The sequence below is a fragment of the Thamnophis sirtalis genome, unplaced genomic scaffold, assembly GCF_051295495.1.
Source record: "Thamnophis sirtalis isolate CommonGarterSnake01/CBP01778 unplaced genomic scaffold, rThaSir2_p1.2 scaffold_1, whole genome shotgun sequence".
Taxonomy (NCBI): Eukaryota; Metazoa; Chordata; class Lepidosauria; order Squamata; family Natricidae; genus Thamnophis; species Thamnophis sirtalis.
The window spans coordinates 69512461-69570495 of NW_028261381.1; the positions used below are offsets into that span (position 1 = coordinate 69512461).

The 58035-nt window shown below is 39.6% G+C and overlaps 1 protein-coding gene across 6 annotated transcripts; it reads right to left on the minus strand.

Moving 5' to 3' along the window:
• Positions 1–17351: 17351 nt before the first annotated feature.
• RAB3IL1 (RAB3A interacting protein like 1) lies at positions 17352–53358 on the minus strand. Of its 6 annotated transcripts, XR_015696626.1 has the most exons (13): positions 53102–53358; positions 37754–37997; positions 36428–36523; positions 32257–32334; positions 29427–29645; positions 28688–28816; positions 25867–25995; positions 25658–25770; positions 24549–24572; positions 23249–23348; positions 21951–22017; positions 20480–20676; positions 17352–18955 (listed from the first exon to the last, which is right to left on the minus strand). XR_015696626.1 is itself a non-coding variant. In XM_087715315.1 (12 exons), the coding sequence occupies exons 1-12, from the start codon at positions 53110–53112 to the stop codon at positions 20594–20596; spliced, it is 1293 nt and encodes a 430-aa protein (XP_087571441.1). In that variant the 5' UTR covers positions 53113–53358; the 3' UTR covers positions 17352–20593. The 6 variants fall into 6 exon arrangements, 5 of the variants coding, with proteins under 5 accessions (XP_087571441.1, XP_087571458.1, XP_087571450.1 ...); XM_087715315.1 differs by having other exon boundaries at positions 17352–20676; XM_087715332.1 differs by having other exon boundaries at positions 17352–20676; positions 28688–28765; positions 53102–53357.
• Positions 53359–58035: the final 4677 nt, after the last annotated feature.

Sequence of the window (58035 nt, forward strand, 5' to 3'; positions counted from 1 at the left end):
TTACAGTATCTAATACATTGGGGAATAGATTTTTTTAAAGAAACCATTTACAGTGCACAGCCAATGTTTTAAAAGGACCAAAAGCAGACAAACTTTGTCAAACAGTGTGATATATAGATATTGCCTTAAATCTGAGTGCAGTCGCCTGGTCTGTTTTCCAAAATCAAAATAATACAAGCTCTCTCTAATTTTATTCCTGATGTGTATGTGTAATTCCAGAGGCCTTTTAAGAATTACTTTAATCACTTACAATTCATGACAACAGTTTGTCTTTTTATATATTGAGAGGACACTTGACTTGTGTTTTCTGTGGTTGTACAGATAATTTCCTCTGTTAGTTTTGCTAATTAAAAGTGTCCATATAAGAAATTTTAAAAAATCCCAAAACAAGACAATCTCCCCCATCACTTTATCATAGCATCAGAAGTTCAATTTCCAGGAGCAAACCAGCTGCAACTGATATGTTTGTGGCCATTTTCTCTCATTTATTTCTTATCCCTGCTGAGAATTGTGATTCTCTCAGTACAGGGAATCCCTACTTACAGAGGATTAAAAGGGTAGTCTGCATGATTACAACTAGATGACAGCAAACTAAAAAAAAAAAAAGAATCTTCAAGTTTTCCGAAAGTAAAAATTAATAATTTAATTATGTAGCTCTTGACCATATGTGAAATTGTCCCAGATCTGCTGGCATCTAGTTAGAGCCTTAGATAGTTCAGGTAATTTGATCAGCCCTGAAACTCATTGTGTGTCTGTTTTGGAAATAGTTGCCCTGGCTAACATACGATATAGGTTTCTTGTGATTAAAACATTGAACATAATTATCTACCCACATATAGCACACTGAGCTTCTGGGGAAAAGTTAGTTTCAGAAATTAATGTCCATGTGAATGTATTCCCCAGAAATGCTGGAGACATTGTGATGGGCAAGGCAATATGTTTGGTGAGTCAGTTCTTGGACATTTCAAAACACTAAGAAGTGTTATCAAATATGTATCTTAGAAGCTTTCAGAAATTTCAGTTCAAGGATTTCAATATATCAAGTGCACTAAATATACTATGTTTGCTACTAGTGAAGAAATCCAACTGAATGATGAGCAAAAAGGCATTTAATTTCTTCTTATAGTTAATGTTGGATTCTTTTTCTCAATAGTTTCATTGAAGATTATACAGATAAAACTAATGCAATTACATAGTACAGAAAGACATTTTAAACATTTAAAAAGTGCAGAAAGGGGGAAAGAAAGGGAACAAAAAAGATAAAAGAAAAAACCTCTTCCTGTATCCTCAGCAAGCATACTCAACAAGTTAGCACTAATCCAACCAAATACCTCTCTGTTCCATACCTCACCCTATATCTCCATTAGCCTGTCTCTAAAATGTCCATGTTAATCAGAAAACCCAGTAAGCATTAGCAGAAATAAGCATTACATTGGGTTTTATCTAGTGCACTCAATTTGAACCCTTTTGTATTTATATCTAGTTATATTTAAAAGATCCCTCACTTCCTCTTCTCAAATAATCAGTCTGATCCCAGTCAAAAAAAAATTAATATTACCAGAAATAACCACCATCATCCAGTCCCAATCAGAAAACTATGTAACCCCACCAGAAAGAACAATTACTTATTTTAATCTTGATCAAATAAATTGATGTGTATTCATTCTTCTTTCTCCCAACGATCTTTGAACTCATCACAGCAAGTTCTAACATCTGATTTCTCATACTCTTTTTTTTCTCTTCTCACAAAATTCTTGTCAGGCCCCTTTTGTAATTCCAGTGTGACTACTCCAGAAAATGTTTTTTTTATAAATCCAATATAAGAAAATTATCCACATCACTCCTCTGATGTATTATTTGTATAACTTTAAATATTTTAAAATCTTCATTCAATTTCAGTTTGTAAATCCATTGTTTTCATCTCTTTCTTATAAGCTACAATTTTTTAAACCATCTATACATTAATTTCAGTTTAATCAATGGGATTTGTTCAATAACACTTTCTGATTCTATTATAGTAGCAGTCTCCAACTTTTCTGGCTCCATAAAATGGCAGTATCAGTGATGAGGGGAGATGGTTTCATGTGTAACCTAACCCTGTACATGCACAAATGAAGCTTTGTGGTCTTGCCCATCACTGCACTGCAGTTTCCCACGGGGCCTGGACCAATACCAGTCCATGACCCAGGGGTTGGAGACCATTTATTTTAAGGTAGCCATTGGGCGCCATCTAGTGTTGAGCTTTTAAAGTCATCTTATTAGTTTCAAAATATAAACCAGAACATTTTCCCATGAGAGGATCTTTTCAATTTGATTCAAAGTCTTAAATCAAGTCATCTTTATCCCTTAATTTAACATTTTCTAAATCTAGCAATAATTATTATGTTGCTGTATACTAAAAAATGGTACAAATCTTTAATGGTTTTTTTTAAAGAATTGAAGGAAACTCACCCGTAATTTTAATAAAATTTGCCAGACTGAAAGTTCTCAATCATATTTTAAAAAATGGCCAAATGGGAGAAAAATTAAATACAAAGTGATTAAGAGATGAACCTCAGTCAAATATATGATCCATATAGATAATGTTAATGGCTATAAGCACAAATAAATCCCATGATTCCCAACTCATAATGGGTTGACCATAAAAAGAATGTGTTTCCTGCTCTCGGCTCACAAAAACAGATGTGTGGGGTACATGCACATAACCTTGCAATCTCTTTACTTTGAAGAGATTTTGGCAGCACAAAAGCATTTGGGTGCCATTTTTCAGCCACAATATGTTTTTCTAACATCAATTTGCCATGATGGCTCACTGGAAGCTTGAAATTTTGGGTTAACCCTCAAAGAGTACATGTCAAATTTTAGTCAAAAAAATTTCTAATGCCTATTCATTGTTTCTTGATTATTGGCAAGTAATGGAATGCCTACTTGTCACTCTGCATATAACTACCACAAATGTGATTTTAACCTTAATTAGTCAAGATACTTTTTATTATGAATCTGAGAATCTCTGGTTCCAGAATTAGCAGAAACATTCCATATTTTTAGCTTCTTTAGAACATAATATAGGGAGTGAGTAAACATTAAATTATAGATAACACAATACTTTGCCTTAATCCAGACTTTTCCTATCTGTATCCTCCAGATGTTTGGAGCCAGAGCCTTTGAGCTTTCCTAGATTGGAATATTGGAGTTTTGAAGTTCTGGAGGGTAGCAGAGAAAGGCTGTCTTAATCTCTCAGGGCATGACCCAGCCAAAGTTAAATGTGAGCAGTTTAAGCACATAATTTAGCATTGACTCATATAAGTGTTGGCATTTGGCTTAGTCATGCCTGCCTAGTTCCATGAATGTACTTCATTTTCTTTGTTGCAACAGGAATGAGCACAAAAATAAAAGTCCTGTAGCATCTCTTATGCAGTCTTCCAATTGGACAGCTCACTTAATCTGAAGGCTTCTGATTTCTTTGTTGTTCTCTCGACCTTTTGTTCAAGAACAATTCATTTATATCAGAACTTGCAGGAATTTCCTACAGTTTTGTTCCACTCCAGCCACCTTGCATTGCCTGGCTATTTTCTATTTGTTTAACTCAAGAGAAGCCCCAGAATGTTGGGATTTCAGCCTTCTCGATTCAATAGCTTTATTCTTACCAGATTATTATTATTTTTTAAGTCTGTAAAACACCCTGCAGTACCAGCAGTTTTGGGGAAAGGCAGTTGCATCTATTGGTAGCACCTCTAGGTAAGAATCATTGTTTAAAATAAACAGCAATGTTGCTGGGACAATCCACAAAAGAAGGGGCCAATACACAGTTGTACATAACGATTTTTTGCAAATATAACTGCCCCACTAGAATAAGATAGGCAGAGGAAAAGAAATGATGGGATAGTTACTTTTCCTTCCTTGACTAAAACACTCAATGGTTGCTTAAATTTTCTTGTTTGTGAAAAAACATTGAAAATAAATGGTAGAAATAAATTGAAATAAAATGGTAGCTTTTGCATTTGGAAAACAAGTCTCTTTTATTGTACATGTTCTTGGAAATTAAAATACTTGGTAATCACATGCACACATTAATTGGTACATATATATGTCAATCCATATGATTATTAGCTCTAAATATTGAGTCTTGTGTTCAGTATTTGATTTTCTAAACAATTTATTTCTCAGACTAAACTGAATCAATAAATTACAAAGGAATTTGTGCTTTCTGTGGATTAATGAAACATCATAAAATATTGCACTAAGCAAATATAGGATCCATTCCAAGTCATGCAAAATATTTGTTCCACTCTACATTGCTCTGATCAGATTCTGCTTGGAATACTTAGCTCTGTAATCCATAGTTCAGAAAAGACATTGGCCAACTTCAGAGGAGGGCTACCAAAATGGTAAGGGATCTGGAAGATAGGTTAAAGTTGCTACATTTGTTTAGCCAATGGATCCATCAACTGAGGGAAGTTGTTTGAATCTTCAAATATCTGAAGATTATCCACAGAATGAGTGGACTTATTTTTTTATTGTCCCAAAGATAGGCCCAAAATGAAGTAGGCATGATTGATTGTATAAGCTTTCAGCCAAAGAAAAGCTACCACATAACATAATGAGGTCTTCAATGGAGGTCTTCAAACTGATGCTGGATTGTCATCCTTCAGAAATACTCTACCTGGTCCTGCTTTGAACAGGGGGATTAGATAAAATCCCTTCCAATTCTCTGATTCTAAATTGATGAAGTATATTTGCTTGTTTGACCAAACGGGTGCTTGGATGATGAAATAAAGTTATGTAGAAATATATCCTCAAATTTCACATTAAATTTCTTCTCCAACTAAATTATTTTAGGAAGTTGTTTAAGTATTGGACCATTGTATAAGCAATGAAGGAAGATGAAACTGCTATCTAGCTGGGTGTGTGTGTGTGTGTGTGTGTGTAGATATATAGATATATGGATATAGATGGAGAGAGAGAGAGAGAGAGAGAGAGAGAGAGAGAGAGGGAGAGATAGATAGATAGAGAGAGAGAGAGAGAATACTTGTTCCACTGAATTGGTTGCTTAGGCAGAGTCCTGGCTAGTCAGTATACCTGAGATATAATTATATGAAGAGCTATGGCTGAAGAATTAGATTTACAGTAATAGCAATAGCAATAGCAGTAGACTTATATACCGCTTCATAGGGCTTTAAGCCCTCTCTAAACGGTTTACAGAGAGTCAGCATATTGCCCCCAACAACAATCTGGGTCCTCATTTTACCCACCTCGGAAGGATGGAAGGCTGAGTCAACCCTGAGCCGGTGAGATTTGAACCGCTGAACTGCTGATCTAGCAGTCAGCTGAAGTAGCCTGCAGTGCTGCATTTAACCACCGCGCCACCTCGGCTCAGTATTTAGCTATTTATTGTGTGTCACTCATCTTCTCTAAAGGCAACTTAAAATTACACATCAATGAACATATGTTATTTTAAGCTGCTGTTCTACAAACCTTTTCATATTTTTGATTCACCCAGAAGATCTGATATCAGAAACTGGAAAACATATTTACCTTTTTTTTAAAGGAGGGTAGAAGTAATTCTACTGTTGCTTAAGGTAGGATATACATTGTCTAAACTTGAATAATTCCCTCAAGGCAATAGAATAATGAAGCAGCATTGCAAATATTAATATATTCAAAAATTCAAATTAAAGCATGCCTGATAGCTTCTGCTTGAACACATTTACAAACAGGAACCAACCTTCTCATTAGATCATCTGTTTTAACATTAACTGCTTTTGCAGTTAGGATTCCCCCACCCATCCACGCACATATTCAATCAGAATATCTTCCTGTAACTTAAATGTCTTGTTTTTTTCACTCTAGAATAATAAAGAACAGGACATGATTTTTTGGAACTTTGTACTAGCATATCTCCTTTTAGCCTCCTCACAATGAAACCTATCTATTTCCCTCAGTCTTTCGACCCAGTGTTCATCATTGCTACCCTACCTGAACCCATTTCTATTTATCTGCATCCTTAAGGTGTAGTGCACAGAACTGCAAACAATACTTAAGATGGGGTTAACCAACGCAGGAGAGAACAATTAATTCACGTGACAAGGGGAACTTCATTATTGTTATTATTTTAGTAATTATACATATTCAAGTTTGAGAACAAGAAATCATAAGGCTGTCTGTACTTTATATACCGGAGTTCATACAGAATGGATTTGCCTATGATTAGAATTTATTTTAGATGCCATTATAGTTAAAGAATATTTGCCCCCAAGGATAGTAACTGCTATATTGGATTTTGTTTTCTGCTTTTGTTAGGATAAGAAGAGCTTCCTTAAGTTTCTTGGTTGATAAAAGAAGAAAAGGCAATTAGAAGCAAGGAGAATTTTTTTCTTTCCTGATGAAGTGAAGTAGGGTAATTCCTAATTGACATTTCGACCAAGATGAACCTTTAAGCTGATTAAATTAGATAAATAATCTCATTGTGGCAAGGAATACTAAGATAGAAAGGCTGCTGCTGAGCTATATCATTACAGTCTTTACATGGATGAAATGCACATATTGTATTAAGATTGCAAATATAATGACAGATGAAAATTCTACAGGTAATATTAACCCCTTGACTTAAGCATAGACAAGAAACCATTTAGAAATACGTAGTTTAGATGCTTTGCTATGTCATTCTTCATTGGTAAGAGCAACCTCAACTTGTAGGTGACAAAAGTCTAATGTTCAAATTGGCACAATAGTGCCCATAGAACATCTGTCTAGTAAGTGGACTAATAAACTGACTGCCTGAATAAAGGGAATTCAGTTATTTGTTTCTCAGAAAACCACTCAAGTATTTTCATTTATTCAATGGCAAACTTGTATATGACTATGACTCTATCTAAAGTCACTGAAATGTTGGACATAATCACTAGATATTGCCCATCTGTTGCAGTGATGGGTTCCGGATCCTGTTGCAACCAGTACTCTGAGCACAGGGCCGAACATCCTAGTCAGTTACTCAAACAGCGCACACATGTGCACGCCATTGCCCTGCGACATCCAGCTGCTCAGTGGTGGTCGCACAGGTGCTGCACACTGTGTGCATGTGCAATTGGCTGGTCGCATTATAAACAGCCATACAATGCAGGCAGGCGGATGGGCCAAACAAGCCACCATACCGGTACGGTGGCCGCTGCTCCGGGCTACTACCAATACCATCCAGAACCCACCACTGATCTGCTGACTATATTCTGGTATCATAACCTTTTGCTTGTTTGAATAGAGGTATTTGTTTCTCCAAAGAAACTTTTACTTATTTTTTGTGTTTTATAAAACTAAAGACAGTGATGAGGGAAAAGAGAAAAAGAAAGACTTGCCTGGCAACATTCAAGCAGAAGGTTGAAATTATCTTTTTTTCAACTATAGTCTCAGCAGTGATTCTTGAATACGTAGTGAAACTACATCTCTTTCAACCCACGGGGTTGTTATTGTTGTGGGGAAAATAGGCGGAGGAAGGTATTAGGTATGTTTGCCATCTTGAATTACTTACAAACTGATAAAGGAGGATAACATCTAATAATGAATAAACTATTATTTATTTATCTACTAGACCTTGTTCAACAAATTTGAAAGGCACCAGGTTTAGGACTTATGCAACCTATATTTTTATTATGTCTTTTTGTAACTACAGATTTGAGAATTCTAAATATGGCAGCATTTCTGAGACCAAAAGAGCCATGCTGGATCAGTAATACAGTCTTAAAATAATATATAGAAAAATAAACTTGGAACTCTTGTTATCAGAAGTTAATTTAATGATTTAATTGCATTTGAAAAGATAGTGCTAGATGTATGAAATAACTTGTTTTGGTTTGTGCAGGTATAGTGTAGCTCTCTGTAAACTTCATGTGCATGTATTCAATGAAAAATTTAAGTGGCACATTGGAACTGAATGTGGTAATTCATCTTCAACATTAATCTTAATGGTCTGTACCTCAAATCTTCGTCTCTCAATGCTGCTGAAGATATGAATAGATTCTAAAGTAGGCAAGCTATGAAAAACAGGTCAGGCTATTCTTAGAGAGAGATTTACATTAGATTATAAAAAAGCACCAGGGAAGCTAGGATGAACTTTGATATATGGTGAAAATGGACTGGATGAAAAGGAGGATTAAATAAGGGAATCATGAATAATGTTGCTAAATTTCAGTGCCTGAATCAGATACTACCCTGGAGCCTTTCAATGATGTGGTCATGGCTGTCATCTTTCTTGCCATTCACCTTGTGATCGCATTTCCTACGGTTCCTAGCCAATGGTAATCATTGCTGAGGATTGTTGAAGTTGTAGCCCATCTGTTTAAAAAAGACTGTCATCAGAGGCATCCATGGAGAATATTTAAAAGAATGGCTGATTCTTCCACAGTCAACTTGCTTCTTAGTTGCCCCGCCCCCAGCTGGAGACTCAACTGATTACTTCTTCAAAAAGCACTCGGAGGGCATCCAGCTACCGGAGGGAGCAAGCTGGTTGATTTCCAGAGCTTCCCTTTACCCAGGGAAGTTTCTTTTGACTTAGAAAACATTCTAAGCTGTTGAGAATTTGTAGTAGACCAGAAGGAAATGCTACAACCAAATCATCATGATTCTGCCGGAAGTTTTCTTTCTAAGTTCAGAAAAATTAGAAACACCTTTTTTTTTGGATGTGGGGGGGACAAATGAGCAAATCTCCCAGGATTTTCTACAAAGTAAAAAAAATGCAATCAGGTTTTGCAAGGTTCATAACCTTTCTTTTATACCGTTGAATGCCTTTTGGGTTTGAAAGCATATTAGGACTCCTGCTACAAAATGGTTGCTATGCTGGGAATGGTCAATCTCAAAGTACCCATATGCCAGGTTTCCAAGTGATGAAACCCATTCAAAAAAGGAATGTGCAAAGTCCATCTTCGTAAAAAAAAAAAATTATTTAGGTAGACATCAAATTGGCAAAGTCTGTTGTAATTCTGGATCTGACACAAACCGGAATTACACCACGTAATATTGTAAGTTAGAAACATCCCTGAAAAGTTATATTATCCAAATAACACTCAATCTGCATTGCCGGGTGTCTTCATACTTCACTTTCCGTTCTCAGCAGGTGCAGCCTCTGTTCCCACGGGAAAGAAGGACACCTAGCCAAAACAATCCTCACTATCTATTCACTCTTTCCACCCCACCTTAAGAATGTGGCAAGTCCCAAAAAAACCTTACATAGTAAAGAGAAAGAAAATGAATAAATGAGTATAATAGAGAGCTAAATAAAATGGCTACATGTATGTCAAATTTGGACTCACACCATATACCAGAAAATAAATCATTGAGACAGCTACCTTCCCACTCTTAACCTTCCAGAATGCTTTATATCAATCAAATATAGACTGGGTGTGTTGTTGTTGTTTTCATTTGGCAGGTGGCCACAATTCCAAGCAAAGCATCTAGGCTGTGTAGCATCTAAGAGATGGAAATCATAATTAATGTAACCTTGCAAGTGCTTTCCATTGCAGAAGCTTCCTTTTGTTACTTTACAGAACCTTTTAAAATGAAATGGTGAACTCTAATAGAAGTGTTCACTGTCCTTTTACACTGTAGAACTACATGTGGGACAGAGATAGATTGTTTCCTAAAGAGTCTGCTCTAAAAAGATGGCAAATGCAAGGCTGCTGTGCCTGTAGCCCTTGATTTTCCTTCCTCTAATATTTTATCATCATCCTAAACTCATTTTTCCATAATTGTATTCCTTTGATGCCTAGAGATAGAAGAGCCGGTGATTTAAAGGACTACAGCCTGGATTCCAATAGGAGAACTCTGACTGAACTCTTTGTTCAGCTGGGATGCTCACTACTACAGTGGCCTTTGCATCAGGCATTTAACCTACTCCACCTATTATTATTGTGAAGATAAAATAAGAAAAGAAAGGACACCACCTTGAGTGCTTTGAAAGAAGTGCACAATAACTGTGTGTAAGATGGTCAAATTGTAAAATCCTGTTAACTGAACCAGGTCATAGCCTGCTGGAGTTTGAAAAATGTAGTATATTCCAATAAACAACCTAGAGGAAAAAATTTGATTAAGAAGCGGTTAAAGAAATTGTATTTAACCATGCCCTTTTTAGGAGATATAGTACTAGACAGTAGGTGCATGAAAGGTAATGTACAGGTAAGTCTTTGACATGGCTATAATTGAGACCAGAATCTCCAGTGCTAAGCAAGGAAGTTGGTAAGTGAATCATGCCCAATTTATGACCTTTTTCAGCACTGTTTTTATGCAAATTACTGCAGTTGCTTTATGCAGTTGTTAAGTGAATCTGGCATCCCTCATTGACTGCTTAACAGATGCCAGCTAGGAAGGCTACAAATAGTCATCACATGACTCCATTGTCATAAATATATTCCAGTTGCCAAGTGAATTTTGATCATGTGACCATAGGGATGCTCCAACCATAATAAGTGTGAGGACCAATTGTCTTTTTTCATTACCATTGTAACTTTGAATGGTCACTAAACAAATTATTGTAAGTTGAGGATTACCTTTATAAAAAGCATTGAGATTATTAACAATCAATATTCATTATGGCAGGAAAGGTTTACTCTCAATGAGTAGTTGGTGAAATGCTGAGTGGGGAGGGGTGGAATGAAGCAATAATTTCTATCAGTATTTTCAGTCATTGAAAAAGGTTTACATTTAGGGCAAAGCTCCCCAAAGTTTCTGGCTTTGCAAATTGGCGGGGAGAGGGTGGTTCGTTCAAGTGGCCGGCAAGCACACAGCACGCAGCTCCATTTCCATGAGCTGCTTGCATGTTCACCTGTCGCTTATGCAAATGGAGCCCACTGCTCACATAACTAAGGATGCACACGTGCTCACCAGCCATTTCCACAGCCCAGTTGCAAACCCCTCACGGACAGTAGTGGGATTCAAAATTTTTTACTACAGTTTCTCTGGACGTGGCTTGGTGGGTGGGGTGTGGCTTGGCTTGGTGGATGTGGCTTGGTGGATGTGGCTTGGTGGGCATGGCAGGGGAAGGATACTGTAAAATCCCCATTCCCTCCCCATTCCAGAGGAAGGTTACTGCAAAATCCCCATTTCCTCCTGATCAGTTGGGACTCAGGAGGCAGAGAATAGATGGGGGTGGGGCCAGTCAGAGGTAGTATTCACCAGTTCTCTGAACTACTAAAAATTTCCGCTACTGGTTCTCCAGAACTGGACAGAACCTGCTGAATACCACCTCTGCTCTCAGTCCACAGATTAGGGACCACTGGTTTAGGGCCAGACTAATCCCAATGGCAGTTGTCTTAAAATCTAGATAAAATCCTGGCCAAATAGAAAGAGGATGGAATGGTATTTATTTATCAACAAGGGGCAGAATTCTTCCTGTACAAATGGTTTCCTACCTACATGATTTAATTGTCTGCCAAGGCAGACTCTCTTTTGATCCTAGAGCTCAGTTAAAGAGAAACATATGGGGAGTGGGGGCAAAAAATTAAAAAGAGATATTCTATAGGAAAGCTAACCATAGATTGGCATCAGATTCTTACATCCTCCACACAAGAGACTGTTTTATTTTAGAAGGTTTTTAAAAAAAAAAAAAAAAAAAAAGTTCATTGGTGCATCAAACTGATTCATGTGCCAGAGAAGATGTGCCTATTTCTCTCTCTCAAAGTTATGCCATATCTGCATTTGGAAAAGTGCTTCTTTGTTGGTATATCTTATTATAAAAAATACATACTTGTCCCTAAGAGTAGAATCCACATTTGATAGGCTTTGAACTCTTATTTGGTTCCAGTTCACATGTTTGGATGTTCTTTTATTAACAGATTTTGCTTCTTTCAAACTTATCTCCCTTCACACTTTTGCCTGCTCTTGTAAATAATGAACTTGCCTTTAACTAAGATTTTCCACAAAGGTGCAGAGCAGTAGGTGCTATAATCTGAGAAAGCATTGTTCTAGCATTTGAAGAGATTTATATGACACATATTCTCAATTTAGAAACTGAAAACTCTGCATCTCAGTATCTAGTTTACCCATTTCAAAAGAAAATATAATAGGATCAAATCTGGGTTGGTCACCGAGAACAGTTTTGTCTTCTGAGCTACTGTGTGACACAGAAAAGTTCCCTGACGATGGGCTCCAACATGAATCCAAAAGCTCAGAAGATTAAACTTCTGGTTCCGGTGATCAACCCAGATTGGATCCTGCAACATTATCCAGGGACACCTATATTCACCTTCATTTGTGAGTAAATGTAATGTCACGCAGAAGGACAAACTAGTGTATAATAAATAGTTTTACACCATAGAAAGTATGTGTGAGGAGAGAAATAATAACATTAGGAGTATATGTTTTGGAAGAAAGTATTGAGTCTCCTGGTTGAGTGAAAGAAAATAAAGATAAGCTTTATTTAGGTGATAGGAAAAGCTTAGTTAGTTATAGCTAAGAAACTCTTTTCCACTGTGGACAGAATGAGTCAGTTAAGTATCTGAATTGCACAGGCAAAGAGGAAGGAGACTGAGACGAAAGTAAGGAAAGTGAATAGTTTGTACTTCTATTGGCCCTAATGGTTAATTGTGTTATTGGTGCACTAGGCTAGTTCATATAAGACTGAACTCTATCAAATATGCTCCTCACTGATAAAGCATTGCTATAAGTAGTTTGTGAGATATTTTGATTCATGGTGTATTGAATTCCTTATTGAATGATTGTATCTTGAATTCTTCATCCTGAATTCTTGATCTTGAATTCTTGTATGAAGTTATTCCTGTGCATGTTTATGATTTGCTTTCTGCTGATTATTTATGTATTTTCTCAAGTTTAATTTAGCTACTGAAACTCCTCTTGTTGCCTTCTGTTCTCACATTGCCTCCCCTTCTCCCCCTTCTTTTGTCTACTTCTGATTTACTTTTGTTGTTTCCTTTCTTTTTGGCCAGAACTATTTTTGCAATGGTTTAATTGGAGTGGAATAAAGGGAATAAAACTCACTGTGGCAGGGGGTAGGAGTTAAAAATGGCACTAGGATTGAAGTCCTTTTACAGAGTTTATCAATTAAATCATCCTCTTTCCATAAGGAACCAAGGAACGAACAGATGAGGAATACTTAGAACATAAGGCAACAACCGCAAACATTGTAATAAAAGCCTTTATTTGTGCAACACCAAGGAATGGAACCTGCAAGCAGAGACTCAGGACCAATAACCTCTAGAGTTCTATTCTCTACATGAGGAATTTGGCTCCCATTCAGGGGTGGGCTTCAAAAATTTCAGCAATGGTTGCTGGGTGGGTGTGGCCGTGGTCTCCTGCACCATGGTGGGGAGATGTTTTCGCCTTCCAGCCTTCTGGAACTTCAGGGAGGTCCATATTTCTCCCTCCATGAGGATCTGCACTGGCCCTGCGCTTACCTCGTATCCAAAATGGGCTGCGTGGAGACTCCTGGGTGGGGCAGGAGGGGGCCAGCCAGGGGGTGGTATTTGGAGGTTTTCTGAACCGGCCATAATGTTAGCTACGAGTTTTCCCAAACATGGGTGAACCTGTAGCAACCCACCCTGCAGTTATTGCTATAACATCTATCCTGCAGCTGCGCTCTCTCTAAAAGACCATGACAACACAGATCTTAAAAGACAGCCCATAATTGATTCTATAGACAATGTTTACTGACAGCTCAAATTGTTGTTTCTCACTGTGGCTTTGGGGGTGGTTTCTGTGACGTTTTCAAGAATTTTTATTTTAAGATCATTTATCAGCCCTAGCTTCCTTCAAAGATTCAGGTACAATGATACTCAGGAAGACTCTACTGTTTTGAGGTGGGCGTTTTAAAATGATTTGTAAAGAATGTTAACGGTGCAAATATATGCTATAATCCTGTATATGAGTTCTCGAAGTAAATCCCATTAAATTCAGAGCAAGCAATGAAATTATACATGAACTCAACCCTTGACTTGTTTTGCTCCTACTGTAATTCAGTAATTGGGTAAAGTAGCTTATTTTTTATTCTTTTGTTAATTTTTTTCGCAATTTAATGGGTTTCTATGCCACCCAATCCCGGGGGACTCCAGACGGCTTACAAATACGAAATGAAAATAAAATGCACACAGGGGGAGAATACAAACAATATGAACAATTAAAAAAAAACGCAACATACATTCGGTTTAATTGGGGGTGGAACCTGATTCGAAAATCAGCAACCCCAGGCCTGTTGGAACAGCCAGGTTTTGGTGGCTTTTTGGAAGGCCACGAGGGTGGGAAGGGTCCGGATCTCTGCTGGTAGTTCGTTCCACAGAGCCAGAGCAGCTACAGAGAAGGCTCTCCCCCGAGTGGTCGCCAGTCGGCATTGTCCGGTCGACGCACCCGGAGGAGGCTTAGCCTGTGGGTTCTTATCGGACGTTGGGAGGTGTGTAGCAGGAGACGGTCTCTCAGATATCCAGGTCCAGTGCCATGTAGGGCTTTAAAGGTAATCACCAGCACTTTGTATCGCGTCCGGAGACTAATGGGGAGCCAGTGCAGCTCGCGGAGGATAGGTGTAACATGGGTTTCATCAATAAATAAAATGCAGATTCTTTATGATGGGCAGAGGAAAATCAACCTGTATGATATGGAAATCTGTTACATGTTAAACTCTTCTTTCCCTTCCTTCAGGATTTCTCTGGGACCAAAGCTACTGAACAACCCAAAGTGTGGTTGAGCCGTGCATTTAATACTCATATCCCCTGGCCTTGGAACTTTGCAGCCATTTTATTCAAGCATCCAGCCTATATGAACTCTTGTTGTATCAGTTATTTCCCAACTGCTCCTGAGCAAGAAAATGAAACAATCTGTTGATAATTATTGTTCTTGAAATTAGCATAACAAGAACTGGCTCATTTGAAATTTTGCTACATCCATCTCAGTTTCCAGTCAATCAGCTTATTGTTTTAATATCCTTTTTAAGTAAAAAAAAGTCCTTAATATTACTGGATAGATCTTTTTTATAGTTTATTTATTTTTCATATTTACGGTATATGATAAATGTCCATCTCTCAAAAGCTAACCACTATTGCTAACTAGATCAATATTTAGTTAGGGATTACCTTTAAGAGTGTTGCAGATGCTCCCTTTACAATTATACCAGAACCAGGAAGTCAGTGTTTGCAATTCAATTTAGGTGAAGATAGATAGATAGATAGATAGATAGATAGATAGATAGATAGATAGATAGATAGATAGATAGATAGATAGATAGATAGATAGATAGATAGATATAGATATATGAATGATTGAATGAATCTTTGTCCTTTTGATACATTAGACCAGGTGCTACAAAGCCCATCTGCTTGGGGATTATTAGAGTTGTGGGATCCTTGATGTTCTCTGATCTTGGTTGTTTTCTGTCAGATGTTTCATTACTACCATAGCTAATTAGAGTTGAAGCTCAATGCATTTAAGGGGGAACAGGAAGGGAAAGGCTGCTGTAAATAGTAAGAGAAAAAAGCAATTTCGGGGCTCTTCCAAAAATGCCAGTTGCTCATCACAGTTCACACTTTCTTTCACTATTACCCAGAGCCCACAGATTATGTACAGGGAAGTTTTTTTTAAAAAAAAACACACACACCAGGAGCTAAAACCCAATTAAAGCCAGGGAGGCAAGATTCTTTCTATAGTTTTATAGTTTCAAATGAGTTGATTTATTAGGCTGTGTGAAAGTCCATGTCTACATTAAATACACAGCACATGAGTAACTGAAGAAAACTAGGAAAACTAAATCTTCACAAGGGCAGTGTATTGAACTAAGCAGCAGAGATGAATAATAGTTTAATTTCATTACATTTGCTCATCATAAGAGACCCATATATCCCTAATCAACTGTCTATTAGTGTGTGCACTTATACCTCAAAGTTTGCAATATTCCAAGAGCATAAAATAGAGGGATGACAGACTGCTTTGTAGAGCATATCAGTCAAGAGGTAGGGGACACCTGTGTTCAAATTCATACTGAAAACCTTTAAATGGGTGTGGTTCACAGATCTCCTTTCCTTGATTTGAATTTGAATTTGAATTGATTTTATTTGTAGGCCGCCCTTTTCCCTGAGGGGACTCAGGGCGGCTCACAGAAAACCAGGGAGGGGGGAATACAACACTAAGACGACAACACATAATAAAATAATGAGCAACATGCATACAACATTCGGGCGGGGTAATGGTCCTTATCCCCAGGCCTGACGGGCGAGCCAGTTCTTCAAGGCTGTGCGGAAGGCCTGGACGGTGGAGAGGGTGCGAATCTCTACGGGGAGCTCGTTCCAAAGGGTCGGGGCCGCTGCTGAGAAGGCCCTCCTCCTTGTGGTTGCCAGCCGACACTGGCTGGCCGATGGAATACGGAGGAGGCCCAACCTATGAGATCTTATAGGTCGTAGGGAGGTAATTGGCAGAAGGCGGTCTCTCAAGTATCCAGATCCACTGCCATGTAGGGCTTTATGGGTGATCAGTAGCACCTTGAAGCGCATCCGGAGATCGACAGGTAGCCAGCGCAGCTCGCGGAGGATAGGTGTAATGCGGGTGAATCGGGGTGCACCCGCGATCACTCGCGCGGCTGCGTTCTGCACTAGCTGAAGTCGCCGGATGCACCTCAAGGGCAGCCCCATGTAGAGCACGTTGCAGTATTCCAGCCTAGAGATCACGATTTTAGGATTTGTTTTCGAGGAAGCAAAATTCTAGGACAGAACATCAATCAAGGCCCAGTTCTAAAGAAAAAAAATGTCTCTCTGTATTTTGCGGGGGTGTTTGGAATGACACATTGTCATTTTCTACCTCAAATAATTCTTATTCCCCCACAAAGAGCTCTTGTTTTACTCATCCAGATGGCCAATGCATGAAGTGTGTCAGCTAAGTAATACCACAGCAGAGTATTTGATGCAGAAATATTTTGAGCAGGCAAGCAGTTAATAGAAAAAGTAGGTAATCTGTACAGACTGTGCCTCTAACATTCCTCTGATCAAACAAGGCCATATTTTTATTCTAAAATAAAGAATATGGTCAAAATATTGCCATGACATGTTTGTAGGTACTGTTTCTACTTCGCTCCTTGGTGGTTTGTCTTACTGTGAATTAACTATGCAAGCCAAAAGGGATTGTTTTGGGCTCTGGAACTAGGTGCCATTGATGTTTCCATTTGAACAGGAAAGACATCCTTTCCATGGTTAATGTCTCATGCTTCAAACCAATGAGTCATTCTGACCCCTATGGAGGTACTGCTGACTTTCAGGCCAAGGCTCTTTTTGGGTGCAATTTTGAGTTCGTTATTTAGGTGATCTGATTCTAGTGCTGGTGATTGTATGGGAAAATGTTTGCCATAATGATGTCAACACTAAAATATACACAATCAATACTGCTTGTAATGACTTGTTTATTTTATCACTGGAATACATGCAGACTTCCAAAAGAAATCAGTCCAATGGCAATAAGAACCAGCTTCATGTCAACACTGGAGTCCATTTATTAAATAGAAATCAGCATATGTTATTAGAATAGGAACACAGAAGTAAGGAAGAGATAATAATGCAACCAGAAGAAAAATTTCAAAGCTGCTGTGATATACTCCCCCCCCCCCCATCAATTCTTGTAATTTGGGAAAACTGGCAGCTAGCAAAGCTATCCATTTCTTTCATCTCTTATAGGGCCAGAAATTGATACGTAAATAATGACAGTGTAAAACCTCCAGCCATTGTGAAATAAACTGGAGGCCTTTGCAATGAATTTGGTGTGAGAAATACTTTTTGCAGATGAAATTTCAAAGGATATCTTTCTTCGCAACAGTTCATTTTGTACTCAAAGCAATGCTAAATCTCCTTTAAATGAACAAACTGCACTTTCTCATGAGGCAGTCACCATTTCTACAAGGGCCTCTTCAGTTGTCCTTCACCATCATTAATCATTTGCTTGCCTATCACAGTGCCTTAGTGCACCCACCACCTTCTTGCTGTCTTCCAGATGAGCTGGACTAGAGTTCTCAGTTAACCCATCAGGAGGATACCAGACTGGGGAAAGATGATTGAATATCAGAATGCTCTGGGGCACATCCTTAATAGGTCAATTCCTATACCACATTGTGGGTGAAGTTGCCGAACTCAATATTCTTGAACAAATATTGCTAGAAACTATTTCACTTCTGATTTTAGCTCAATAGAAAAGCAATCAGATATATGCTCGCCACTGAATATGAATAGATGTAAGGCCTCCTTTGACAATTTCATTCTGCGGGCTTTGCAAGATGCTACATGACTAACTGCCTTCTCTGGCCCAAAAGATCATTCTTCATATACTCACATATTTCAGGTCATCATTTTAGGTGTCCGAGAGGTGACATAACAAAGGCAGTAATCTCTGTTGTAAAAGAACCAATTCTAGAACTCTGGTTTATTCGTTCATCTTGGTGCCAATGTCCTATGATGCACAGAAATCTTATAGCAGGAAAAGGGTGTGTTATTATTTGTTCTCCTGATCACGTAATTTCAACAGCACATTTCCCAAATACATCCTTCAAGAGAAGATATCCTGGCTGCTGTATCTTTAGCCCTCAAGTGGCACTATAAATGATTAGGATAGTTGCCAGGGGATAGTGAACAGCAAAGCAGTGTGGCATCTTCAGTTCCACTCCAACAACTGGGTCAAAAAAATACTGTTTATGCAACACTATCAAACACTCCCAAGTCAATAACTTTCAATAAAACCCCAAGGAGTGCTTGCTCTATTGCTCATAAACACACATTATTGAGGTCAACTTATTAATTTCAAGGCAAACTGAAGAAAACATTACTTCCCCAAGAATAGAAATGGTAGTGTCCAATTCAGAGATTACAGACAACTCTGTCAGATGTGGTTTCACATCGCACTCAGAACATAATCCCAACAATCCCACCAATGATCAGTTGATAACCTCTAGCCACTGTGTCATATTCTGGCTTCCTCCTCTTGTGATGGTAGAGTTGGAAATCTGGTAAAGTCCACACAGATCCAGGATGAGGGTGCAATCATAAGGAGACAAAAGGAAGCCACAATGTATGCAAAGTTCTGCTGCCAACCAGGTATACATGCCCAATGGAACCAATGGAACCAATGGAACAATCAGTAACACAATTGATTGGCTAAAATCATCCAAGCCGGAGACTCTGATTGTAGAGGCTTTGTGAATTCATGGATTATCAACAAAACCTGATTTTCATTGTCATTATTTATGGATGGAAGCTGAAATAGCAAGTTCCTTCCACAATGAGTAACCACCAACTAGACCCCTCGGTCTGAAAGTAGGAGGGAATGGCTACCAAGGGAAATTATGTCTTCTAGGAAGCCTACATCGGTTGTTCTCATCTCAGAAGTTTCAAAATATCATCCAAAAGGAAAAGCTGTTTCCTTCTTTAACCAGAGAAAATCAGAGGCATTTTCATTTTATTAACACCCAACAGGTCATTTAGATATTTGAATTAAAAATTCAATATCAATTTTAAGTATAACCTAGAATACAATAAAAAGAGAGAGGCCCCCATCAATACTGCAGCATCAAAACTGAAGTTTCACTACTTAAATCCAAATAGTCCCCACTTTTAAAAAATGACTTGCTAGAAAATTCAGTCTCTGAGGTCAATCTTTGGATGTGAATAAAGCTGTATGTGTGTGTGTATGTTTGTGTGTGTTTGTGTGTGTGCGTGTGTGTGTGAGTGTGTGAAGTATAGAAAATACTTAGCCAGATGCAAACCTCTAAATGAGAACCAGGATTACAGCAGAAATGTGGCCTAAGGAAGATCATAGCAATGGATCCGGGACTAGTATGTTGAATGCAACCAAGCACAGTTGAAGAAGCCTTGGGAGAAATGATTTCAGGTGGGAAGAGCTTGTTCTAGAACGTCCGTGGCATAAAAATGAAGTCCATTAGTTGTGAGTGGCTATCCGTTAGATCATTTCCCCATCCTTCCATCTTTACTAGGGTTTTGATCAGGAATGGCTTTAATACAGAGTGCAGAGTGTGGCAAAGGGTCTATGGATCCCTCAAAGGAAAACCCTGAGCTACAATCAGAAACAAAAGCAAAACTTTTCCCAGCTACCTCCTTCAAGCTCCTAAGAAATACTGGAGGGTTCTGCACCTTGCAGCTCTCAAGGAAGGCTGTTTTCAACAGGTGCATGCCTTTGGAAAGCTGGAGCAGTTGTTTATCTATCTATCCATTATGCAGCAATGACCAATAGCATTTAGAGCTCAGAGTGGCAAGCAGATAATGAGTCCAAGGTCCAGCCAAGGCTCAGGAATATGTTTTTATATATTTATATATGTGCGTATATAGAGTGGTTTTTAAGTAGAATATTATATACTGGCTGAGGAGTAATGCATAGAAAAAAAGGAAGGAGTTCCAACATGGCCTCATTCCAAAGTGCCAGAGAGTTCATATTCACTGCGTAAAAATGCCTGGAGTAGATGCTCTCAAGAAACTGAAGCTGCCACTCAACAGGAAAAGCCTGTGCTTCTTACATGTTCAATTAATATTGTGCCATCTTGAATATGAGCAGACATTCTGTCATCGATTTTTCTGGGTGTCCACAGAATAACTGAAGGTAAAAATCCTTCCCGATCATCATCTTCCATTTACATCTCGCTGGGATAGAAGCCCAGTTTAGCAATGGACATTTCCTTCCGAAGCCTCATGACTTCCCAATACATCAATTCCACTGTGGGTCAAAGGAAAAGAAAGAGATTAAGCAGAGAAGCAAATGAGAAATTGTTGTAGCAGAAGCGAATGTTTGTTTGCTCTATGCTAGCTTCCCCAATGTAGTGTTCTCCTGAGCTCAACACTCATCAGCTCAGCCACCATGGCAAGGAGACATGAGAATCATTTGAGGAACCTATCCCTCCCATTTGGAAAAGCCACTTCATATGAAGGTAGAGGAATTGATGTGTGTAGCATCAGTGTTCCACAAACACAAAAACAAGATCCTTGCCCTACAATAATGGCTATTTCTCTATGGACCAATGGTGGGTTGCTGTGGGTACTGCCCGGTACGGCTGTGCTGATAGTGGCCGGAAGCAGTTGAGAGCATACCGATACTGTGGCTCATTTGGCCCACCCACCCGGCCGCGCTCTATAGGCTGTTTTTATGCCAAAAGACACACCTAAAAGGCACAGGTGCACAGTGTGCGGTGCCTGCACGCCCCCCCCCCCCCGACAAGCAGCTGGATGTCGCAGGGGTGGTGGATTGCGCATGCACCGTGCATGTCAAGCATGTGCACAGCACACCTTAGGCTCATGCACGGACAGGCCGCAATCAGCGTACCGGTGGCGACGGTAAAGGCAGGGGGGAGGGGTTACTATTGTCCTTTGCTTAACAGTATGATATCTTCTTTTCCCACCACCATCAGCCCGCCACTTTCTCAAATTATATTTCTGCTCTGGATTCAGATTTCTTTTATCCAAGCATCTTAGTTAGGGCTCTTCCTCCTGTTCACAAGGTTATTCCTTCTACCCAGGACAACTACATATTTATCTTTTCATTGAATGGAAGGCATTTAGATGTTGAAACCCTACCCACTTTTAATTAATATGCTATCCTGAAAATGGTCCAAACTCTGCAAAGTTCAAATTCCAACTTGGATCTTAACATCACATGTACCTTCTTGAACTTATTTCTGGAGTTTGGGGTTTGATTTTATGCACATGAACTTTTCAATCCATTACACATTAGATTATCTAGATTAGTTCAGGTAATGTAGCTGAACACATTAGTTCAGCTAGTTTACTGTTCTTTTCTATCTGCTTTGGGTAACATTTACAAAATGGGTTGGAATAATTCTCTCTTGAATGTTGCTTTATGAAATGTCCAAAATGCTTGGAATGATTTGGTAGTCCCATTAATAATCACGTAGGTTGGTTGTGCATCTTGTGAATTAGCTACAAAGAAAGAGCCCAACTTCCACATCTCAAAGAGAGAAAAAGGGGGATTCTTACCATCTTGTCTCACCAGTCCCTGCTGGATGTACCGAATGTAAGTGAAGAAGTTGCATACGGCTGTAATCTGAAAGAGAGACCAAACATTAAAGGTGAAGGTTCCCCCGCAAATGGTGCTAGTCATTTCCTGCTCTAGGGGGCGGTGCTCATCTCCATTTCTAAGCCGAAGAGCCAGCGCTGTCTGAAGACGTCTCTATGGTCATGTGGCTGGTATGACTAAATGCTGAAGGTGCACAGAACACTGCTACCTTCTTACTAAAGGTGGTCCCTATTTTTCTACTTGCATTTTTACATGCTTTTGAACTGTTAGGTTGGCAGAAGCTGGGACAAGTAACGGGAGCTCACTCTGTTACGTGGTGCTAGAGATTCGAACCGCTGTACTGCCAACTTTCTGATCGACAACATCATCGCCTTAGCCACTGAGCCACCGTGTCCCTATAACAAGCATTACACAAACATTGTACCTTTTATAAGCACATTTGGAAATATTTCCAGGAAATATATACTGTATTTTTTGCACTATAAGATGCTCTGGACCATAAGATGCACCTAGCTTTTGGGGAGGAAAACAAGAAAAAAATCTGCCTCTGCCTCCCAGCGTCATTGGTATTCGTCTGACTAGCATCCTTGCAGCAAACAGCAAACAGCCTGGTCAGCTTCTCGCAGCCTGATTTAGCATGAGCAACTGATTGGCAGTTGGATTAGCCTCTTAGAATACCACTGATCAGCTATTCCAGGCTGTGGGGATCACTGCCGCCCATCTTTGTTTCTTGTCAAGCAGAGGTGACAGCCTTGAAGACGCTACTTTGCAGCGGTGATTGGTGGCAGCATTAGTGATTGGCGGTGGCAATTGGCGATGATAGGCAGCGGCAATCCCCACCACCTGGAACAAGGCAACAACGTTCCCCACCACCTGGAACGAGGCAAATGTGCAGAGGCCAAAAATGGGGCACACGGAGGCTGAAAACAGCCAAAGGGGAGGGCAGCAGGTGGCGAGGCTTCAACAACATTCGCTCTATAAGACACACAGATATTTCCACCCACTTTTTTGGGGGGGAAGGTGCATCTTATAGTGCAAAAAATACTATATGAATAGCACAGACAATTGTAATCTCTTCTGCCTTTAAGATGATAATTACTCTATTGGCGTCAGATGCAAGATACCTAAAAAAAGGCATGGAGCAAGGCAAAACAAATGCAAGCAAATTGAACACAATTTTTCTATATGTATTTACACTATACTGTCCAGATAAAGATTTTATTATTTTCTGCTAGGCACGCTACTAATAAGGACTTACCCTGGCCCTGCAGGAAGGGGAAATGTAGTAATAATTCCCAGAATCTCCCAGTTTGATGCGATGCTTGCAGGCTCGAGACAGGCCACTCAAAGCGCATTTCCTATAAAAAGGGAGGTGGGAGTAGAAAGAATCAAGCAGGATGTCATCTAGAGACCTTGACTAAAGGGAACAAAACATTATGCTGGACACCACCATTCAAACCCAAGAAAAGACCTTCATTTTTGCATCTTACTGGTATTAAAGGGTTTCACAATATGTTTATTTTTAGTTATTCTCTATGCTAAGAATTTATCCTAAAAGATATTAAGGCTATAAAGCTAAGCATAATTATTAGCATAGAAGTTCAATTCAACTCAATTCAGTACCATTTGCACTTCTTAGAATGGATGGTAAATTTGTCGACGTCACATTCGGGATTGTTATATCCTGGCAGGAGAGCCTCCTATTCCGTCAGCTAAAACTGTGAACGATCTAAACCAGTGTTTTTAATTCCCAGAATTCCCCAGCCTGCTTGTCTTCATAGCAGCCATCCTGCTTCTTGTTTTTCAGTGGGGGTGAGGGGGGGAGCTAATCAGTGCTTTGGTTGAATCAATTTTTCTGGATTCAAACGTTGCTATTTGTAGCCTGTTTGAAAAGTGCATTTGGGGCATTCAGTCTCAAAACATATTGCCGCTACAGAGGTTGCAGAAAGTTTGGAATTTTGCCTTACTAGAAATAAAAATATTAAGAAATGGAAAAATCATAAAGATGCATTTACAAATATTCTGCCTCCATTCGATCACCTCTTCCTATTCCACAGTAAAAGGAATCAATTGTCAATATCAAGATTAGCATTGTATAATATTTGAATTTGTTACATTTTGTCTTTCTTCCTTCTGTAGATTTATAAGTAATTTAATTTAAAAAGAGAAAAGAAAAGAAACTATTACTATTAAGCCACCTGTAAGCTATTCAAAATTTCTTGCATTAAAATTTGACATTTGAAAAAGTCTAGCTATAGGATTTGGGAGGTAACCACCAACACAGAAAACCAAGTAAAGTTAATATTACAGGAGAAAGTTGACAGTTAGTAGACAAAAATATTCATCTGAGGTTATATACCCAGCAGTGCAGGAATAAAGATGAACCATTCCAAAGACAGTTGTAATTGAAGATTACCTATATTGTACGCAGTCAGCATCCTGAGTGCTTAAAATGTATTGGACAGCACCAATTACAAAGCTGTTAGTAACAACTTGAGTTAGTAGCTTATTAATAATGGAGTAAATACCTTTTCACTGGCTTAAAAAAAATAACTTACGTTATAATTTGGGACCGGAACCCACTGTGAGAAGAAATAAGAAGTTGAAACTAGTATTAGGCTAGAAATGGCAACATTCATTCTTCTTGGACTAATGGCAGTGTGCCTGTAGAAAGCACAGCTCAAACTGAGAGAAGATTAACATCTAAATTATTTAGGCTACAATCCTATATGGGGGGTCTTTAGAGTTCTCTGAGCTTGCTTGTTTTCTTGCAGACATCTCATTACCTTAACTAGGTGACATCATCAGTGCACATCCTATACTTACCAACAAGAACAAACTCAGAGTAGCAGAATTCTGGACTGTACTATACCTAAAGTTTAAATGGGGCAGAGAGAATATCTGTCTCAAAGACAAGTTATTCCGAGCCCAGCAGACTGATCCATACCACTTGGGTCTAAAAAGTAACCAAGTGCCCCTTCTTGTGGGCCACCTTGCATTGATGTCAATGGGTGGGTGGGTTTGTAGAGATGAACCACCTTAGCAGCCATCTTAGCAGCCATGCAGTCTAATGGGAGAAAGCAATTGGGCAACTTCAGGCAGTTTAAATCCTTTGCCCAGAGTTGAGTACAAATAGTAGACATAGAGATCAAATCATTATCATTCTCTCCCTCCCTCTCCCTTTCCCACCCCTCTCTCTCAAAAAAATGGTGCCTGAGAATAACTATCGGCAAGAATTAATCATATCTCTCAGGCTCCCTTAATGTCCAATTTCCATGCCTGGAAAATAAGCATCCCTTCAGTCAAGTTCTTACTTTGCACCAGCATGAAACGATTCTCACCAGTTTGTAGTGCCTTTCTAGCTACATTAAAGTCCATTAGAACTGCTAATTGTTGCTCATAGTATTTATACTTTTGTACATTCAGGTAATCCGATTCTCCCTTTCCTCCTTTCCTTTCTCTTCTGGTTCTTGTGGGCCAAGCAGTAAAAATTGAAAGGAAGGATACACAACAGTGCAATAAAACAAATTCCATGAACAACCAAATAGAAGACCATGTTTCAGAAAGGCAATTGGCAATGTAGCATGTTAGAAACTAATGGTACATCTGTGGAAGAAGAGGGGGAGTTAAAAAAAAAAAGGCAGCTGGACACCTGTTATGATCTTACTTTGGTCCGCCGCATTCAATGGCTGCCACCTTCACTACTGGCAATGCCTGGGTAGCCACCGGTTCAATGGTAAGGGTGTTCTGCTCCACAGCTGCCTGAACCAGCTCTGAAAGCTGCAACAAAGAAAACAAACACAAGGCTTTCATGTCAACAAGGAAGGAGCACCTTCACCTCTCAGAAAACTCTGAACAACTCATCTTTAAACTGACTTCATGCTTGGTGAAGTCCAGGCAAGGGCCTACATCTTCATGGTAAATCCTCTTGAGAAAAGGACATGATTTATCCAATGTTGGAGACTCCTTCCAAGCCTGAAATTCTGCAAACAAGATGGAATCCACCTGCAGTGACAGAAAACCATGAAACAGAAGTCTATTGAAGAAAACTAGGAAGTGGAAAACATATACACACAGATAACAGGCACGAAGAAGGAAGTAGATATCCCCTTACAAAAACCAGAACATTCTTCTAGTGTAAGTCCTATTCATTAGGCAGATGATGAGGGAAGGAAGCAGAATGTGACTTATGCTCCAGCAATAGGCAGCTCTGCCTCCTGTTCCATGCAGAAAGGGTATGACAGAGAGAGCATCATCAGGAGACAATGTATCCTCCCTCAGTAGATTACAGTAATAGAATCCCAATAAGGTAATCAAAGGGAACATCACTTATTAGTCTATAAATATTTGAACATACAGGGGCTCACATGCCCTATTGGAGGTGAAGTTCAGTTCCCTCTTCTTCTTGGGGAAGCAGCCTCGCATGGTCTGTGCTCTGCATTCATACTCAAGCAGTATGTCAATGACAGAGAGGGTGGGGCCTCAGCAAAATATCCTGCTTCTCTTTATGACAAATCAGTTGCTTCCAACAGGTCCAGAAGAAGGGCAAGAATACTTTAGTCAGCTCGACTGGACATAGTCCTATAATTCTATTACTATCTACAACATGAAAGTTAAGCTCTTCTAAACAAGTGATATGCATTTTAAATCCCATATCCTTGTTCCACTGAATAGGGAGAAAGCCATGTGCATGGCTTTCCCATGGAAAGAAGTTTAATTGCCTCCACCAAAAAGGAATTTGCTTCCGATCCCAGCAAACAACCATCCCTTCCCCAGTTGAAATAAACGAGTCTTTTCCAAAACACTCCATGGCTACTTGGTTGTGTTGAATAAGGGGCTGATTCCAAAAACAACTCATAGTTGAAGCATTCTATGTTCTGAAGATTCTGACTGTTACAAAATAAGGCATGCAGGCAGGTAGGAAAGGCAGGATGCAATGAGTCCTTTCTTCTACCCATCTATGCATATGGCAGGGAGAAGACTCACAAGATCAGAGAGTCTTTTCAATTGCTTGAAAATTGATAAATTCAATTCAATTCAAGTAAGTAAGCCAAGATGTAAATAAATAAATATTTAACCAAGCAAGTAAAGACGATCGGGCAACCATGGTTTTGCACTAGCAGGCAGGCAGGGCCAACGGAGAAAACATACCTGCTTGGTTTTTATAGCTATCCCTTAAGAATAAAAAAATATTTAAAACATTCTGTGATGAATCAAGTCTCAAATGCTGATTACTCCCAGAAAGGTCTACTGGCACCTTTGGGAAACCCAAAGCAAATAGGACCTGATTGCAGAGCTCTCTTCCATTTTTGCTTTTAGCAACTGTTAAACATTTGGGATTTCTGATTCCAAAACTGAACATAGTATACAGCAATCCTGACTGGTAACCATCCAGTCTTCCATAAATTTGTGAGTTCTGCTTTCCAAAGTAGAGTAGCTCATATATGATTTGTGGAAAAGATCTTGGCATTTCGGTTTCTCAACCCAGCCCACGCAACTGCCACAGCTATAGACAAGACCTTTGTTTTAAATCAGAGGTGGGGAACTACGGCCCTTTTATGACTTGTGGACTTCAACTCCCAGAATTCCCCCCGTCTATTTTAAATAAAGGCAATTCTTCAAAGGCAAAATCTTCAAACTTTGGTACCACCAGGTTTCTTCTTTAAATAAAGGCAATCCTCAAAACCGGGAGTACCTCCAGTTTTTCAGAAAGCTGCCAACCTCACCCAGCATGTTCTCTTCCAAATGTTGGAGAGGGTTAGAAAGTTCCACAATAGAAAGCATAACCATCATAATCAGAAATAACTGGAGATTCTCAGTCATCCAAATCATGGTTGTCCCAAAGGTGCTTTTTCAAAAGGCAAGTAGACTTTCTGGGTTTTTTTGAAGACATTTTACTTCTCATCCAAGAAGCTCAGAGCTGAAGAAGCTTCTTGGATGAGAAGCAAAACGTTCTCCAAGAAAAAACCAGGAAGTCCAGGTGCCTCTTGAAAAAGCACCTTTGGGACAGAAATAACTGATTTCCGACATCCCTTGCTGCAAAAAAAAAAAAATGCAGCTTATAAAAGGTTCCAACATTGGAAAATTGTGGGGAAGATTTTTTCTTACTCTCCTGTCCATACATATTTTTAAGCAGAACTATGAAACGAATGTAGCAGTGAATGCAGCTCTCCAGCCCGAAGGAAAAATCTCTACGGACAACGTAGAAGCATTGAGCTACAAGGACTGCTCACCTGAGACCAGGAAACCACCTCAGAGCACCCATATGGGGAAGGGGGGAAACATTTAGAGAGAGAGAAACACACACAAATGACTTGTTAGTGTTGAAGAAAAAACTGAACAGGGGGAAGGTATTAAAAGCACACCCAAAAAGTATTTCTTGTCCCCAGAACTGATCCCTCCTCAAGATCAGTGAAACCAGTTTCCACAGCCAGACTGATTGGGATTGCAGCTATCAAGATTTTATTTTGCCAGCCTTGATGTTGCAGTCCCACCCTTTCTGGCAACAATTGCTATGGATAGTGAATCAGGAAAAGGAAGACATTTACTGTCTGTACAGAAGAAGAAGAACAGCTTCCCTCAGACTTTATGACCACCTTCACCAGCAAATCTTGTTGGCACTGTTGTGACCAAATATCTGAGCCTACCTTCTTAGTCGCAGAGCTATTCTACTTCACCCCACCCGAAGAGAGATTACCTGCCGCGAGAGAGGAGAGGAGAAAGGAGAGTCTGCTGCCAGGAACCGCCAGCCTGGCTCATAGGTGATGTGGATTGCCTTCGCAGGGACGATACAGAGCAGCAGGGAGAGGAGAGTGGGTACCCCAGACTTTAAGGAATGGGAGAGCAAGACAGATAGGTGACAAGGGCAGAGAAAAGGGGGAAAGAGGAGAAAGACAAGGAGAGAAAGGAAAATGGTGTGAGAGGGACAGAAGATTAGAAAGAAGACGATCTCAGTCACAAAAGAACTTGGGCACAAATACCCCACCCCAGAAGGTACATAAAGGTGGCCATCCTATCTAATCCAAATGTACTGGGACTGCAACTCCCAGAATTCCCAAATTATCCTTCCCCAACAATATTGGGAACTCTGGTCCAAGATGGCTAGAACCTACAAGACTTCTCGTGTTTGATTCCAGTTATATTTAAGCTCATTCATGCCTGGTCATACATGATAATTACTGCTTATTTCCTTGACTCTGATTTAGTATATCAAAACAACCCAATCAGAATCAAGGAATTAATCAAAATAGGTCAATGAAAGTTTCCTCAACACTTCCTGCAATGAAGCAGGTTGTGTAAATGTAAGGTAAAACAGACTTTTCCACTAGATCCCTCGCCTTACTGCATTTCCCCATCACACACACAACACAGCAGGGCGGATATTTTGCTTCCTCCCGGGGCTTCAAGCTAGACACGGATCAATCACATTTACCCACCTCTTTGAATTCGCTGTTGACTGACTCCTGGGGCACACTCTGGCCAGCAGCTGTGATTGCACCGGTGCTACTGGTGCTCTTGTTGCGTCCATGTCCCTTTCTGAAGGCTGTTTTGGTGGGGCTCTGAAGTTGTGGGTGCAATTCCCGATTTGGCGAGGAAGGAGTTGACGTTATAACTAACGTCTTCAAGGCTGTCACCTCTGCCTGCAGCATGTCAATCTGACAAGAAACAAAGAGCCATCAGCAATGATCAGCAAAGGACTTGGTCCCAGAATTATGCCATGTCCAGGAGAACATTGAATGATTCATGAAGCCAATCAGTTGTGGCGCTTCTTTAAAGCAAACAGGACAGTTGAGTTCAGGAGCTATTAGCTTTATATCCTCATCCCCAAATGTTAAGTATCTAAGCTTTATAAAGATTTTCTCCTGTACATCATAGCTACTAAATGCACTAAATAGGAAAATATGTTTGCATATATTAGTTACCTAATATCTGGTTTTCTTGGTGCATAATTTGTATTTATACAAATACTGGCATATATAAAAATATTTATACAAACATTGGTTCATGCAAAGAAAATCACAGGTAATCCTCAACTTACAACTGTTTGCTTAGTGACTGTTCAAAGTTGCAACAGCACTAAAAAGTGATTTATGGCCATTTTTCACACTTACAACTATTGCAGCATCCCTATGGTCATGTGATCAAAATTCAGATGCTTGTAAATGGCATGTATTGATGCTGGTTGCAGTGTCCTGGAATCTTGTGATCATCTTTTGTGACTTTCCAACAAGCAAAATCAATGGGAAAGGCAGATTCACTTAACAACCATGTCACTAACTTAACAACTGTAGTGATTCACTTAATCACTGTAGCAAGAAAGGTTGTAAAATGGTGCAAACTCACAACTGTCTTACTCAGCAACAGAAATTGTGTTTCTAAGTTGAGGGCTATCTGTATTTCTCATATTATGGTTGGGTAAAGCATCTAACACAAAATCTTTCAGGTGATGTGCTTCAGCTCTGCCAACAGATGGTGCTATATTCGCATTATAATGGCAGCTTTTTTTCTGTAGTTCATAGCTACAAATCTCTTTCAAAAATCCTTAACTGTGCCTCTTGAATTTTTCAATAGACAAGAAGTTCGAGTTCAGCAAGTTCTTCTGAAGTTATCAAAAAAGGGATTGTGGAAGCTAAAGTATCAGTGATGTATCACTAAGACACTCTGGTGTCTTCTGAACAAACTGGTTGAACAAGACTCTTCAAATACCTGAAGGTTTCTCATGCTGGAAGCAAAGACGTTTTCTGCTCCTTCAGAGGATGGGATGAAACCTAATTGGCTTCAGTTACTGTGGATGGTTGGGGGATGAAGATTGGGATAAAGTGTTGACATAAAGAGAAATCTCACAATGGATCCAACAGTTAAGCTTTATCCAGTTCCTTGAGGCAATGTTATTTACTACATTATGTTACTTGAGCTTTCTTTTTTTCCTTTTTCTTTTTGGTATGGATTGTTTTTGAATGTACACCGGTAGTCCTCAATTTATGGCTATAATTCAGTGTGCAATTTCAACCACAAGTTATGATGGTTGTTAAGCAAGTCATCATGTAGTGGCATCCAATTTTAAGACTTTTTGTAGCAGTCATTAAGTGAATGCTATAGTAGTTAAGCAAACCCATTGTTATCAGGTGGTTGTTTTTTTCCCCTCAAACAGGAAATAAACACCAGTTTCCAGCAAAAATGCCATAATAATAATATGACTGTAAATGTAAGCCAGATGCTGAGCACCCAAAATACAGTCATGTGAAGACAGACATTTTAACTTTGAATCTAGGTCACAAAGAGCTTTTTTCAGGGTCTGTAATGGAATGATTGCTAAGCAACCTGTTGTAAGTCGAGGGCTTCCTGTAGTTGCTAAATAAGTCTCCATTTCAGCAGACAGAACATGTTTGACTTATCTTTTCTTTGCCTTCTGAATACTTTCTGAACTCTTTCTGGTATCAAGCCATAGGAGTACACCTATTTATGGCCTTGCTCATGCCTACTAAGGCTACAACCTTCTGCTCCCTCTTCTTTAGAAGCAAACACCAGAAAACTCAGCAGGATTTGTTTCTTAACTGGAACTGCCAGAATTGCATGGAAAACATTTCCCAAAACACGTGAAATAACACGAGTTTTCAGACAGCTAGAGCCAAGTCTCCTGCTTCAGCAAAATTCAGGTCTTTGACTTCATAGAGGATTTCTCTTTTTGATTGCAGCCCATTTATGTTAGCTGTTTGGTTTTCTGAAGTTATTACAAACCCTACTGCATTCTTTTTATTGCTTTATCATCACATTCCCATGAGCATTCACTGAGAGGAACCGTGTCCCATCAGCTTGGGCTTTGTTACAGTTATCAGCATGGAGGCAACAGGCTAACAACACATTTGAAAAATATACCTCAGAAGCATTTTTGTATGGTTTAATTCCTGCTCTTGTGCAACAGCTTGATTTGGACTACCCTGCCACGTGAAAAGGCTTTTTTAACCTGTTGCCTCCAACCAGGAAGGAGAAAGGAGCTGCAATAGATATTCTACACCCATGTGGCTCCCACTACCTTTAATCTGAAAGAAAAATCTGCTCCAGAACTTCTGTATGCATACACACACTCTCCACACAGTTGGGAACTAGTACAAGCAGGTTTGCTATCCAGATCATGAGGGGAGCCCCTATCTAAAAACTTCTCTTTCAATGTCAGGCTCATTGACTTTGGCATATGCTTAGTAGATATGGTCTTCTGGTCATCATGATTGTATGGATGAAGGCAATGTATGAAATGGATTTCTTCACCTTCCCTTGCGCCTCCTTCAGCTGCTTCTCTGAGGCTGCTTGCTTGGTGTTTGCCTCCCGGACCATCTTGTGGGCTTCCTACGGCAGATAAAACAAAAGGACACTTTTGTCCAAGGCAATCAGGTTCTCAAAAATGACAATTATATTTTTAGTTAACTACAATAACAACAAGGAAATGTTAATGGATAATGTTTAATGATATGTGTATGTGTGTGTGTGTATTGTACCAGTAAAAGCAAATTGGACATAAGCTTTAATTTGTGAGTTGGGGGGGGGAGGGGAGGGAATGCTTAGGTATTCTACTAACTGACTTTGTTTTAGAATATGTTATAAAGGTGTAAAGTCATTGGAGGTTTATTGAGATTGCGAATGTATGCCAGTAGGTGGTTGTTTCTTTAAATACAAATGATTTTAGATAAAAGCATGTTTAAATAATTGTAATCAAATGAAATTTGTGGTACAGTGATAGTAAAATACATAAATTTTAAAATGTACAATTCAATTTGAATGAAGTATATGTAATGATTGTGGAAACAACGCACGTATTTGTAACGTATTTGTAGCAATAGCAATAGCAGTAGACTTATATACCGCTTCATAGGCCTTTCAGGCCTCTCTAAGCGGTTTACAGAGAGTCAGCATATTGCCCCCAACAATCTGGGTCCTCATTTTACCCACCTCGGAAGGATGGAAGGCTGAGTCAACCCTGAGCCGGTGAGATTTGAACCGCTAACCTGCTGATCTAGCAGTAGCCTGCAGTGCTGCATTTAACCACTGCGCCACCTTGGCTCTAATCGACACGCTTTCTACAAGATGTAACGAAAGATGATTTTTGTGTGTTTTTGTTTAATTAAAACAATAAAACTTTTCAAAAAAAATGACAAGAACATTTTTAAAAGAACATGGAATAGAGGCCCACCTGTCTTTTCCCAAACTTTCACCCATAACAACACTTGGTGCAGAGGGCACATTAAAGTAAGGAACATTTAATCACGTACAGCAGAAGCGCCCAGTTTTTTCTTGGGATCAATGGTGACAGGTGAGTTTTGCAGACTTTATGAGGAAAGGGTAAGGTGGAAAATGAGTGCAGCCAACATGGATGGTTGGAAGATTGAGATTAAATCATGATATATTTTTTAAAAAAAAACATTCCATCCAATTTTTTCTCCACAAGCTTATTTTTGGGGTTCCTCTTCCATCTGCATATCTGTTACTTCTATGTACTACAAATTGATGGCAGTTGTGCAGGTGGTTTGCAATACCATAAAAAAGCAGTGAAAAGGGAAAGTATGATGATAACCATACAACATTTCCCCCCGGCTAAAAACATGCACTGTATGTTCTAAGGTGAGACTTCCTCTTCTCAGTGCCTTTTTCTTCTTATCAATTAAAATACCACCAATACAGGTAGTCCTCAACTTACAACAGTTCATATAGTGACCGTTCAAAATTACAACAGCACTGAAAAAAGTGACCTATGACCATTTTTCACACATGACTGTTGCAGCATCCCCATGATCATGTGATTTATATTTGGATGCTTGACAACGGGTTCATATTTATGACAATTGCAGTGTCCCGGGGTCATGTGATCCCCTTTTGCAACCTTCAAACAAGCAAAGACAACGGGAAACCCATATTAACAACCATATTACTAATTTGACAACTTCAGTGATTCACTTAACAAACGTAGCAAGAAAAATCGTAAAATGGGGCAAAACTCACTTAGCAAATTTCTCACTTTAACAACATAAATTTTGGGCTCAATTGTGGCTGTAAGTTGAGGACTATCTGTATTTTAAACATGAGATTTTTATTTTAAAAATACTGCACTGAAACATGTACTATATTACCAAAAGTATTCGCTTACCTGCCTTTACTCGCATATGAACGTACTGTAAGTGACACCCCATTCCTAATCCATAGGGTTCAATATGACGTTGGTCCACCCTTTGCAGCTATAACAGCTTCAACTCTTCTGGGAAGGCTGTCCACAAGGTTCAGGAGTGTGTTTATGGGAATTTTTGACCATTCTTCCAGAAGAGCATTTGTGAGGTCACACACTGATGTTGGACGAGTTTACATGCCCTACCACTTCGTGGCTGAGTTGCTATCGTTCCCAAACACTTCCACCTTCTTATAATACAGCTGACCGTTGACTGTGGAATATTTAGGAGCGGGGAAATTTCACGACTGGATTTGTTGCACAGGTGGCATCCTATCACAGTTCCATGCTGGAATTCACTGAGCTCATGAGAACAGCCCATTCTTTCCCAAATGTTTGTAAAAACAGTCTGCATGCCTAGGTACTTAATTTTATACACCTGTGGCCATGGAAGTGATTGGAACACTTGATTCTGATTATTTGGATGGGTGAGCGAATACTTTTGGCAATATAGTGTATCTTTTATTTATCAGGTCTAAATGGGGCTGCCACAGAATACTTTGGAATTTTGAGAGGCTAGGGCTGTTACAAATCCTCTTAGCTGAATCCTAATTCACCAATACAAATAATTAGATCCTCACATGATTCAGAGTGTGCAGGCCACAAAGAGCTTTATGTTTGACTGGAAATTTTAAACTACTTTTATAATGTGTGGAGTTCCTCCTGCATGTTATACTTCTATTTTTGTAATTTTCCTTGGGAATGTGTTTGAGAGAGCACCACATAATATTCTTCAGAGCAAAGTAAAAATAAACAAAGCATTCAGTATTCAATGTATATTTAATAGTAACCTGGAGCCATACAGGTGAATGTTATTAACTTAGCTTATCCTGGTGTATCTTCAGTCAATATGACCTTGCAAATGGATGAGAACAAGCCTCCCTCCACCACACACTTACATAAAAGCAATAGTCAGATATTGATTGCCCTAGTTAGCATTTGTTCACATTTATGACAGTACTGAAAAATAGGTTTGTCACTGGTCCTTAAACAGTCACAGTCATGTGCTGTGAATATGTAGTTTCCATTTGCAACCTTCACAGTCAGTTTCTGACAAGCAAGAGCAATGGGGAAGCCAGCAGTAAGTTGCAAGATGCAGTCACATGACACTGTATTTAATAACCATAGGTGATTCACTTGCTGTCCACAGTGGAACCCATGTAAGTCAGATGATAGTTCACTTAAAGATTGTGTCACCTTGCTACGGAGTTACCTGTCCCAAATGCAGTTGTTAAGGAAGACTATCTGAATTAGATGTGGATTGCAGAACCCAACCTCTCTCAAATTTGTTCAAAATTAGGACATATCCACTTAGATTATATTCCATTTCTCCTTTTTCCAGCCTGAGTGAGTTAGGCCTAGTGCTGTACCAGTTTGCAATTTTGATTTTAAAAAAAACATGCACAAATTTTTGTGTACATCTCCCCCTTTTGTTTTATTCCAAAGTGCATCGTAAAATTCAGATTTCAGTTTACATAAGAATTCAGAAAGATCAGATTGGATAAATTCCCTGAAATATGGGAACTGAATAAATTTCTCACTCATCTCTAGATAATGTTCAATGGCAAGAGAATGACTGCACACCTCTCTGACCCAAGGCCATGGATGAATAGCCTCTTCCCCCAGAGAAAGGCTATGCATCCATACAAAAGGAGAAATTTCCATTCCTCTGAGGACTACAACACATCAGGGTAATGAGACAGAAAATGCACCAGCTCAGATTCTGCTGACTTTAGGGAAAGAGAAATGGTTGCTCTGCTAACTGAGGAGAGAGTGCTCTTATGCAAACACCCAGTTCCTGTTGGTGCTGGCCTACATAATCAAAGAAACAACACAATGTGGCTTTTGCTGGATCTAACTTCTTCCAGTGGAATATGAGCTTCACTGCTCCTACACAGTAAAGCTTTCCCGAACATATAAAATACAGCTCTAGGAAATCCCCTGGGTCAAAATGTTAATGGTAAATTATTAAAACGTCCATAATCTGAAATAATACAATCCAAAAAACTCCAACATAGAATTCTGTTCTTTCAGCAAATACGGCTTTCAAAGTCTGTCAGAACATACTTTATGGATGAGAAGAGATGCATGGATCCTAGTGTCCAAAGAGACGTTTTCAAAGATGTACACCAAATACTTATACTCAACTTTGGACTTGGTTTCTAAAGGATCCATACCATTACCTTAGGATTTGGAAGCCAAGTTCAAGTTTAAAAAGTGCAGTACCTCAAATAAGCTTGCTGTCAGCTCTTCCAGTTCCTGCTCCAGCTGCTCCCTGACTTTGGAAAGTCTCTCACATTCTTCATCCTTCAACTTTAATTCCTGCAGAGAGAAAACACAAGAGATAATGATAGTCATTCTATTTTACACAGAGAGAGAGAGAGAGAGACAGAGACAGAGACAGAGAGACAGAGACACATGTACACCCCCACAGATCAATCATACACTGAAATTTGTTGACAATTGTCTACCCCTATAAAACTGAAAGTAGTTTTACAAACCTCAACCAAAACTTTTAGTGGGCCTGCTTTGCCAAAAAATCATATTAACTGAAGGAGGCAATGGCACAAGCTGGACTTGGACATGTAGCTTAGAAAATGTGGAATTCACTTTCCTACCACTTCAACTGCAGATTGTCAAATATAAAGAAAAGCATAAAGAAAATAAACCCACTAAATAGCATACCGTAATTTAGGCTTCCCTATGGGCAACCAAAGGCAATATGAGACTCTCAGCTGACTATACAAAGTCCTCAGCTGTGATCTAGAGGCAGATCATATGAGCAGAGGGGAAAGAAAACCAGCTGTCGATCAGAGTCTGGAATCTAGAGAAGCAACAGATTGGAACTCTTGTTTGCCTAGCCAGCACAATGTGGGAAGTGTGTCATCCCAAATTCCAGTTCTTATCCAGTTTGTTATGGAAAACCCTGGTCTTGCAGCCAGTCTGTTCTGCAGCCCAAACTACATAGAAGCATTAAAATGTAATGATTCCTGCTTCAAAAGGAACATATCATCATTTATGAATAGGAAGTAGTAAGGGTTCTGTAAAAGCATAAGATTTGTGAAACCAAATTAAGAAATTTGATCCAAGTTCTATTTAGAAAATCACCAAAATCAGTAATATGAAATGGGCTTAAATAATATATGTATGAACTTAAAGAGAGTATCAGGGGAATCATATGTTCTACAGTAAAAACCTAGCAGAAAAAAATTGGAATAACATAAATTATCTCATTTTCTGTTTGAATTTCCTAATAGTATTCTAGCGTTTTACCTACTCAGCAACTGTCTACTTCATGAATTGATATGAAATAGCTTTGGACAGAATGGAATCAATGTAGCTCACAAACACCTAAAGACAAGCAGAGCGGCAGGACAAAATGTCAATTTCCTAATGCAGATGGACAAAAACTCAATATTTCTTGGCAAGCAATTCAGATGAAGCTTTTGGACCCACTGAGAGGCAACATCTGAGCATATGTTTTAAGCTTGATAACAGGTGGGTTTAGGGCTAGTAGCCAAATTCTCCATCCCTTCTTAACCTCAAGCTTACCTTCTGAGCTCTATGGAGCTCCTCCTTCAGGAACTCAGAACCCTTTTCACGGATTTCTACCGAGGAGCTGCGTAAGCGGGAGACGTTCAGTTGTGCCAACGACAGGGTCTCCTCCCCACCAGCCAGGCTCTTGGCAGAAGGCTCTGGGAGCTGTAACTCTTGCCCTCTGTTAGTTGCTGAAAGAGGCTTCCACTGACTCACTACTAGCTGCTTTTGGAGCCTGGGCTCCTCAATATGGGTCTGGCTGTAAGAAAGAAATCAGTATGTTCAGGATTAAAAAGAGGGATACCCTGGGTCCATATGTCCTTTATTTCCCCTCGTGTATATTCCTCTTAAGGATGTTCCACATGAGTTCTATTACATAGTTACTTACACAGGGGGGGAGGGGAGTGAAGATGAAGAGACACAGCAAATCAAGCAGGCTGTTTCCTCTTTTAAAACAAAGAGTTTGTTCTCTGCCAGTGGGTTTTACAAATGGAATTGGCTATCACATGATCAGAAGGCCAGGTTAGAAATATTTCTCTGGGAAGCAATCTCTTCAATGCTTTTTCCCATCACTGAGAACATAAATGAGGCTATTGACAATTAGCTTCGGTGCACTCGTGCTCATCAAAAGAATATAAACTTGGTACAGCAGCATACAGTAAGTATTTTCTCAGAACAAAAGAAGGCAGCATTTACGTGATATCACCACTAGGCATGTATTATTTATTTTGGCATCAACCAGTGCAGAAGAAGAGTTATAACCCACTTTGCTCCATATACAACATGGTTTTCAAGCAGGACCTGACACCTCCAAATTATAAACCAGTTTGATTATGTAAATGAAATCACATTCAGAACTAAAGATGGCATCTTGTTGGAATCAGCAGTCCTTCAAACCCAATGTTATTCTGCCTTGGTGAGTTTCTCCCTGTTCCTCCCCTTCCAGATCCAAGCAGCTTCCAGACACCTAGACAGCACTCTGACAGCATCTGGGGGAGAACGAGGGCAACGCCATATTCTCCACTCAGAAGGATAAACAATCAGTGGTATCAAAAGCTGTTGAGAGATGAAGCAGAGTGCACTATCTCTAACCAGGTCCCCCCAAGTGCAACCAGGAGCTGTCTCTGTACTCAATCCAGGCCTGAAACAGGATTGCAACAGTTCCAAATAATCTGTTTCATTCAAGGCTTTTTGCATTTTTTCTACCATTTTCTCTTTCCTCAGAAAGAGTTTATTTTGTATTTCTGGTTCCTTAAGAAGGGGCACATCACTTTCTCCCTCAAAGAGGAAGGCAGTTCCTCTTCTCTCAAGGATTCATTCACCATCACTGAAACCCAGCTCTTCCTCACATCAACCAGGAAGGAAAAAACTCCATGTTACAGGGGCCGGGGTTGATGTGGAAGTTGCTGTAGATGCCACTGGAAGGAAGATACATTATCCTAATATACAGGTCAAAAACCTTGCCCTTCCATATTTGTGACAATAATTTTTTAAATTATACACAAACTTTTCCATGCACAAATAGATATTACATAGAATCTTTGACTTCTACAATATAGCTGAACTTTAATTTCCATCAACCTCTCAAATTGCTTGGAGATTTTCTACTCCTGCTATAGTACTAAGTTTTCAGTGGAAAAACTTTTTTCTTCTTCCAGTTATTGCATGTGGTGTGTGTGTGTGTGTCTGTGTCTGTGTGTGTGCGTGCGTGTGTGTGTGTGTGTGTGTGTGTGTGTAACTCAAAAAATTAGAATATCATGCAAAAGTTCATTTATTTCAGTAATGCAACTTAAAAGGTGAAACTAATATATGAGATAAGACTCATTACATGCAAAGCAAGATAGTTCAGGCCGTGATTTGTCATAATTATGATGATTATGGCGTACAACTCATGAAAACTCCAAATTCACCATCTCAGAAAATTAGAATATTACATGCAATCAATAAAACAAGGATTGTACATAGAACAATATCGGACCTCTGAAAAATATAAGCATGCATATGTACTCAGTACTTGGTTTGGGCCCCTTTTGCAGCAATTACTGCTTCAGTGCGGCGTGGCATGGAAGCTATCAACCTGTAGCACTGCTGAGGTGTTATGGAAGACCACGATGCTTCAATAGCGGCCTTCAGCTCTTCTGCATTGTTCGATCTCATGTCTCTCATCTTTCTCTTGGCAATGCCCCATAGATTCTCTATGGGGTTCAGGTCAGGCAAATTTGCTGGCCAATCAAGCACAGTAATCCCACAGTCATTGAACCAGGTTTTGGTGCTTTTGGCAGTGTGGGCAGCTGGAAAATGAAGTCAGCATCCCCATAAAGCTAGTCTGCGGAAGGAAGCATGAAGTGTTCCAAAATCTCCTGGTAGACAGCTGCATTGACCCTGGTCTTAATGAAGCACAGTGGTCCAAAGTCCTGTTGCTCAGTGGTCCAAAGTCCTCTTTTCTGATGAGAGCAACTTTTGCTAAAAGCACTAAAACCTGGTTCGATGACCGTGGAATTACTGTGCTTGATTGGCTTCTCCATTCTTCCTCCATACTCTGGGTCCTTGGTTTCCAAATGAGATGCAAAACCAAATCATTCACACAGTTAACAATAATAGTCTTGATATATACAATTTCAAAAGTTTCAGCCATGCTTATTAATGAAACCAAGTGGTGCATTCCCATGCACCAACCTAGGTCAGACAATGGCAACATTCCTGCCCTTGTTTTCCAGCACTAGAGCAGACTCCACAATGGCTCTTCAGTTCTGAGCTGTGTGCTTCATTAAGGGTTTGTTTGCCTTGGAGTTCTCTCCGCCATTCCTTCTAGTCCAAGCTAGGAGTAGCAGTCCCACAACCAGCAGAGACATGGAAAAACTGAATGAAATGCAACTTATCACAAACCACAAAACAAAACTTCTGGTACAGCACTCAAAACTTTCAAAACAATCCCGCTCTCAATGCCAAGCTTTTGTTCTGTGGATAGAAAGAAACAAAACTCTTGAAGAATTAGATTTTTCTGTCATAATCAGGGGTGGATTCCTGCCATTCTACAAATCCTGCCATTCCACAAATCTACAGTGCCGTTTAGAACTGGTTCCAGCTCCCTCCCCCGCCCATCCGCACATCATCAAGATGAAGAGCAAGAGGAGGAATTCTGGGAGTTGAAGTCCACAAGTCTTAAAGCTGTCAAGTTTGAACACCCCTGGGGGTTTTTTTCCTAAAGGGTTAGGGCTGCAAGGTGTAACTTGACAGCTTTAAGACTTGTGTGCTTCAAATGCCACAGTTTCTTAGCCAACATTTTGATTGCTAAGTAAGAGCATTATTAAGTGAGTTTCACCACATTTTATAAGTTGGCCCTGCCCACCCAGTCACATGGCTGGCAAGACACTCCCAACCAGTCACATGGCTGGCAAGACACTCCCACCCAGTCACATGGCTGGCAAGACACTCCCACAAAGCAGGCCACACCTACAGAAGAGGTTCTAAAAAAATTTGAAACCCACCACTGGTCATAATAATAATGTTTTGCATGCAGGAGGTCTAAGATTCAGTTCCTGGTTCCTCCAGACAGGACAAAGAGACACTTCTGCTTAAAATCTTAAGAGACATTTTCAGTATTTCTTATCAATGGCCTAATAAAGTATAGCATTAAGGCAGCTGCTTATGTTTTGCATCGGTTCCACACAGACAATCCCCAACACACAAACAAACATCAGTACAGGGAATGGGTGTTTCCTTTAGTGGCAATTCTTCCAATTCTGAAAAATGAGTGCTTCTTGGATGAGATGCAAAATGTTTTCAAGAAAAAAAACTAAGGAAACCCAAATCCTATTGTAAAAGCACCTTTGGGACAGCCAGGATCTGGCTGATTGAGACTCTCCATAAACGTTTCCACACTATCCCAAATTTTCTCAAAGGGGGAAGGGAGGAGGAGCTAGAAATAGCAATAGTAGTAACAGCAGTAGATAGCTGTTTCTTTCACAAGTTATAATGAGTGCAATAGTAAAGTAAATTGTGTCAGAGCTTTGCACCCTGGGCATCAGGCACAGCACATTGCCAAGCTATATGAATAACTGAATAACACCTAACTCTTTGTGTTTTATTTTTATGTTTTATATTGCGTGGTTTATGTATTTTATTTGTTTTATTGTAAGCAGGCTAGTCACATAAATGTGAGGTGGACAGCTATATGAATGAACGTATGAATAAATTACTAAAAGGAGTCCTGGTGGCGCAGTGGTTAGAATGCAGTATTGTAGGCTAACTCTGTTCATAGCCTGGAATTCGATCCTGACTGGCTCAAGGTTGACTCAGACTTCAATCCTTCCAAGGTCAGTAAAATGAGGACCCAGGTTGTTGGGGGCAATATGCTGACATTTGTAAAATGCTCAGAGAGTGCTGTAAAGCATTATGGGTTGGTATATACGTCTAAGTGCTATTGGTAAAAAATCTCAGAACCACTGAAAATCCCTGTGTTTGCTTTAAAAGGATAAAGATCCTAAGCATAATCATTTTACCTCTAATTTATTTCAAAAAAAAATGCCACACACAAGAAGAAAAACCACTGTGGAAAAGATCCAAACAGGAAACTATAGAAGTGTAGCCATTATCCAGACACTCCTGTGGGTTAATCCTGGGAAAGAAATTGCTCAAACTTAGCCAACATTAGCCTATGGCCAAGATTTGATTACATCAAGCTTGGAAAAGAGATCAGGAGTAAATGAGGTCTATGTATCAAGCAATGGCAATTAAATCAGATTGGTTCAATTTCATGTGAAGCAAGAAACAAATAAAAAATAGCTTTGCAAAAAAAACCTTTGCAAAATAAGAATAAGATGTTTGATTTGGCAGTTCTTGTCTTATACCTCGGTTTTGATTCCAAGTAAAATAGCACAATAGGCAGCCAACAGCTTGACTAGGAGCCCAATGGAAGCCACCTAGATCACACCGATCACACACTGAGGCTCAAAGTCTCTCAAAAGGACTAAGTGAAGAGATGGATATTGATCCTAAACATAAATGAATGGCATTTATTTAATTGGACCTGTCTTTTGGCTACGATTAAAGAGCCAAGAGCCTGTGCTTCCTCTCCCTGCCTTGAAGGCTTCTAAAGGGCGTATCAGCATCAATCGTAACCAAAGTTAAGAGATAGCAGTTCTGAAATGGAGTATTAGTGAGCTTCTGCACATTGTTATTCCATGAAATCAGCTTGCCTGAATTTTGCAAGTGCCCAAATGTCTATTTTTATTTCACAAAGCTATTGATATCAAATTCATTCCACCATGTGTAAAGTACCTACAGGCTCGTTTTTTTAGCCCCTAAAGCTCCTGCCAAATGAAATTTGCAGGCAATTTTCCAATTTCCAGCAGAGCTGTTTGCCAACTTACTTTCTGAAAATGCTTTAAGCCTCCACTAGGCATAGCTTAGCCCCACGCCAGCTGCTGCTGATATAATTCCCATGCCTCCTCCAAACTATTGCGAAAAGGAGGAGGAGGAGGAGGAGGAGGCCTTATTCACAAAAATATTCCCCACCCCTGCATCAACTGTATATCAGCTCTCGATTGTTTGATGTGAATTACCATTCCTGGAATCAAGGAAATTCCCCCTCAGCATCAAAAACAATGTGCAGCAAAAGCTGGGAAGCTACTGACACGTCCTGTACCTGACTTTACATTGTTCTTTGCTCAGTGATCTAGAAAAAAGGGAAAACAAAGTGTTCTATGAAATTCTGTGGTTGGGATGAAAGCCCTCAAGTTCTTTAGAGGTTGGACTGCATATCTATTCCAGAACAGGTGGGTGTTGTTTTTTTTTAAATAAATCATTTTGAAAAGGTTTGCAGAGGCAATCACTTCTGGAGGGAGAAAATGGGTCTTTCTAACAAAGTGTTAAAAAAAGCAATTTTTAAAAGGAAAGAAGTTAGAAGAAAATATAAAAAGCCAGGTGTTTCTTTGGTGCTCAGAAAAAAAATAGTTCCTTATCAAAGCACAACTCTTAAAATCAACCAGACAGAACTGAAATGCAGATAGGTGAAGAACATAGAAATCTGAAGGGAACAGTAATATAGGTTGTCCTCAAGTTACAACTGAAAGAGAGCCTGCACATCACAGTTATAACTCATGAAGGTAGTAAAGCAGGCTGCTCATATAACCAATCTGATTTTATGATATTTTTGCAGCGGTCATTAAGCAAACATAGTGATCATTAAGTGACCCAATGATTTGTTATGGTGCGGTTTTGGTTTTCAATAAAATCGATGCAAAACAAGTCAAGTGACTGCAGGATGCTGCAAACGGATGTAAATCTTTGATAGTGAGATGGGTGGCATATAATTTTAATAAATAAATAAAATGCGGCCCAATTGCTTAGTGCTCAAAATGCACTCATGTGTGACTTCAAGAAAGGGGGAAGCCATTGGAATTTTCAATTGGTATCTTAAGTATCCCCAGGTAGGTCCATTGGGACTTTAAATAACCAACAAGCAATTGGTCATAAATTGAGGACTAGCTGTACCATCTTTTTTAAGCCCAATTTGAGATATTGAGTACAAAATGCCAAAATATTTTTACACAATCAAGAAAGATCTTCACCCCAAATCTTCCACGTAATTTCCTGTTTTAATCTGGATCCCATCTTCTGGTTTGCATACTGATTTATAACCTGGAGGAATAATCTGAGAAAGTAAAACACAGGGCGGGCACATCCAAACCAATCCTTTTTTAAGAAAGTGCCAGCACTACAAAAAAAAAACCCCTCAATGGCACAACTTTTTTCCTGTAGCTTAAGTAGATCAGGCACTATTTAAAATTTAGGTAGGAAAATAATTAAGCATGGTGGGAAAATTTGTTATTAAATAAACAAGTCTCACAGGAAGACTTAAAAACTAATACCTCCGGAAAAAGCTAAGCCCAACCCAGACAGAAGTCACAGATTTGGAAAGAAAAGAAAATCAGTGCAGGAGCCTTAGACAATCTTATTTGATGCTGTTGTGCAGACAGTTCCCTAATCCCCCATATCCCTGCAGAAAACTGTATATTAGTGAGAAAGGATACTAGATTTGCCTGACATCAAGTTTTCTATATGCAGATATCTTTTTAATACAAAGAATCAAATCCCACCTGCACTGTGGCACAGTAGAGCAAATCAAGCTATTCACACTATTCACACTGTCCAGCTATCTTTTCTTTATTAACCAAGTAATGCTGTGATGATACTATAAATATCTACTACAAGTATCCTTAACTAATCATCATCTGTTGGATAACAAACAAGATAACCTGTACAATGCTGCAGACTGCCAGCATTAAACATTTTCATGTTTTTAGTTGCCTGAGGGAATTAACAGGGACAACAATATGCATTTACTTTAATGAAAGGAGTTATTAAAATAATTATTATATGCAATTTCTGATTAATAGAAGTGTGCTAATAGGAAGATAGAAAATGGCTAAATACTTTTAGTGGCAGTAGAAGAAGACTCAGAATAAATTAGGTGATCATGAAAAAGATTGGAAAAGACTAATGAGATATTAGCAATCCCAAATTTTTTGCTGAGTTATGATGTAGCCCAATTAGCACAGGTAAAACTCTGATTTAATTGTAATCAATGAAACTCTTGGTTCAAAAATCAATTAAATAAGATATTAAGAATCCATTAGAAAGCCTTTTAGTATTCAGTAAAGTGGAGAAAGGAGAGAGTGTTGGACAAAATTATTCCATCTAACATAGTAGAAATATGGGATTTAACTGGAGACACTTTTATTCCGTACTAGATTTTGCTTTACATTTAAAACAACGATCTTTTATGAGTACAGTATAGATTTTATTGTCGGAATTAAAGTATTCATCAACCTGTAGAACCAAGACAAACTAACACATAAAGAGTTATTTGGATATTTTAATGGAAAGATTAATGCCACTTTAGATTGGCCACTTCCACCCACACTGGCAGAAGGGGCATGCTCCAGATCCTGCCAGCCAAGGAATTTCAGCTGGTGGGGGGCAGAAGAAGAGCCTTTTCTGCCATGACTCCCAGCCACTGGAACATCATGCCCCCCAGATGAAATCTGCTCCCATGCTTTTGACTTTCAGAAAGGCCTTGAAGACATAGCTATGCCAACTGACCTGGGGCTCCAATGGGGGCGTAGCAGGATGGACCTGGCTAATAGAGTAAATAATACCCCATCTGCTCCTTGTGCACACTTTGTTCCCTCATTCACTGCTTCATTTTATTTTAATTGAATTTTAAATTTAAGATCCTAATTATTGTTTTAATGTTCTATAATGTGTTTTAATTGAATGTCTGTAAGCTGTCTAGAATCTTCTCTAGCAAGATGGATGGTGTACAACTTTAATAAATAAATAAAATAATAAGTGACAAAACAAAGTTTAACATAACTGAAACTTGGTACACTGGTGAGAAAGTAATACTCTTATCCCAGGAAGTTTTCTAAATGTTAAGGCTGCAGAATATGTGGCATGGGTAGAGGGGAGGATGGGGACGAAGACAGGCTGAAGAATAAGAATCAGTCACAAAAGATACCTGCATCAGATTTTCAGAAACTCTTCTCTCTTCTCTTCAATCTCCCTATGTTACCACTGAGGGATCACCAATTCTCAAGAGGGATTTTGGTTGTTGTTGGAAGGAGTGGTGAAAAATTGCTTTCTACCAGTACTTCTCTGGAACCAAACCAGTAATCTCTTCCCATTGCAGCAGCCACAATGTGGGAACCTCAATAAGTAAATATACTTACCCCCACAGGGTGGTAATTGTGGGAAAGGGAGGGAATGTTATGTATATTACCTTGAGGTCCTAGAGGAAAAACAGGATATAAATCTACAAATAACTGAAATAACATTTTAAAAAATCTTTCTGAAGATGAAGAATGGTAGGGATTTATTTTTTCTTTGTAGCTGGGAGTTGAATTTAACTGCTGTGAGCCATCTAGCACACTCTGTAGCACAGACTGAAAATATATGTATGTATTTTTGTGTGTGTGTGTGTGTGTGTGTGTGTGTGTGTCTAGAGTAAAATAGATGATCTTTAAAAAGAAGAATTGTATTATTTAGGTTTAGGTTTATTGGACTTATATGCCGCCCTTCTACCAAAGGACTCAGGGAGGCGTACAACATAAAAACACATATTACAAAAGTTAAAAGACAGATTAAATAGAATAGCCAAAAAACCCAATAGACATTTACAATGAGATTTAGAAATTAAATTAAAAATAACAATTAAAATTAATGATTTATTTTATTCAGGCCAGGCCGGCTTGCTGGAAAAGCCAACTTTTTAGGGCGCGCCAGAAGGACTGGAGGTCAGAAATTATGCAAAGCTCCGGGGACAGCTCATTCCAAACGGAAGGCATCCGAATCTGAGCGATTTTGTCCTGCAGATACTGAACAAATTCCTCAGCCCTACTCTGCAAGGGGTCTTCCCCAGTTCCTTGATTAAGTAAGGAGCGGGTCACCCTAAACAGGATGGCTTGGCAGTTATCTGCGGACGCAATAAGAGCGGGAAAATGTTGCCGTTTTGCCGCTTTTATCGCCACTAAGTAGGATTCAATATGAATTCTTACTCGGATTCGGACCGGCTGGCCCTCCAATCACTCTCTAGGCGTCTTTTCCGGCATTTCATCTCCTGGAGCTCCTCAATAAACCAGGGGCAATGAGGGTCGGCGCATGCAATCGCTCTTAAACAGCAAACCTGTGTCCCACGGACATACTTTTTGCATAATTTGGCCCTAGGCCCCCACCGTATCTACCCCTTTTTCTAACAGAAGTAACTTAGTAGAACTTCTTCGGGAAAAACAAGCATTACTTCCTTTTAAATTTATGGGAAGTTTACTAGATGGTCATCTATCACGAGTGGTCAACAAGCTGTCTTTTTAAATAATTGTAGAATAAGCCTTCCATAATTTTTATGTTTTAGATGGAAGATTCTGCAAAATAATATTTGTCCAAGAAATTTCATTATGATCAATTTAATATGCTGCATTAAAAATGAATAGAAAATTGAGCAGAAAAGTACCAAATAACTTATGTCATTTATGCAACTGGCCCTGCATGATTCCAGGTGACTCTGGCAGAGTCTAGTTTGTCCCTTAGAAATGTAGAAATGAATCAGCAAGTCTTGGTTCCTGTGTGGCTAACAGATATCAAACATACTGAGTCAGCATTTACAGCACATTTGAAAACATCCTTAGGTAATCATTATTTTAGGGCTGATTGGAACAGCAGAGGCCATAGTAGAACATAGAAAAACTGTCACATTTAGCCCATGGCACAATTGGGAATCTATATCTTGGCTTCTTAAGTTCAAGAGATCCAAAATCTTTTTAAAACTGCTGATTTTCTCTTTCTATCATCACACATTCTGTAAGATGGACATACCACTTGGCTCTTGTGCTTCCTTACATAACAGCTAACTAAAAACTTAATGCAGTGTGATGTGATGTGAAATGAAATTTCACTCACGTTTGATGTATATAGTTTACATGCAGAAGAAGGCAACCATTCATTCACAAAGAGAAACTTCTAAACTTCTGCTTGCCTAGCTTAAAAGGAAATCAGTCGGCAAGAGTTTCTTTAAAAACAGTTGAGCAAAATAGTTCAGGTCCTAAATCATTTCCTAGATCAGAGGAAGAAAGGGGTGAATTATATTAAAAGTCTTTCATTCCCACAAATACTTCTTTTATTGCCAATTTTCTGGGAATACTTATGAACTGCTACTTACTCATTCTCTAGAAATTGTAACTATGCTTGCATGCTTTCATGAGGAAAACAGACATTTGCAAATCTTTCAAGGCTGGGCATTCTGTTAGAAAGAGTTGTTTAGTGACAACACAGCAAAGATAAATGAGCAGCAATCAGAAAATTTCAAGTTTACTGAGCTTAATAAAATATAAAAGTACTAACTTTTTTTATTTAAGGCAGCAAACTGAACATTTCCTGTTTTGGCTAGCTTATTTATGAAAATTCTGGGAATGCAAAAAACTAATTTTCACAAATCCTTGGAAGACAGGAGGAAATAGGAAAATCTTTACGTGACAAAAAATAATAAATTTAACAGGTGCTCCAAATACTTTCACTGATTTTCTTTCTTTTTTCACTTTTTTAATGCTACTTTCCCTCTCCCTACACCCAGTTTGGTGAAGGGTTTAAGGCATCATGCTAGAAACCAGGAGATCATGAGTTCTAGTCCTGCCTTAGGCACATAACCAATTGGGTGTTCTTGAGCCAATTCTAGGAAGGAGGTAAGAGCAAAGTACTTCTGAAAAACGTTGCCAAGAAAATTGCAAGGACTTGTCCAAGGCAGTCTCCGAGAATCAGACACAATGGAACAAAAGAAAAACAATATTCTTATAACTTTGCCTTTCATGCTTAGTTCAAATTTCAAAGACTCACTGGTTCATTATTGGTACATCTAGCTGAATATCACTCCCTGCCCAAAACCAGATTCTCCTCAGATCCATGGCAATTACAACATGTAGGGATGAATCTCCAACTTCCTTATAAAATATTTTCTGTAGTCCTTTCTGGAGATGCTGAGAAATAAATTGAGACATAGTCTACTGTCTATGGAGATTCTCAGTCATCCAGGTCATGGTTGTCTCAAAGGTGCTTTTTCAAAAGGCAACTGGACTTTGTTTTGCTTGAAGATGTTTCACTTCCCATCCAATAAGCTTCATCAGTTCTGACAGTTCAGTATGATGTGGGGGGGAGGGGGGAATGGAAGGATTAGTTCTGGCCTCAAACCTTAAGAATTAGTCAGAGCTAATCCTTCCATTCCCCACCACTACCACCATCCAGTCAGAACTGATACAGTTTCTTGAATGAGAAGCAAAATATCTTCAAGCAAAACAAAGTCCAGTTGCCTTTTGAAAAAGCACCTTCGAGGTAGTCTACCAATATTAGATAACAGGAAAGAAAACTGCCTTTCTATAATGCCTATTTGCTGCAGCCAACAATACAACTGGTATTCTACAGGATGTAGCAGGGATGAATGAACATGTCTATTAAATGCTCCCATCCTGAATACATGCCCTGGTGTACTGAACTTCTTCGTGGCTTTCAAAACTCATCATCTAGATACATTTACGCTATTGCAATAAACCTCATTCCCCAGCTAAAGCCCAGTCACAAGAGCAATCCTGGGAAATCAAAGACAAGTCCTGAACAGGTAAATTATTATTGTTGTAGATCTAGCATTAGTTTAGTTGTGGCAAAGACCAGCTTCTCCAAAGTCTAGAATTCTAACCATCTACATTACTCATACATGCAACACTCAGGGTTTAAAACTTATCTCCTACTTTAACAATGTAAAAAATTGGCCACAGCTCTTTTCTCTGGTCTTTGCTGACTGTTGTCCATTTCTTGCAGTAGCTTATATAATAGTCCTTCCTGTTTCCTTCCTAATTTGCACATTTCTGACCTGCATGGAGCTAAACAGGCTTTCAGCCATATCAATATCTAATAATACTACACTGTCCAGTAATTTATTTATTTTTTTGCTCAACTGCAGCACTTTATGTTTATTTGAATTATTTGGAAATTGGAAGCAATCATACTGAAGGTAAATTTCAGACCTATTAAATCAGTGCAGTTGCCACTGTTAGCCTGGATTAAAATTGCAATCTGGTCTTTATTTTCAAGAACAGTTGCTATTTAGTAATCCAATGTAGCTGCTCTTTTCCAGAAGAAGCTTTTTTGTGAAGGAACTCCCCCACCCCAAATTTAAATGAAATTAACAAGGCAATATGATATAACAAAGTATTGGGATAAATGTCAATGAGTATCGTGAGTCATTTTCTTAGCAGACTTTTAATTTGAAGCTGTGGAAGAGACAGTCCTCAACCCAGGCTTCAAGGTTACAGATGCTCTTCCCTGCAACAGTGAGCCCAAGCAAAAGGCCGCAACCCTCCATTCCAATTTAGTGAGGAAGGCCAATGTCTGCCACATAAAGTCTCTTCACAATGGGAAGTTGTTAGCAAGATCGTTTAAAAAAAATCTAATTCTGCCGATACAGGAGGAGGGAGAGGGAAATGTGCCGGATCTGCACTTTTTAGCAAAAGGCCCAATGAGTTCCCTGCAGAGCTTGTCTGACAGAGCAATTTCCTGTATGAAATGCCTTTAGATAACTTTTGGTAAAATTCTGCAAGGAATATGCCCAACAGAGAAACCTGCATGGATTCTCTCTTCAATGAAAGTAATCTCCGCTGACACCAGAATAAAGAGATGGAATCTATGTTCCACTGTGCAGTGATTTTTTCCTCCTACATACGTATACCTGGAGAGATATTATTAACTGGGAAACTACAAGACAACTTCATCGTTTCCCCCCTGGTGCTTTCATATAGACTAGTTAAAGCTCTCTGAATACATAAACATGTAACAGAAACAACACTGGCTATTAGCACAGAAGTAACACTTATAAGGCTATTATGCTCCTGGCATTCTACTTTGCTTTAATGAGAGAATCAAGCCACTTCATGAAGTTCTCTTTGATTTCCATAATATTTCTCACATTGCAATGCCAACCTGATAACACAATTCTGAATGGGAAATCCACTGACATCTTAACTAAAACTAGAAAGCTTTTTGGAACAAAATCTAAAGTGCTGGGCAGTAAATATATATAAATGTTTATACGCAATCACTTTAGTAGGATTTCTGGCGTAGGGATTCTTAAAATAACATAGTACATATTCCTGAGCCTACAATCACTGGCTGTCTCAAGATCTATACACACATCATTTCTGTTCTTAGGACTTCAAAGGCACAGCAACAATTGAACCAAAGTAAATATGTGATTCTGCATGTCCACTGCACATGCAAACACCAAAACGTTGTTACAAGGAAAAAGAGTACCATTGTGTACTATTTATCTTTCTGCACCACATCTGAGTTGGTCCTTTACCCTTTCAACAATAGTGGACAGACAAAAATAGATGCTGAAGAGCCAAAAGTGCTAGATTTAGAATCAGTCTTCCTAGTCTTTACCACAAATAGTTTTGACTTGACTTTAATTCTTCTTTTACGGTCCAGAGCATGAAGATATTAATGTTTAATATCAAGGATGTTTGTTTCTGGAAATTAGCAGTAAAGCTCTGCCTCATAAAGATGCCAATATCAGACTTTTATTATGCATCCAGACAATGTCATCAGCCCACCTTTGATCTCCCCTGTGGCTCTTTTTTTTGGTTCATGGGGCTAACCTTTAGCTAACAGGCTGGAAAGACATGCTGTACCCTTCTGCACAATGTGCAGGACTGGATCTCTGGGGGAGAGTGATTTTGGGACTAAAGTGATAATTATCCATTCTAATGCACAGAAGCATCAGTAAGGCCAGACTCTGAGGTATACTTCTGGGCTCCACAAAAGAACATGTCAACCAGTGGCTGAACTACAGCCAAGCATTTTAAATTGTTGCACAACAATAGATGGACCGCCAGCAGAACACTTACTTTCCATGTTGTTTGCTGGGTGAGTGGCTATATGGTACAAGGAATAGGAAGCAATAGTGGCTGTGAGGACAAGGAAGAGGAAAAGGCAGAGAGAATATGGCAGACAACCAAATAGTCAGATGGCTTTGGAGGCTTTCCAAATGTTTTCTCTCAGTTTCCTCCAAACTGAGAAAGGCATCAACATTTCCATTCACACGTATGCACATGCATGTGCACACACGCACACATACATACACACACACACACAAACCCATCTCACTGCTGTCAGTCCTTGGACAGGTATTTCATACACCTGCACGTATATCTTTGGATATGTTTGCAGGGAATTTAGGGAATTTCACTTCTGCCATTTTCAAACCTTTTTCACTGGGACTGCATGCACCAGAACCTCCAACTAGATGGAGGTTTTGCAGTTCTGGGAGTTAAAGAGTCCAAAGACCTCTGGAATTCAATATTCTGCTTTACGGAGTAAAATTGGATCATTCCAACTGTACCTCACACCAGTTCAAACCTAGACCCCTCGCTGATCACGGTGCACAATTATTCCAATTTACATCTCGGCCGCGGAACTGTCTTAGAGCGACTACTCCCCGTAATCAGACTCACATAAGTTCTTATCCGTAAAATGCAAGCTAGCCAATAATGCATCCCCCTTCCATTCTAGTTAGCTTCCCCCAGCCGGCGCTCGGGGACTCGGCTCTGGATCCCGCCCCTGCCTCCGCACCGTTCAGCCGGGGCTCCCTGAACCTAGAAGCGGAGCCTCTTCCGCGGATGAGCTGCAAAAAGCAGATTACGAGAATTCAATCCTGCCCGAGGGGAAGGGGGAAAGACCGACAGGACAAAAGGCACGTCAAGTGCCACTGTGATCATCCTCGCCACCCCCGTCAGGAATTGACTGCAGACTCAGACTTCCTACCCAGTCCACATGCTGGCTTCGCGGCACTTCCAAAGGCGCCACCGCGCCGCGTGCCTCACAAGCAGGACAGGCTATCCATCGACCCTTCAGAGGCTGTGCAAGGAACCGGTGATCGATCCGGAGCCGGCGGCCTGTCCCTTCCCCTTTCTTTTCTTCCCAGCTGCGCTGCGGCAGTCGCTGGACGGTGGTGGTGGAAGCCCTCCTAGCCAGCTGCTTGGCTGGCTCCGCAGCTGGGGAGGGGGGGAGGAGGGGAGGAGGAGAGCCAGGAAAGACACGTGACCCTTCCGAAGCCTCTCCTCTCTCCCTTTGCCCATCGCAAAGAATGCACGTGCACATCTCGGCGCGGCGGCGAGTCACATGACCCGCCTCCCATTCACTTCCATGCAGTTCCGCGGCTGAGCTTTCGATCCGGCGACTCCCGGCGATGCTTCTTTTTGCCTTTGCTTGGCCGCTACCGCTAGTTTTCCTTTAGATCTGAGAATGGGGGATTTATCTTCTTGCGAAGCCAACCTTGCTTTCTTCTTAAGTTTATGAAACACCTGGTGGAAGATTTGCCAGAAGTTGGGGTTTTTTTGGAGTCCGGCGGCATAAAAATAAAGTAAACCAACAGCTCATGAGAAAATTGGTCGGGCCACGTTGATAGTAGATCGGTCCGGATTGATACAATATTTATTTTTATAGCCGTGTTTTTCGGTGGAGTTCGGTAAAAATTCTGGAAAGCCGCACAGTAGTTCCCTTACTGCTTAAATAAAATGGAGGCGGGGGGGGGGAGTTGGATCTGGTGTATTTGAATATGGCCATAGTAGAGGGAAAGGAAAGGAAGCTAAAATTCAGTGTTCCCTTAAGCCATATTTAGAAAAACTCATGTTAAAGTTAGCTGCAAATGCCACCACAAAATGAGGGGTGGCCTTTTCCTAATTGGGGCACTTTTAATTACAGCATACACTGCTTTAAAATGCCTCTGACTTTTCCAAAACAACCAATTAATCAGCTGCACTTTACACGGGGTTGTTAAAGTAGCTCTCTAAATCAGTCACTTTTCCATTGCATTTTAATTGGTTTAAATGTATGAATTCAGAGTTAAGACCTGTGTTCTGAAGATTATCTCTCCATCCCTACTTGGAAGTTGGGAGCAAACTTTCTATTTTATCAGAAGCATACAGGAGTTCCAGAGTCTGTTTGCAAGTTCTGGTTTTAACTCTCCTATGCTACCTATCCTTGATTCAAACTGGTTTGGGGAGGCAAGGGAAACTCATGCATTTATCTTGGGTCATTGGCCCACATTGCTCAGTTACTGAGCCCTGGCAGTGCAAAATAAAACGGAACAGGTCCCAGAGCTGACCGTTGTCTTCATTAAGTCCTATGACCAACACCCAAGAAAAAAAAGTGCATCATTTGATGATTGTTGCCCTCATAAATTCATGCCATAAATAAAAAGTGCCACAATTCTTTAGTGATTATCCTTCTGCTGAAACCAGCTACAAGTAGCAGTGTGATTATATTGCAAAAGCACATCATTCACTTTTAAATCATTTGAATTGCCAGATTATTTTCCTGTCCTTCCCAATAGTAACCAAGATCTATTTTGCTACATAACTGGAAAGTGCCATATGCTCAAATTATACTCCAATATACATCCTTACATATTTTGTATGGTATGCTGGCTTGACAGCCATGGACAGAAAGGCATTACAGAGGATGATGAGCACAGCACAAAAAAATATGGGCTGCCCTCTGATACCACTGGAAAAAATAGCCAGGACTGCTGCCACAACAGAGTGAGGAAAATCCTCAGGATGATTCACACCCAGGTCAGCACTTCTTTACTATCCTACCATCAGGCATGAGCTATAGAAGCATAGCCAGCTGAATGAATAGGCTGAAAAATAGCTTTTATCCATGGGCTGTCAGACTTCTGAATGCAACATAACACCACAATTAGGTTTAATATGGTAGATTTGCAGGGACAGCACCAGAGGTGGGTTCCTACCAGTTCGCACCTGTTCAGTAGAACCGGTTGATCAAATCTACCGAACTGGTTAGAAGAGGTTCTACCAGTGGACCCGGAAAGCAGGCCACACCTACAGAAGAGGTTCCCAAAATTTTTGAAATCCACCACTGGTCCTTGGATATGATTATTCTACACTATCATGCTCATATTTATAAAACTCTGTGCCTCTGTGAAAGGTAAGGATGACTACTGCGTTTGTGGTGCAATCAGAACATTGTGTGTGTTGAAGTTGTTTTAAAGCAAACCAAAGATGCCTTTTAAAAAACAAGTTTACATCATATTCTTATGCATGCCAGTGCTGTGTGTGAGGTAATTTAAGATGGTTCTGACAAGTGTCGGCGGCATCTTCATATCCGGTCACATGGGTGGCAAGCCACTCCCATCTAGTCACATGGGCAGCAAGCCACTCCCACAAAGGAGGCCACACCCACAGAGTAGGTTCAAACAATTTTTGAAACCCACCACTGGACAGCACAATGTGCAACATGTTCATACCAATGTAATATAATATTACATACATATATGTATATGGCAGTGGTGAAATCTAAATCCCCCTCCCACCGGTTCTGTGGCCATGGCTTGGTGGGGGGGTCATGTGACTGGGTGGGTGTGGCCAACTTTTTTTCACTTTTTAAAGCATTTTTTTTCCTGCCGGTTGGGGCGAATAGGCAGGAAAAAAATGCTTTAAAAAGTGCCAGGGGGGAGCTCTCACCAATCGCGTGGCTCACAGCTAACCTGCACAATCGTCAGAAGCTCTTTTTTTTCCACTTTTTAAAGCATTTTTTTCCTGTCTGTTCACCCAAACTGGCAGGGAGAAAAATGCTTTTAAAAGCTGAAAAAAAGCTGAGCCAGCTGAGCCATGCGATCCTTGGAAGCTTTTTTTTACTACTGGTTCGCAGAACCAAGGACAATCATCCCTACTGGTTTGGCCAAACTGGGCCGAACCGGGAGGATTTCACCTCTGGTATATGGGAATGTGTGTTAGTTATTACTTATTTGGGTTTAGGGATTCTATTTCTTTCATTTATTGAGTTATTGAGATGTATTTTATGTTTCTGGAGGGCTGCACCAAGGGAGGCTCATTCAATTTCATTGTACACATGTTCTGCATTGACAATAAAGGTTTGATTTGATTATGCTGTATTAATAATAATTAGATTGAAGATAATGCAGGATAATCTTTCTTTTGCCCTTGAATGTTATAATATGAGATAATAAACACTCCTAAGCAGAAGATTTGAGTGCACATGCAAAGGCTTGGACGACACTTATCAAGATGTCCTTGAAAGTCCTTTTGCCAGATGTCATTCCATGGAACACAAGCAAATAAAAACATTGGGCTGGCTATTCATGCAAAATACTTTTGCATTTCTTTGCACATTTATCATGGAATTAACAAAACTTCCATTTCATATTTATGAATCTGTCTTTTAAGAAATTTTAAACAGAAGGTTTATTACCCCCTCAGTCCTAAACTCTGCTCTTAAAAAAACAAATTCAGATTGCCTTTGAACAAACATTAAAGTCATGGCAGTCAATCTGCTAATTGGTAAGGATTGAAATAAGAACCTAGGGTTCATAATTATATATCTGTTCTGTTATTTCGATCTGAGAATTTACAGGGAAATGTGGACTGTCTCTTTGTTAGATTCCCTCTCTTCCTCACAAGTCGTTCTTACTTAGTTTAAAATGCGTTCATATAATCCCTAGACTAGAATCTCAACAGCTTTAGGATTTCCAGATTTTCTGTTTGAAACTTGGAAACTTCCTGAGCATCTTCAGTAAGCCATACTGAACTTAGTGGTATTTATTGCTATTTAAATGTGCATATAAAATTGAAATAGCAATAGTTTTGTTTCTGATCCCCAGTGGGATTAGAACAAAGTCCCATTGAGAACAATGCATTTCCCCCCCTCCCCCATGTAACAAAATATAGAATGAAAGACTTTATAGGTAATCTTTGGTCACATTTTGGGTGTGGGCAACCAGCCTGCATTTGAGGCCATGCCCTACAGTCACATGACTCAATTTATTATGTTTTTTCCAGAAACTGGTGTTTGCTTCCAGTTTCCAAGAAAAAAAAAATGGCCATAATGAAAGAACAATAGGTTTGCTTAACGACTGTGGTGTTCACTGCAAAAAGGTGGTAAAATCAGGCCTGGCCACATGATGTCCTGCTTTATGAGTGCTATGATTTATGATTGTACTTGTCAAGCTCAATTATGATCATAAGTTGAGGACTACCTGCATATGTTTCTCTATGTTTTAAATCCTGATTGTACACTTCCCATTGTATACCACACAGAGTCATTTCTGGTGAGATGGGTGACCATATAAATATAATAAACGAATAACTAGATTTCAGCCAGATCTTTTATATTCACAGATAAATGTGTGTGATCAGTGCATGTAACTATAAAGATGTTTTTAACTTTCCTTTCCAAACTGCTCTCAATGGAAGAATCTCTAAAATAAGAGAGAAAGAAAAACTGCTTGTTTGCAAATCTACTTTGCTCCTTTCTGTTTTTTTATTCCAGCACCAGCAGACACAGTGAACAAATGTTTCTCCTTTTTCTTTTGACATCATTATAAATATTTTGAAAGCTGTAAACTTACATCTCCTGGGATTTCTTCCAGCAAGCAAAACATGCAAAGTTTACGCAAGTTCTGGTAATGTGATTTGCCTTGCAGATTTTTTTTATTATTCTTGTAGCTCTGCCCACACTCTTTTGTGATTTGCCAACTTCCCTCTTGAATTATTCCTGAAACTGGAATTATCAAATATTGTTCTGAATGGTCTCTGACCTTTCTCACAAACCTGGCCAAGAGTGTCTCATGCTCAGAACTGGAGGGCATCATTACACTAATCATCTCTCCTAGGGTATACGGCCATCCAAAAGTTCCCTGTACAAGTTCTCTTCTA

Excerpts from the sequence above, each read along its gene's own strand:
- RAB3IL1 (XM_087715315.1), bottom strand. Across the intron at positions 29,646-32,256 it reads TGAAGGAGGCGCAAGGGAAG|ATTGACATGCTGCAGGCAGA; the intron begins GTGAAGAAATCC and ends GTTTCTTGTCAG. Across the intron at positions 20,677-21,950 it reads GGGACTGGTGAGACAAGATG|TGGAATTGATGTATTGGGAA; the intron begins GTAAGAATCCCC and ends TTTGACCCACAG.